At 33.3% G+C, this 72089-nt stretch overlaps 4 protein-coding genes and 2 non-coding genes across 6 annotated transcripts; 5 read left to right on the top strand and 1 right to left on the bottom strand.

The window, feature by feature from the left end:
* Positions 1 to 11094: 11094 nt before the first annotated feature.
* Positions 11095 to 29544, top strand: LOC148299673 (serine/threonine-protein phosphatase alpha-1 isoform-like). The gene is made up of 4 exons (XM_088275825.1): positions 11095 to 11179; positions 26834 to 27030; positions 27760 to 28052; positions 29012 to 29544. Exons 2-4 carry the CDS (start codon positions 26887 to 26889, stop codon positions 29013 to 29015), a joined length of 441 nt encoding a protein of 146 aa, XP_088131951.1. The 5' UTR covers positions 11095 to 11179; positions 26834 to 26886; the 3' UTR covers positions 29016 to 29544.
* A 6330-nt stretch (positions 29545 to 35874) lies between these two features.
* On the top strand, positions 35875 to 39608 carry LOC148299671 (uncharacterized). The gene is made up of 4 exons (XM_088275827.1): positions 35875 to 35990; positions 36324 to 36496; positions 37976 to 38068; positions 39430 to 39608. The coding sequence occupies exons 2-4, from the start codon at positions 36325 to 36327 to the stop codon at positions 39498 to 39500; spliced, it is 336 nt and encodes a 111-aa protein (XP_088131953.1). The 5' UTR covers positions 35875 to 35990; position 36324; the 3' UTR covers positions 39501 to 39608.
* On the top strand, positions 39293 to 39365 carry LOC148299672 (small nucleolar RNA Me28S-Am982). The gene has a single exon (XR_015839049.1). It is a non-coding gene; the product is annotated as a small nucleolar RNA Me28S-Am982 (small nucleolar RNA).
* Positions 39609 to 40244: 636 nt separating the features above from the next.
* Positions 40245 to 46775, top strand: LOC148299670 (uncharacterized). The gene is made up of 5 exons (XM_088275826.1): positions 40245 to 40399; positions 41924 to 42196; positions 42996 to 43352; positions 44906 to 45124; positions 45995 to 46775. Exons 1-5 carry the CDS (start codon positions 40280 to 40282, stop codon positions 46706 to 46708), a joined length of 1683 nt encoding a protein of 560 aa, XP_088131952.1. The 5' UTR covers positions 40245 to 40279; the 3' UTR covers positions 46709 to 46775.
* Positions 46776 to 50167: 3392 nt separating this feature from the next.
* On the bottom strand, positions 50168 to 67639 carry LOC148299668 (uncharacterized). Its single transcript, XM_088275828.1, has 10 exons — positions 67264 to 67639; positions 61990 to 62193; positions 60979 to 61186; positions 60809 to 60895; positions 59695 to 59841; positions 58327 to 58475; positions 57416 to 57605; positions 56592 to 56675; positions 54811 to 54957; positions 50168 to 54398 (listed from the first exon to the last, which is right to left on the bottom strand). The coding sequence occupies exons 1-10, from the start codon at positions 67469 to 67471 to the stop codon at positions 54236 to 54238; spliced, it is 1587 nt and encodes a 528-aa protein (XP_088131954.1). The 5' UTR covers positions 67472 to 67639; the 3' UTR covers positions 50168 to 54235.
* TRNAD-AUC (transfer RNA aspartic acid (anticodon AUC)) lies at positions 57939 to 58015 on the top strand. Its single transcript has one exon. It is a non-coding gene; the product is annotated as a tRNA-Asp (tRNA).
* Positions 67640 to 72089: the final 4450 nt, after the last annotated feature.

Genomic DNA, 72089 nt, shown 5'->3' with positions numbered 1-72089 from the left:
GATTTAAAGACTTATTTTTAGGAAGAATTTTGTGCACAAAAGTTATGAAGTTACGAATGAAAAAAACAGAACTTTTCTCTCTTTTTTGGAATGTAGCCCAGAAGGCTTTAAGGAACAACTTCACCGTATTGTTTTACACGTTAATTATGTGCTTTTATGTTATTATTTATTTATCCTTGGTAACGTGTGACTGACTGAGGAAAGAACAGTAAAACAATGTGACGAGTCGAATGTAGTTGGAAATAAGAGCAGAAGAAGACCGAATTACAAACACTGCATTTACCTTTCCTTAATAATTAATAATGTAAGTTAAAATAAACTTTTTATTGTAATAATAATTAAATATTTTATTGTTTATTATTGAAATGTTTTATGAAGTATGATTGATGTTTGAATGGTAAAATCAGGAAAAACGCAACGCTGAGATAAGCATCATCGAAGAATGGAGTGTGTGAGGAAAAAATGTTTAAAAAATCATCAGGCTAAGCTAGTTGGACGTAGGAGCAAAGGAAGATTGAGGAAAAATTGGCATGATCAAGTATTTCAATTATTTGAAAGCGGTCTGGCCAGAATGATCGGTGTGTATGTACGAGGAAATGCATGAATGTGGAAGGAGCGATGATTGTTGCCAAAACAGTGATGTGGCGCTCTATTCTCACTGCCTTCCCCTTCGGGGAAGCGGCGTGACGGTTAGTTGTTTAGTAAGTAATGAGTGTTTAATTCCCGAGTTGTCGATATGACGTAGATTGCAATACTTTGTAGTAACCGGTGCCAAGATTCGGACGGTGAATTAGTAAAATTCTCATTTCTCGTTAATTTCTACGGCACATTAATTCGCACTGGTCTATTTTTCAACGGATAATTCTCGTACGCGACTCGGTCATTTTGGGTTTTCACTAAACGGAGATGATTCATTATCTCGCCGCTTCCGTAATGAAGATTCTTAATCGCATTATTAACAAAAATCTCAACAAAATACGATTAATAATAATAATAATAAAACCCTTATCCGCACCCCAATGGTGCATAGGGCACTGTGTCATATAAACGCAGTGTTATCTTGATCGTTTACACATGAAGGAAAGGTGATCAGCCCTCCGCTTCAGGTACCAGTCCAGGGTAATATTGAATAAATATGGCAGTGAAAAAATCACTTATATTTATTTTACCCCCCTTGAGAATCGAACCCGGGACCTCCAGAACGGTAGCCGAGCGTGCTGACCATTACACTACGGAGGCGGACATACGCTTAGTAACCTGTAACCAATTTCCATATTTTTACTGCTTTAAATTGCTTCACATTATTTTTTGACACTCATCAAAGATGAAGAAGAATATGGATGTCTGGGCATTTACGGGGCTGACGACCGTCATAGGCTGGTTTAAGTGATCACTTTACTTACGTGTAGCATTCACCAATTCTACCCATTATTGACAACCATACTACTCAAATTCTTGGAAGTTCTATATATATGAACCAATTTTGAAACATTGTTATTCAATCACTTGTTCACTAGAGACATCTATTGGCGAGATGGAAATTTTTGTGAACAAGTATTCGGACACACTCAAAATGTTGTATACTGCTATATTTTTAAGTTTTTCTTCTTCTTCTAACCCCTGTCGTCTTGAGCGGCTATAAACATTAAGTTTTTACTTTTAGTATTGTTATTTCTTTTAATCATTTTGTGCTTTGTTCCTTTTTTCATTGTATTCTATATGATGTATATATCGTTTAAACTCTAGAACTTGCACACTCCATCTCCAGGTTTGGCATAAAGATAAATAAAGCAGTTAATTCGCAGTGAATATAAATGTCACTCAATCAAAAATAGTCGAACAGCTAAAATAGTTAGTATAATTTTAAATAATAAGAAACATAAAAAAATACGAAGTAATAAGAACGATTACTTCTTTAATAATGTATTAAAATAGTTATGTTTTAATTTATATAAAAAAATGCTGAAATCAATAAAAAAGGTATAATTTTTTTAATGTTTTTTCAAGTAGGTAGATGAGGTATTGTTTAAAATATTGAAAGTTACTCTTATGTTAGTAGACAAGAATAACATAATTATAATACTACACTACACGTCAATAATAGTGATAATGAAAATATTATACCTTATGTACGTTACCACTAATTTCATATATTTCTATTTAATTTTAGGAAAATGCTACTTAGCCTTTGTTTATTGAATTACTGATAGTATAGAATATTGTATTATAAGAATAATACTAAACAATAATTGTTGTAATTATAGTACTATATTCTAAGCGAACATTTAAATAAGCATGCCTACAGTACGGCTGTCCAAACTCAAAACACAGTAAGGGACATTTTTTGTAGTACGTTTTTTTTGCATTTTTGGACTAAGTAGATTCTACTTAGTCCAAAAATGCAATAAAAACGTACTACAAAAAAATGTCCCTTACTGTGTTTTAAATTTGGACAGCCGAGTATTTCCGCACATTCCTCGAAAGCATAGACAAGTATTTTACTTCTCCATTTTTCATCGCTCACCGTCGCGCACGTGTCTAGAAGCAAAGGCCATTATCTCCACCAAAGCGAATCCGCGCTAAATCTATTTTGGAAATCGTTCCTTTCATCTTTCGCAGGAATTCCCCGTAACTTTGTCGTAACACCAGACATTATGCAATTTCCTTTTCGACGCGTGCATCGCTCCTTCCGTGATTCTCCGGGTGCATGTGCATGCCTATTTCGTAATACATGCTCATTTTGTGATATACGTCTACGGATTACTTCCGTATCCGCACGCGGAATAGAGGAGAACTGGATAATGAAGGTAAATATATGTTAAAAACATATTACATACATAAGTTATACGTATAATATTCCCTTATTATAAAATTGTAATAGAAAAAAGCTCTTATATTTTACCACTTTCCTTATTTATAGAACAAACAATTATTTATGCTTTATTTCTTGAATGTTTTCCGCAGATACTTTGTGGCACATTTTATAACCTTAATAAAATTAAATAATTTAGTAAATAACTTTAAAAAGTGGTTAAAACGAAGTTATTTAATTTAATAAAATTTATGCTATAGTTTATATTTAGACCTGATGATGGCATTGTAGCTTCCGACACTAGTCGTTATAATAAAATAAACTCAAGTGGTAAAAAACAAGTGTTTTTCTTTCACAATTTTATATTTTATATTTTAAATTTATATTTCACAATATTCCCGATGAGTGATTTCTACTTCTCAACAACACGAAAATAATACACAACATTTTGAGTGTGTCCAATTACTTGTTCACAAATCTGGATTATCTCCGCGTAGTAGTTATTTTATTTTATTTTATTTTCTCTGATGGTCGTAAGCCCTGTAAATGCCCAGACTTCCATATTCTTCTTCATGTAAGTTGAGATGTCAAAAAATGTGTAAATATAATGCTTCAAATAATGTTTTAAACGTCACTGCAATACCAAACCGAAATTTTAACTGAAGAAATTCCTGACTTTGAATTTCTAACTCAACTTCCCGTCCTCAAGCATCAATCCACCAAACGGGTAGAAATACCTTTCCCGTCCCTGGTGTGATATGTAGGCACTAGGTACTAAGTCCATTCAGGTCGAAATTGAAAATTAGTTCTTTGCATAGTAAGATTTCATAGGGTCTTTTTTCGAATATCCAATAAAATTACACAAAATCTTGTTTTAACTTGTCGAGTTCCCAAAATATCGTCCCATCCATTGTCCCCGTGTGAACCCCATATAACAAAGGTCGTAACGTTTTTCTGTCCGAGCAAATGTGCCATAGGTGGATTCCCGTATCCGGTGTTCCTCTCCCACGCTATCTAAGTAGCACATAGCGCCGCGATGCACTATCTTTATAATACCATGCATAGAACTGCACCCTCTCCGTTTGACGCTCCGCTGCACAAGTGCAAATGCACCCGTTAAAAGTTTGGCGATGCATCGCCGCCAGTGGAACTTGGTGCATCCGAAACTGAAAATACCGACGCTAGACATTTTATCGCTCAACCCTTGAAAGGATATTTTCGTAAATGTTCTCAAATATTTATTTAACTAAATAATAATAATAATAATAATAGTCGTAATAATCGTCGGGTATGTATGAGGAGATGCATGAATGTAGAAGAGGCTAAGAATGTTTGCAAAGACAGAGTGGTGTGGCGTTCGATTCTCTCTGCCTACCCCTGCGGGGAAGCGGCGTGATGGTTAGTTAGTTAGTTAGTTAGTTAGTTAGTTTATTTATTTAACTGGAGATTTTTCAAAAAATATGCGTGGGATACGGGGTGTATCACCCTTATCCGTTTATGCATTTATATAAATGAATAAATAAATGTTTTTAATTTATGGTTTACTTCATAAATACCACTTTGTTTATTACTTGAAATAATGGTATTTACCTAGTAAAACTTAAAAGTTTTATTTATTTGAAAAATATGAAAAAAAAAATGAAAAAAACTCTTTACCTTTTAAAAGCTCTTTTCTTTTCGAAACTATATATTTATTTCGAAATAATAACAATTTTTTTCAATACAAAAACGGTGTTTTAAGAAATAAAAAAATAATTACGTCAAATGTTACCTGGATTTAGTGAAAATTACTTTGCCATTTAACGTATATTAGGCCTTAAATTTCTGTTCGTATCAACTTTAAAAATCATCACCGTCATCGAACGACGACACCTCGAAAAAAATCTGTTCCGCCAAGAAATTCAAAGCAAGTTTAATCCTTATTTCTACCACTGTCTACCGATATCTCTACGGGGATGAAATGCTTTCACAGACGGTTCTTAAAAACTAATTCGAGCAGAATAACTTGTTTCATTTTAGCATCGCAAATGTTTGATGCTTAAAATGATATAAATTTTAATACCGGCAGAGCTCGAATACAACCCGTATAATCCTCATTTCGCTAATCTAGTAGATGTGTTTCCGTATAATTTTAGGATACTTTTAGCGGCACGCGCTCTGAACAGACAGGGATATAAGAAATTAACGTTCCTGTTGGAATATTCATCGCGTTATTTTTAGACCAGGCTGTATTATTAACCCTTTGGTTGCCAGGGCTTTTGGGGTTACCTTTCCAGAAAATCTGAGATTTAAACGTAAATAATTCACAAGTAAAATGTGTTTATAATTTATAAACACTATGTGCCATTGTTTTATCTTTGGCGTGTCGAAAATATCTCTCGGGATTTTATTCAACTAAATGTATGCAACGTTATAAAAAATCAGTAACTAAATGACTAACAAGTAAACGCTGCTCGCTGATTGTCAATCTCCTTTTTACCCCGCTCGCATAACACTGATAATCAAAGACTCGCCGACACAATTGCCGATTTCCGGCGTTGAAAGAAATAGTGTAGGGGTGCGTGTAAAAAAATATTTTGATAAAAAGTTTGCAATATACGTATTTTTTTTAATAACATCACAGCTATAAACAACTTAATTTTCGCGGAAATAATTTTTTTTAATGTACTTTTTTTTTCGTGTTTCTTTTCAAGTATATTTGTAACTTAAATTTTTGTACTAATACAACTTAATTTACTTTTTGTTATTATAAAATACAAATGATCATTTAATTCTAAATACAGATAACTTATTGAAGAAAAAAACTATGATTTGGAATTTTTTGCACAGCCCGGAAGTTTTTGGACAGTATGTAATCACTTACATACTGTCCAAAATGTATCTTATACTTTTATAAATCATGACGTCAGATCCAAACGCTACCGGTATTTCTCGCTAGAGTACCAAAAGCCGATATATCGCATTTTGGTAACTGAAGGGTTAATGCTGTATTCAAATGTAACGCCCGCGCGCAAAGTAAACGGTTTCCAATTGCACGACCGCCGACCACACCTTAAAAAGGTAATTTGCCTAAAACTGTACAAACTTTTTAATTAATCAAGGGTGTCTTGGTGGGGTGACAATTGACAACACACCACCCACATACTCGTAAACGGAATATTGACGTAAAATATCTTTCTAAGTATGTAAAAATAGATATGACTAATTTTTCCACTCCTAGAGTATTTTTTAATCCATTTCTTATGTATGTAATAAAACTAAATGTTTTTTTTTTACACATACTTATATCTTTTTTACTAGTGTCATCGTTACCGACATCATTAGACCGGTGTGAGCCTAAAATAAAAACTATATAGTTTTTTTTTTTACACATATATCTTATTTTATTATTGTCGTCGTTACCGACATCATCAGACCGGTGTGAGCCTAGACAAAATGTTATATACTCCACAAGGCGGAGAACCATGAATTTACATATTTATTTTTTTTTGACAAAATGAATTTAAATTGATCGAGTTTAACACTATTCTTATCATTCATCGCTCACTGTGTAACGCCACCTCATGACTATCGGCTTCGAAACAACCATTCCATCATCAGGTCAAATGTAATCTACATCTGACCTAATGATGTATTTCTTATGTGTGTGTGTTTATAAATCCGTAATCCAAACAGTTTGTTTTTTCACACGTTTGGTTACCATTCCCTACGTTTCAGGTTCGGTATTATCCTGCGTAAACACCGAAACAGACAACTCACCACAGCCCTTCCGTGTTTAAACAACCAAGATAACACCGCATTAATTCCCTATGAGCTTAACTCGTAAATAAGAGAAAGCACGAAAAAAAACAATAAATATTCTGATTCCAATTTATTTAATGACCGGATATAAATTTTGATAGTTACGTATTCGCCGAGATAAAAAGAAAAGAACTTTTCTCTGCAATGTAAAAGAAGACTCTTTTCTTAATTAAGTGCGCGAAAGGAAAGGAATTTTCGCTGTGAGCACTTCTCACGTTCGTGACCTTAGAGGTCGCGCCTTTTCTCTTAAGCGCTCGTGGACAAGTCTCTGGTCCATTCAATTACACTATTTTTGTTCACACTCAAATTTGAATCGAATTACCGAGCGATTCGACCTCGGAGGGCAATCTTAGATGCACTTACATCGCGATATATTGTTTAGTCATTTAAAAATTAAGGTATAGATACACATGCTACTAATATGCTTTACCCTTTAAGGCTGAGATCTCAGTCGTTTGAATTCAGAACGCGAACGGTCGCTCTAGTGGTCGGTCTTGCTTTCGCACGCAATTTTTTTTTTGGAATAAATATTTGGAATTTGACTTTTAGAATATATCGTGGGTATACTGGCAAAAAACGTTAACTCTAAAATCCCCATCTAAATAATCCCTGTTATTTAAATCTTTTAGCCTGAATAAAATACCCGCTATTAAACATAAAGATGAATTTAACTATATATATATATATATATATATATATATATATATATATATATATATATATATATATATATATATATATATATATATATATATATATATATATATATATATATATATATATATATATATATATATATATATATATATATATATATATATGACATTTCAAATAACTAAGTATAGTTTTCTAGTTTATAAAACGTTGTAAATGTTATGATATGCATCATTAAGTCAAAATTGCGTATTTTCGAGTTAACGTTATTTGTCAGTACACCCACGATACATTGAATTTTTTTTAAATAAATTTTGTAACTCTTTGCCTTTCAATAACTCTTTTCTTTTCAAAACCATATATTTATTTCGAAGAAAAACTAATTTTGACACTATAAAAACGGTGCTTTAAGAGAAAAAAATCACGTCAAATGTTGCCAGGGTTTAGAGAAAATTAAGTTGTGATTTATCGTATGTTGGGTGGGACTTGAATGAAATTGTTTTTTATGTTACGTTCTGTTGTGGCGTTAAGTGCCCTGCGGTAGAAAAACGCTATAGCAACAAAATGTGCTGCATTAGTGAAATATGGACGTGGAAATCGTCAATTCCGCGCCACGCATGCGTATATTTCTACATATATCGCTCACTCCTTTCAAGATCGCCATATATCAAAAACCGTCAATTTTCAGTTGTGCATGTTTTCGGATTGTCGAGAAATTGTACTAATTTATCCCAGCAAAAGCGGCATATTTTTAACTTAATATTTACCCGCTACAGGGCAGAAAGTGTTGTTTTTGCATTTTGAAGAAAAGGTATTGTTTAAATTTTTTTTAATAAACTAGTTAATTTTCAAATGGAGAAAAAACCTTCGGGTTTAAGCTAAAAAGATCTGTTGTACAGTAAAAAGTTCAATATGTGGCTTGATATTTATTTTTAATATTTTATATTTTAACTTTAAAAATTTAACTTTAAAAACCATCTCCTGAAAAATCAAGTTTTTTGATTTATGACGTTCTTGAAAGGAGTGAGCGATATATCACTTCTCTCGGACATTTGTTTCAACCTTTCCTTATTTACCCTACATAGCTTTCTTGACATTTCTTTTCTTTTTATTGAGCCGGATTTTATCACGACCTTCCCGAAGCTCAAGTGATGCATATTGAATATGTACCCATCTCGGTGGTTTCAAGGCTGAGAAAAATATTCACAAAGTTTCGTCCGACGGTGTGTCCAAATCCTTCTCAAATCTTGTTTTTTTTTGATTACCTAACGTCCAAGTGACTTTAAAATCTAGCTACGGCTTATGCAACACCGCTTATCGTGTCCCTACTCGGGCTTCAACATTATAAGTTTCATAGCCTATGCCTACTCGTGAGTGGATTTACTCTTTTTGTTTAAAGTTACTATAATTTCATGTAATTCATGAGTGAAAATTCTAGGCAAAAACACTCGCTAAACACAAATATTGGTAGGATTGTCAATCACGAGTAAAATTGGTGAATGTAGCACGCGTGTAAAGTGATCACTTAACCAGGCTATGACAGGGCATAAACCCCGTAAATACCCAGACTTCCGTATTCTTTTTCATCTATGTTGAGTTGTCTATTTTTGTGAACTTATCTGGACCATGTCACGAGATTGATCATTATATCTAGGATATCCAAAAAAATGTGAAGTTGTCAATCATGGGTAGAGTGGTGAATTGAGAACACGCGTGTAAAGTGATCACTTAACCAGCTTGTGACGTACCATAAACCCTGTAAATACTCATAATTTTTATATTCTTCTTCATCTTTGTTGAGATGCGAAAATGTGGGAAAATATGTTCAGAGCGAAGTTAGACAATCACGCATTGACATATGACCTTAGAAAGTATTCATGTGAACTGAGCTACAATTAACGAGAGATGATAGCTGGAAGTGAGGGTTAAGGGGATACAACGCAACACAGAATTCATTAATCGGCCGACCGCCGTAGAGGTAATACGTCTTTCCACGCCCGATTTTTCTAAGGAATGTATATTGGATGATTTTTTAGAATTTAATTAGATTTTTTTTAATTCTCTAACCTTTCAATAACTCAATAACGCAGGTCATGCCTCATGTGTTCTAGGTACTCAAATACCAGTCGCTTAAGACCTTTCTCGGAGATTGCTTACACCGGAGAGGTCACACGTCTCTTCACGCCTGATTTTTTTTAAATAATGTATATTAGATTTTTTTAAGAATATATACAGAAAAAATATTTTTGATAATTCTTTTAGCTCCTATCCTTTCAGTAACTCTTTTGTTTTCAAAACCGTATAATTACTTCGATTAAAAACTTATTTTTCAATGCAAAAACGGTGGCTTAAGAAAAAATCGATGACGTAAAATGTTTAGAGAAAATTAAGTTGCGACTTAACGAATACTGGGCCTTGAGATGTGGGATTGCGGCTATTACGTGTTAAAATATAAAATATATCAGTAAAGTTATTTTAAATAGAAAAATCATTCGTACCACTTGTTCGACGAAAATATTTTTTTTAGTAAATCCCTTGAAAATATGTAAATATACGCCCGACTCTGAAATATGATAAATGAATATGAAATCTGTAGAGAGAGAAAAACCTTCACTTTGGAGCGATCCAAGGATCCTTTAACCAATTTGAGTTTACGACGTTTTGCCTAAAAACAATCACGTACATGAATGTAAAGTTAAATCTTAAGTTTTTTGGCACTTATCCCCAAGTCGTCTGAGCCCTCTAGGGCAGTGCTCCGCAACCGGTGTGCCGTGGCACACTGGTGTGCCGTGAGCCGGATACAGGTGTGCCGCGATCAAATTCAATGTATATGACATTTTACATTTTTTTTCATTATGATATTTTATTATTTAATACACGATGACAAATTATTTTTCATAATTTTGTCTGTTTTTCAAAATGTAGGATATAATAATTCTCTCTCTCTCTCAACCCTTATCCGCACCCCATTGGTGCATAGGGCACTGCATCATATAAACGCAGTATGGTTAACACATGAAGGAAAGGTGATTAGCCCTCCGCTTCGGGTACCAGGCCAGGGTAGTATTGAATAAATATTAGACTGAAAAAAAATATTTATATTTATTTGACCACCCCCCCTGGAAATCGACCCCAGGACCTCCAGATAGGGAACTGAGCGTGCTGACCATTACACTACGGAGGCGGATAATAATTACTACAATTAAATAATTTTTCAATAGTCTATATACTTTAGCTTTTGGTGTGCCGCGGAATACTAGGAAGGATTTTGGTGTGTCGTAGGTGAGAAAAGGTTGCGGACCACCGCTCTAGGGTCCTTAATGATATCGGTCCCAAGGATACTCCGCCTTACAACCCTGAAATAACTTAAACCTACTTCTTGTAGCATGTACGCTTTTTCCTTCACCTAAAACATCACGCTTAATCGAATTGGATTATTATCTCCCGTACATTAGCATAAAATTCGTAAAAGCATCCTTTTACTTTTAAAATGAAATAACCGTCCGTATTCACAGTGCTCTTGCGCTCGTTTCTTATTCTCGGGTACTTCTTTATGAATTTGAGCCTAGGTGGTAAAGAGTCCCCTGGGAATATTGGCCTTCCCGTACGGATAAACTGGATTAGCCTCGATCTAGCAGTACACAACATTATGATCGTTTTCCAATAAGAGCGTCCTCCAATATTACTTCCACCAATATCATTACCACCAATATCACTACCACCAATATCACTACCACCAATATCATTACCACCAACATCACTTTCGCCAATATCACTTTCATCAATATCACTTCCACCAATATCACTTATCTTTTTGTTTCAGCTTCTATGACGAGTGCAAGCGGCGGTATAACATCAAATTGTGGAAAACATTCACCGACTGCTTCAACTGTTTACCGGTCGCCGCAATTGGTAAGTCAATGTTTTGGCAATGTTTTTTTTTGACAATGTTTGGGCGTGGTCAGGTCAGGAGACCGAGAAAAACTTGGCATGATCAAGTATTTCAGTGTTTGAAAGTGGTCAGGTCAGGAGTTGGAATAATCGGCGGGTATGTATGAGGAGATGCGTGAATGCTGAAGAGGCGAAGATTGCTGGCAAAGACAGATTTTTGTGGCTTTGCATTCTCTCTTGTGCCTCTCCATAAAAGAGACTGCGCTCTTTTGCTTGGAGAGGGACTTACACTCAAAGTTTATTGTTTTATTTGATTAATGGTGTAATTGTATTTTTCTTTTCTTTTATATCGTAGTCATACAGGAGAAAGTGACCAACTAACAAAACTTAAAATGTTCAGGAGGGCCATTTAAGCCACTTTTGCTTGGCTAGAAAATAAACATCAATGCAGTTAGTCTTTTTTAACAAGTAAATATATTATACTACCAAGTTTAATATATTTTGGAATTTTTTAAGGGCAATATTAAGCTAGTAAGATATCAAATAGTCAATAATCACGTTTTTGTAAGAAATGCACTTGGTCACTTTCTCCTGTATGACTACGATATATTAGTTAATTTCTTATGTTTTATTTTTATATTTAATATTATAATTATAAAGTAATGGGTCAATAAATACACTCTGTACAAAAATATTTGCATTTTGCAAGTTCTCGTCAAAAAATGGGTTTTTCAAACAGAATTCTCGCTTCGACGGATCGTTAGAATAATACTTTTCTCGAAATAGTCTCGTAAACAGATTCAAAATTACGCTGATGCATCTTTTCCTCCCAGAGCACTTCCTTACATCGCTCACTCCTTTCAAGAACGTCATAAATCAAAAAACTTGATTTTTCAGCAGAACGTTTTTAATGTTTTAAAATATTACATAATGTTTAAAAAATAAATATCAAGCCACTTATTGAACTTTTTATTGTGCAACAGATCTTTTTAGGTAAAACCTGAAGGTTTTTTCTCCATTTCAAAAATATTGAGTACTTCTATTAAAAAAAGAAATAAACAATACCTTTTCTTCAAAATGCAAAAACAACATTTTCTGCCCTATAGCGGGCAAATATTAAGTTAAAAATATGCCTCTTTTACTGGGATATAGTACATTTTCTGGGCGTTCCGAATACATGCACAACTGAAAATTGTCGATTTTTGATTTATGACGTTCTTGAAAGGAGTGAGCGACATGACTGCGTATAATTCTATATTTTACTTTTTTTACAATTACTTGCGTATTTTGGTCCGCCTCCGTAGTGTAATGGTAAGCACGCTCGGCTATCGTACTGGAGGTCCCGGGTCCGGTTCACAAGGGATGGGGGGTTAAAATAAATATAAGTGATTTTCACTCTAATATCTATTCAATATCACCCCGGACTGGTACCTGAAGCGGAGGGCTGATCACCTTTTTTTCATGTGTTAATGATCAAGATAACACCGCGTTTATATGTTGCAGTGCCCTATGCACCATCGGGTGTGGATAAGAGTTGAAATGAATCAATTTTGAAACAGAAAGACCGTACGGAAATTTATTCGTTTTCATCTTTCCCCCCGTTTCGATTCACATGACGCATTTCGATGCCCATCGCCAGTGTTGCCAGGTTGGCATTTTCCTTGACATTCCAGATGATTCCTTTCCTTCCCCTATACAAGCGCGTACCTGCGTCCAAAACTTAAACCCTTTTGGTACCTTGTCCACGTGCCCTAGGTGAGGAGGCCAGTGGGAGGGGGGGGGGGGTACTCGAGCCGATGACGTCAGCACTAGACTGCCGCGTGCGGTCGTTACTCGTTATTTTGTCAACAGTTTAAAATGCTCGATATAAAAATAGAATCTAGATATGGCTTTGTTTTAGATTCTTCTTTTTCTTTTGTCCCAATCCTGTGGATTGGTCTGCAGCAACAAGTGACGACATCTTCTTCGCCATTAACTTCGAACAATAAATTGGGACTTTCAAAAGACTCGTACATACATACAAAAATCGTCAATTTTCAGTTGTGCATGTTTTCGGAATGCCCAGAAAATGTACTATATCCCAGCAAAAGCGGCATATTTTTGACTTAATATTTACCCGCTACAGGGCAGAAAGTGTTATTTTGGCATTTTGAAGAAAGGGTATTGTTTAATTATTTTTTTTAATGTACTAAATATTTTTCAAATGGAGAAAGAACCTTCAGGTTTTACCTAAAAAGATCTGTTGCACAGTAAAAAGTTCAATAAGCGGTTTGATATTTATTTTTGTTATATTGTATTGTATTTTTAAACTTTGAAAACGCTCTCCTGAAAAATCAAGTTTTTTTGATTTATGACGTTCTTGAAAGGAGTGAGCGATATGGGCAATGTACAACTTACACAAATTAGTACGAGTACGGGTATGCGACGCCGATTGTCCTAGCCTTCTACTATAGTACCTTGCATTTCTCCTCCATTTACGACATGGCAACATTGTCCATAAACTTTACATCTTCGATATTTTTCATATCACCCTAGCTTTTGCTACTCGTATACTAATGTGTAAAGGCAACAAGCCGTAACTCAAGTTGCGGCTGTTTGGCTTAACACGGCTCAAAGCATTCTTATAACTGGCCTCTATCACATACAATCGCAGATTATGCTCTATCTCTTTCCTTTACTGAGATATTCATTATCCAAATAGCCGCAAAATAGTATTTGATACATGTTTTGGCAAAAAGCATCTTTTTCAAACTCGTTTATCTCAAAACTACTGTTTTTAACTTGCGGTTAATTTGCCTTTGCACATTAGTATAGTACCTACCTACTTTTTCTCCTCCATTTCGTTTCCTACATGGCAACACACCTTCAGCTCCTCGTTTATTTTCTTTATTCAATGTGATGTACATCGCGTGATTAAACCGTAAACTTCCGTAAGGTAGCCAAGCCCGTAAGGTAAAAATAGCCTAACGATGAAAGTTATTGTTCAATCCACTTATTTTTAAATGAGCAATTACCGGATTCATCTCGCCGGATTTTATGGGGCAAGTACACTTTCAAAAGGGTGAATTCCATTTATAGCAATGGGTGGGCGTAAAGATATTCATATCTCGGAATTGATTCTATAGATCAAACGTTTCCATAATAAGGGTACGTATTCACAATAGATTTTTGTCACGATGTTGGTTGGAAATGTCACAAGACTATCGATAACATTCTTATTGAAATCTGTAGAGAAGTAAGGGAGATATTAAGGTTTAAACTTTAGATATTTGAATAAAACAAAAAACACGCGTTCGCATACGTCATCAAATTTCTGTGTTCGCATCGTAACGTGTTACGTTACGACGAAATGTGGAGGTCAGTCTCCACCTTAAGGCATAGAAGGCACTGGTCCTGTTTCTATATAAAACGCGAGTAATCCAGGGTAGGCACTGCTTTTCTGTCTATTTAGAATACACGCTTCTGATTGTGATGTGTTTTTAAAATTTTATAATGAAATTTTGGAATGATCTGTGAAACGCATTAGTTCTTTTTTTTTAAACAAAAAATGTCCTGGAACACACTTCATATTAAGCTTTTTATTTAAAAAAATGTATTCAAATATCATTAATATGCCATATTTTATTATTTTGAATAATTATATAAATAAAATTATATAATTGTCCGCCTCTTATAATATTACTTAATATTATAATACTTAATATTACCCTGGACTGATACCTGAAGCGGAGGGCTGATCACCTTTCCTTCATGTGTTTACGATCAAGATACACTGCGATTACACTGCGTTTATATTATGCAGTGCCCTATGCATCATTGGGATGCGGATAAGGGTTTGAATGAATGAATTATATAAATATAGATTGCAATTACGTAAGCGCATACATTGTTTCGTCTAATAGATTTTGAAAATTTAAAAAATATATATCCTCGTGAAAAAAGGTGCCGGAGTGCCGTTCTTGGGAAAAAACCCTGGTTCTCACACGACGCTGCAAAAATATGTACCCATTTTATTTTGTTTAAATATTTTTTTAACAACATCAATGGGATTGGACCTGATCTCGCTAATGCACGGCCGGAACGATCGATTCCTAAAATTTCCGGGTCTAATATTATCCTTAATAATACGAATTGGCTCGCCACCAACGTTTCATGACGTCACAAAGTCGTGAGTTTCTGGAGCTGAGTAAACACGAAGAAAAAAAACGCCTCCAGGCGTATTCGTTTGCGACCGTGTCGAGAAAAGAATGACCGTCTAGCTTCGAAAGTAACATATGTTGCAATAAATATAAAAATTTAATCCGAATTTAAATTTACAACATATTGAGTATATCCAAATACTTATTATTTTTGACATCTCAACAAACTCGTAGATGAAGAATATGGAAGTCTGGACATTTACGAGGCTTACGACCGTCATAGGTTGGTTTAAGTGATCACTTTACACACGCGCAACATTAAATATAACATTAGCCCCGTAAATGCCCAGACTTCCATATTCTTGTTCATCTATGTTGATGATGATGATGAGGTAAAAAAATATTATAAAATAACTCATATGATTGGAAATAATTCAGATTTGTGAACAAGTATTTAATATATGTATTAATTATAAATCAAACACAGATTTTTTGAGTCTACTAAGTTGTATTTTATTAACAAAAACACATAAAAAATATATTGTGACAATTGTTTCGCCTTGTTAGGGCATTATCAAACGAAGGCGAAACAATTGTCACAATATAATTTTTATGTGTTTTTGTTAATAAAATACAACTTGTAGACTCAAAAAATCTGTGTTTGATTTATAATTAATACATAAATTAAAATGGAGTTCTACAAATTAAACGCCAAATCAATAAATAAGTATTTAATATTTAGTTATTTTCACATTTTGTCATCACAATATAAGACGTATATGGAAGTCTGGGTATTTACAGGGCTTGTGACCGTCATAGGCTGGTTAAGTGATCACTTTACACACGTGTAACAGTCACCATTCTATCTATGATTGACAACCACCACACTACTCAAATTTTTGGATCTCATACAGATATGATAAATCTCATGACGCTTTATGTTTACGGTAACCATCTATGGTTGATTTAAGGAAGCTTTTATTTAGCAGTGACCTTTTTATTTAACAGCCTATGATGGATTATAAGCACTGTGAATACCCTAACTTCCATATTCTTCTTCATCTATGTTGAATTGTAAAATTTTAAATTAACTCCTAAGTTGAGAAACCCAGATCTGTGAACAAGGATTTCGATACACCCAGAAATGTTGTGGATCATAATATTTTGAATTATAAATGTCAAATCGTAATAATTTTATTTTCATGACCTGAATCCGGTAGTAACGAATACAGTGGAACCTCTCATAACGAGTTTGATTCGTTCCAGCATCTTACTCGTTATGCGAAATACTCGTTAAGCGAAACATTATTTCCCATAGAAATCAATGGAAAATACGATAATGCGTTGCAGGCCGAAAGAAAACCCGATTTTTTTTAACGTTTATTCACATAAAAACACTTATAAATTGTTAAGTAGTGTTTTTGCACTATGTTTTTACTTGGGAATATAATTAAGATATGAATTTATGACAAATAATTTATCCCTTTTAACTAGAAAACTTTTGGCCGACGCTTCAAAATTTGTCGAAAATTTGTCACAGCATTATCATTAAATAAATTTGTTGCAGGAATAAACACCTCCTTATTAGGGTGATGCTTCTTAACGTACGATGGAACAGTTTCCCATGCTTTAAACTCTTCTCTATATTGTATTGCTGTGAAACACGATGCAACCCCATAAGCTCTTCGGTGGCCAGCTCTTGGCTGTACTCATTCACAAGCTCTTCAATATCGTTGTTATCCACCTCGAGTGTCATGATATTGGCTAATGACACAATCTCGTTGACTTTACACTCCACAGTTACCGTTTCAAAATCACATTCGACAACACTCTCTGGCCAAAGTTTTTCCATGCTTCTGCTTATATTAAAAATAGGAGTTACTTCTGTAATTCCTTCTCAAGCCGCTAAAGTCCCGGTTCACAAGGGAATGTCATGAAAAAGGGGCTTGCCCTTCCTCTGTTACTCGTTATGCGAAACATTGCTCGTCAAAGGAGCAAATTTTTCAGATTTTATGCGAATTACTCGTTATGAGAGGTTCCACCGTAATTGTTTATAAAAGTGGTATTACACAAAGTGAGCAATGTATGATAAGGAGAGTGTTTTATTACCATACCACAAAGTTATCAATGCTTTTAATATACAATAAAAATTGTATATAGTTTTCTTTTGTTTTCTTGGTATGGGATACGTTTCATTTAATTATTTATTACATTATCAGAGAGTCATGAGTCTTGAACCACCGTGTCGGGGTATACGGATCGATATCGATCTGGAGAGTGTTGAAATGTGTTTCTATTTATACACAGTACAAGCCAAACTTTGCCTAACACTTCGATTCCCCTAGGAATGTGTTTGTGGAGAATCTGAATATCGACACAAATATACATTTAGGCCAATTCTCATAACGGCCCTCCGCAGACGCTTCCACATCCAGCCATTCCATATTCGGCTGATTTCTATCATTCTGTGTGATGGCTTTCAATGTCCGATGTATTAAGATAATAAAATGATAGTGAATATTATATTTCTTGTTTTGGCATTCACTTTGTGGTAAGACGTGATGAAATTGTAAATGAAGACACTTGTTTTGTCCACTTAAGTTATATTTATTTTAACGACTAGTTTCGGAAGCTACAGATGCTTCCATCTTCAGGTCTCAATGTAAACTAAAATTGTAAATGAAAACACTTGTTTTTTACCACTTAAGCTATATTTATTTTAACGACTAGTTTCGGAAGCTACAGATGCTTCCATCTTCGTGTCTGAATATTAACTGAAATTGTAAATGAAAATATATGCTTTTTACCACTTGAGTTATATTTATTTTAACGACGAAGCTACCGATGCTTCCGAAACTAGTCGTTAAAATAAATACAACTCAAGTGGTAAAAAACAAATGTTTTCATTTACAATAGCGAGTATTCCAAATAAGGTTAATTAATGCAATATTTTTTTTATATGGACCTTTCATAGCAAAGTAATTTTTTAAGGCAACTGTGAATACGCGCGTCAGTGATTCATTTTTCATTTCAATATAAAATATCTTCAATAAGCAAACCGTTAATAGAATAAAATTGATTTCCGGAAGGAATGAATCAACGCATTATGACCAGTCAGTAAATATAATACTATCGGGATAAAATTCTGGACTATGGCCGTTTGTAAAATATATTATACGATTACATATCGTAATGCAAAATTATGGTAAAATACAAATACACACTCCAATGTATATTTTTTCTCATTTTTTTTATTAAATATTCATCTTCTTCAAACCCTCATCCGTACCCGATGGTGGATAGGGCACTGCTTCATATAAACGCAGTGTTATCTTGATTGTTAACACACGAAAGAAAGGTGATCAGTCCTCCACACCAGGTACCAGTCCAGGGTAATATTGAGTAAATTTTAGAGTGAAAAAATCACTTATGTTTATTTGACCCCCCCCGCACCCCTCCTTGGAAAGGAAATCGAACCCGGTACGTCCAGTGCGGTAGCCGAGCGTGCTGAGAAATGAAGAAACTAAATTTTGGTTATGAAACAATAGCTTCCATCTTCCAACCGACCAATTAGTCTAACTAGTATTATTGTCCGGTTTGTCGAATATGTAGAATATGTGGAGATTAATTGATATTATTTCATTCAATACGAAATATATTTGTAAAAAAATTCATTAGAATATTCTTACAATATCCGGTGACATCTTATGTTGAGAGCCTCTGGTTTGCAAAGGATATAAAAGGTTATATTGTTTAAAGGAAAAAAATGTTTGGTACATTGTAAATAAGTATTGTTATTGAGAAATGTTATGGAAAAAACCCGCGGTTCTTTTTTACCTACTTTTTGAAAAATAACCCAAAGATAGGGGGGTTCAAAAACAGTGCAGCGAAAGATAATTTTGAGGAGTGAAAACCAAGATATATGTTGGTTAGATTCAGTGCCTTGTGCACCATTATGAGCAGATCGTTATGAAAATACTAAGAATAAACAATCTTATAATTAAAATGTAACTTTGTTTTAAAATCACTATAAATATTTTATTATAACTTAATTATAATGTACCGGTTTCGAAGCTAACAGCTTCTTTATCAAGACTGATTAATACTAAAACACTATCTACTAAACAATATTAAAAATATTTTGACGGTTAGGGAAAGAAGCTTTGGTAGATCTCAAGTGGCTTTATTTTTTTGTGTTGATTGGCAGTCACAGTGAAAACGGATCAGGGATGATGAGTGATTGGAAACATATTTAATAACGGACTTTTAGCAAAATCATTTACTTGTGTATTTATTAATTGTAAATTATTATTAATTGCATTTTTAATTTATAATATTTCTAAAGTTAGTGCTTCAAATATAAATTATATAAATAAATAATCAATCCAGTGCCGGCGCTCAGGTCATATCGACTCCAACTGTACAAGTCGAGATAACGGAATTTGTCTTGTACCGATGGAGACATCTCCTGAATGCATAAACGGCGCATAGTGCGCCAATTTAATATGTATTTATGTCCTTGATAATGTGGTCGAGTACCAATAAAAACGAGAAACGCTATGCGAACTGTAACGCGAATGAGTTGGGTTTATAGAAACTTGGTTCAAGACTAAGTTCGTCCCCCACGCTGTAACGACTCGTTTTCAAGCACTAACCGCTTAGACTTACTTTATAAGAATTTATATTAACTGTCAACATGTCGGGTCATGACTTGCCATATTGCGGAGAAATTCATTTTTACTCTGTTTTAACCCAAGACCACGGGACTATCGTAAAATATACGACGATAAGAAAACACGTTTTACCAAAAACGTTTACAGTAAACCCCCATATAACGTTAAGATGTGTACCGCGTTGTCGGAGGGGATGTTATAGGGGGTAAATGTGTGAATATTGTATTTTATTTTAATGATGACTCATTACAGTCGTTTCCGCTGGTTAAAATGTAAAAATACAATTTAAAACATTAATCCCCTATAACGTTCCCTCCGATAACGCGGTATCTATCTCAACGTTATATGGGAATTACTGTACTTTAAACGTTTAAACATAAGTGAAACATTTTTTTGAGAACATTATATAAAATACGAATGTGTCAAGGGGAGGTCTTCCGATATAGTTTTTATCATGTAATCTCGCCTGTCCACCTTAGTAATACAGTAGTTAGCTCCGTTGGCTAATGTGCTGGAGGTCCCGGGTTCGATTACCAGAGGGTTAATATAAATATCAGTGGCTTTTCACTCTAATATTTATTCAAAATCACCCTAGGCTGCTACTTGAATTAAGTCTAGTAAACCCTAGACCACGGTACTTTTTCCAATGTACCTTAATACGGGATTATCGTAAAATGTAAGACTGTAAGAAAAACTCACATTTTAAAACGATTACTAAAAACATTTTAAAATAAGAGCAACACGTTTTTTGAGAACTTTATATAAAATATTAAAATACATTTGAACAATATGTATTTTTTTTTAAAGTGTGCAGATACACGTTTGGCTCCTCACGCAGCCGGTCGCGTACCGTCGTATATTTGCGAGTACAACGTTAAGCGTGATTCAGAACACAACCGTGACTCAATCAATAATAAAACTTTATTACGCACCGATCGATCAGTCGGGAATACAAATAAAAACATCTCCAATTCAAAACCACCACTTGAAGTTTCTTTCTGAGAAATAATTCGGCAAAAATAAATATCCCGAGATACGTTTCCCGGAGAATACCAGTTCGCTTGAGACGATACCGCTTTTTGTGACGAAACCGGATCGGATTCTGCGATTGTTTGGATATTTGATGTGTTTCCGATTTTCCGAGTCGAATTTGATTTTAGGGCTATTTTGACCTACTTTTTGGACGTTTTAAAGGCCAGATGATTTAGTGTAATTCTAAGATTATGTTTATTGGATAATCTCATATTCAAATTGAATAAATCCATTAATTTTTATTACATTTGAACTATCTTCTCTTTCGTGTATTTTCCTCGTTACTGTTCTAATTCTGTCGTACGACGATTTTCAACACATTCGTCTGAGAGAACGCGTTTCAACGCATCAACTTACTATTATTTACTAAAAAATCATGATTTTTACTTTTTTTAATGTTGTAAATAATATTAGAAACCTTGTACATACTGCTCCTACCATCAAGACAGGTCGCGAGTTACATGACTCATGTAGGCCTTGACAGTGAGCTATGAGACAGAGGGAGGTCACAATAGACCTAATATGGTCGCAGTAACATAAGGGATCCAAGAACCCTTTACCTCATATAAAAAAAACATGTAAAGTGATTTTTCAAAGCAGTACCGTTAATGAAATAGGATTTACGGTAGCCTGTTTTTATTTCTTACCTTTAAAAAAATCTTCTCTTGTAAAATATGTCATTCGCAAGAAAAGAGTTTTTGGCAAAATTAAACATGCGTGAACATATCGCTCACACCTTTCAAGAACGTCATAAATCAAAAATCGTCAATTTTCAGTTGTGCATGATTTCGGCATGCCCAGAAAATGTACTATATCTCAGCAAAAGAGGCATATTTTTAACTTAATATTTACCCGCTACAGTGTTTTTGCATTTTGATGAAAAGGTATTGTTTAATTATTTTTTTAAGTATACAAAATCTTTTTCAAATGGAGAAAAAATCTTCAGGTTTAACCTAAAAAGATCTGTTGCACAGTAAAAAGTTCAATAAATGGCTTGATATTTATTTTTAATACATTGAGTTTTATTTTTAAACTTTATAAACTTTCTCCTGAAAAATCAATTTTTTTGATTTATGACGTTCTTGAAAGGAGTGAGCGATATATGGTATGTAATATCATTATATTTATTTTGACATCCCGAATAGAACCTGAGACCAGAGTGAGCGATATGCGTACTATGTTGCCTGCCTTGCAGAAATCGTTTAAACCAGAATATCTCATTTGCGAATAGGAAATGTTGAGCTGTTGATTTAGTGACGTATATTTACGGCTTTCTGCTACTTTGACAACAAAGAAACACGCCAAGTGCTATTCCCGACAAAAAATACGCTCGTATTTTGCTTAAATAAATAGACTGTTCCGAAAACGCTTACTTTTTATCGAGATTTTCATATTGATATCTCAAAATTACATGAAGAAGAGTATGGGTGTCTGGGCATGGGCTTAATACACGGCTTACGACCTGTCACTCTACACGCGTGTAACATTCACCATCCTTCTAACCGTGATTGACTACCACACTGCTAAAATTTTGGTAGCTATATTTATGCTTCAATTGACACCACTTACTCAATTCAATGCAAAAGAGTATGGAATTCTGGGTATTTACGGGGCTTACGACCTGTCAATGGCTGGTTTTAAGTGGTCACTTTATACGCGTTTGACGTTCACCATTCCAACCACGATTGACTACAACACATTATTAAAAATTCGTAAGATATATTTATGCTTTGATTGACACTGCTTACTGAATTCGTATCATATACTTATGATATTACTATATACTTCACTTCAAACCCTTATCCGCACCTCAATTGTGCATAGGGCACTGCATCATATACATGCAGTGTTATCTTGATCGTTAACACATGAAGGAAAGGTGATCAGCCCATCGCTTCAGGTACCAGTCCAGGGTAATATTGAAAAAATATTACAGTGAAAAAATCATTTGTATTTATTTGACCCCCTCGCCCTGGGAATCGAACCTGAGACCTCCGGTACGGTAGGCGAGCTGGCTGACGATTACACTACGGAGGCGGACAAAACTACTTTATAAGCATATCAAATTTGGTGTCGAAGAAGTGTCATGCACGAGATAGTGTCAATCGCATAAATATAACTTTCGAAATGTCAGTAATCAATGATCGAGTGAGTAGTCAATCATGGGTAGAATGGTGAATGTTACAAGTGTTTATAGTGATAACTTAAACCAGCCTATTATGCTTCAATTGAAAAGATCTTTTGTATGCTACTTGTTCGGCGACGTCTATTGTTAAAATTGGTAAGTTTTTGCCAGCTGAATCCTTCATAAAATGTGTGTAAAATTCTTCACGAATTATTTTGCATACTAGGAGAGACGCTTGAAAATGTCATTTTCACTTTTTATTAAACTTATTTTTCAGTTTTTTTTTATTATTTTTATACTCACAATATTTTGAGTTTTTTTTATCAAATTCTACTTCATTTATGTCTGAGATATCAATAGTAAAAATCTCGTCTTAATCAGCTCCTAAGTGGAGCAAATTCAGAATTTACAGTCGCCGTTGCGTAGTCGGGTAGACGCTCATCTGCGTAGCTGGTTCGATTCCCACCGATTGCGAAATAAATTCAAGAAAGATTCATTTTCATTTGGTCTGGGTGTTTGTGATGTATTTTTCACATCTACCTTCCCTATCCTACCCGCAGACAAGCCTCTAAAAGTAGAAACTTTGCGGGTTATTCCTTAAAAATAAAAATGAACAAAAATTTGGACTCTCAAAATGTTTTTGTAAAAGAAAAACATTTTTTTTTACCATTTGTGTTTAGTTATTATGACGACTAGTTTCGGAAACTATGCTCCCATCTTCAGGTCTAAATATAAACTAAAACATAATATATAATTATCTGTTCTATAAATAAGGAGAGGGGTAAGTTTATACAAGTGTTTTCTTTTACAATTTCATCGTGAAACTTTCTTCAAACGTTCGCTGGCAGGGATCCCTCTATTGACACGCTCTCGCTTATGTGTTTCGATGGACAAGTTTTTCAGTGGACCTCCTTTCTTCCTCCCCTCCCCCCCGCCCGCCCTTCCGCCCCGAGTTCGGCGACCCCGGGAAGGGAAGCGCCGAGATAAATCACAACCAGCATCCGAGAGAGATGTGCTGCTCTTGTACCGCGCGCAATATTGAGTACGTTGCGCGCTTTCGCATATCGCGTCTCTCGAGAAAATTCACCGCACATTTTATCAACCCCGTAACGGTTGCCGCCATTATACTTTTATGAGGTGAATTGTATAGTAACTTTCAGTGTAATCAACGCATTCTTGAGTTTAGTAAAAACTTTGTGGACCTAAAAATAATTTTCAAAATTGTATAGCTATATAATCATACAGAATTACCATGGTTTATTATTTATTTATTTATTTAGACTTATAATATACCAGTGATTTCTATTTCTCATTTTTGAACATGGCATTAAGGTTGACAATAACAAGGCTTGAATACAAATAATAAAGTTACAAAAAAGATATTTTTTAAAAATAACCAAAACTAATACATAGCAAAATATAAAAACCATAAACGGATTGGTTGGTATGAAACCTAGATATATAAAGCATATTTAAAATAAACAAATGAGAAAATATAAAAAAATCTAATATGTAATATCTTTACGCAGTTAACACATTTCGGACGGGTGTTTTTCTACGCCTGCGGACCGCTGGCGACGGGATTTGATAATTTTTTACATATAGTTTAGACCTTAACAATGCATTTGGTACATACTATTTATATAAAAACATTAAATAATTTAATAACAACGATAATTTATATAGCGCCATTTTCGTAAAATACTACCACAAAAGTGCTTCTCTGTGATGAAATTGGGGGAAATGAGAATGTGGAGATGATTTAGCAAAGAAATACGTTTTCAACGTTTGTATATGTGATATAAAAATAGTAATAATTGTCTGTCTCCGTAGTGTATTGGTTAGCGCATTTGGCTACCATGCTGCAGGTCTCGGGTTCTATTCGGAGGGTCAAAATAAATATAATAATATTACATATATCATAAATCTCATGACGCTTTATATTTAAGCTCACTGTAGCCATCTTTGGTTGGTTAGAGAAAGCTCTTCCTTAAAATTAATATCGATATTTGAATAAAAATTACGATCGCATTTTTTTCGTAATTATCTTCTATCGCTACTTAAAAAGCGTACACCACTTTCCGTCGAGTAAAAAATTATCTCAATATTCCAGTCTTGTTCGGCGCCATTGAGCCAAGTCGATTGGCAATAATTCGTTGTGAAAAATTTTCAAGAATTTTTCCCGCCCTGTTAATAAAATTGGGTACTTACGCGAAAAAAGGCTTCGCGTCTATGAATTTTTTTCCAACGCAGTCTCGGTATAAAATTTTGATATCATTTTACGGTACATTGTGAAAATTCTGTTATTATGGCGGGCCATTTCACCCCTATTTCGCACCCGCTTGCGTACCTACTACTATTACAGTAAACCCTCCTATAACGTTGAGTTGAGTACTGCGTTATCGGAGGGAACGTTATAGGGGGTAAACGTTTTAAAATTGTATTTTAATTTAATAATGACTCATTTCGGTCATTTACGCTGGTTAAAATGTAAAAAAATCGATTCAAAACATTGACCCTTTCTATACTGCGGTACCTATCTCAACGTTATAGGGGGGGGGGTTCTGTATACCGTGGGTGTACTGGTAAAAAACGTTAACTCAAAAATATGCAATTTTACTTAATTGAATTGGTGAATGTTACACGTGTGTAAAGTGATCACTTAAACCAGCCTATGACGGTCGTCAGCCCCGTAAATGCCCAGACTTCCATATTCTTCTTCATCTTTGATGAGATGTCAAAAAATAATATGAATATAACTCCTGTAATTGGAGATAATCCAGATTTTGTGAACAAGTATTTGGACACACTCAAAATGTTGTAAAAAATCTAATTTAAAATTATGTTAATATCAAAATGTGTTTTGTCAATAGTGTTTTTTTTTATATGTTGTGTTCATTTGGAACATATCAAGTTCAAGAATTATCAATTCAATTACGAAGTACTTTGGAAGATATCAATTTGTTGGACGGCTTGCACACTCCGAGGCAGACATTACTCGCCGTGGCAGTTATATCTAGTTGCGTCCGGGCAATATCTCCACCAATTACCCACCACTCTTGATTAAGCTAACCGCGTAGTTTATTGTGTGCGTTGGCCGAGAGAGATGCAACATAACTTCTCAACCTTGTGAACAAGTCCTAAGTGTGAACAAGTCCTCAAAAATGTAGGACTTGTTCACACTTAGGATATAAGCATTATATATAAAATTAAGAAAGGTTTGTTGAGATGGTTTTTGGCATGTGAATTGAATGAGTGAAGAAAGGATGATTGTTTCGTCTAACGGTACTGGAACACTTGTGATGAGGAAGACGGAAACGCGCAAATGATAGTCAATTATTTATTTATAAAAAATTACAAAGTCATAAGGACAAAGCGACATACCAATATATCGAAAATTATAACACTTATTAAGGCGAGAAGAACAAAGCGACACCAATAGAAAAAGAACGAGCGTGACGTATATACGTTTGAATATTAATCTAATCTGAGCTCACCAATATTGGTCCTCCACCCCTTATATACGATTTTAAAGGAGTTGCATGTGGTGGGGACAATATGGTTTATATTTGTACATAACGGTCAGTTGATAACAAACACCAAATATCTCAAAATTGACAAAAATGTAGTCAGAGCACGTAGGGCACATCTAATCATCCATAAAGTTGATTGTTTATTACAATGTGTGTGTGTATTGTCTCCCCAGTTGACGAGAAGATCTTCTGCTGCCACGGCGGGCTGAGCCCCGACCTGCAGTCCATGGAGCAGATCCGGCGCATCATGCGGCCCACGGACGTGCCGGACCAGGGGCTGCTGTGCGACCTGCTCTGGTCCGACCCCGACAAGGACACCACCGGCTGGGGCGAGAATGACCGCGGCGTCAGCTTCACCTTCGGCATCGAGGTACCATTGCTGCACTCGTTCACCGGTGATTTCGGCTCCGACTAACAAAATACAGTGGAACATCTCATAACGAGAATAATTCCTTACAGAATCTTAAAGATAAATAAAGATTCAACCACTTCATTGGTTATATTATTTACAGAAATAATTCTTCTCGATTTGCTATTTTCATTGTCATTATCACTGAGGGATACAAAAAATATTCTAGGGGCATTTGTTTAATTTTTTTTTTAAATCAATTAATTCTGCAGTATATCTACTACACTGGAACCTCAGATATTGAGCATAATTCATTCCAGAATCTTACATATAGGGAAAAAAATACAAAAATAATTATTCTTCTCCGTCTTATTTCTCATTGCTGAGGGTTGTGACCCTTGCAGAAGCAATGACTCTTCTCCAGTTATCCCTTGACTGCGCTGCACGTAGCGCTCCACCGCTGAGGTGCCTCCTGCTGCCTTAATTTGATCGGTCCACCGTGTGGGGATCTTCCTTTCCCTCTCTTTCCCTCCAGGCTACCGATCACAACTAGTCGTTCAAGGCTATCCTCGTTGCCAGGCGCAAGGTGTCCAAAGAACTGGAGAATCCGTCGGGTACAGACATTGGGCAGAGTCAATTATAATAATAATAATAAATTGAAATTCAAAGAAAATATAAAGTAAATTGTTTGATCTACATTAATTGAATCATATTAAAATGTGGACGGTAAAAACTTGCGTTTGTTTGCAGATTGTGGCCAAGTTCCTGAACAAGCACGACTTTGACCTGATATGCCGGGCGCACCAGGTGGTGGAGGATGGCTACGAGTTCTTCGCCAAGCGGCAGCTGGTGACGCTGTTCTCGGCGCCCAACTACTGCGGCGAGTTCGACAACGCGGGCGCCATGATGTCCGTGGACGACACGCTCATGTGCTCCTTCCAGATCCTCAAGCCGGCCGACAAGCGCCACCTGGCCTACGTGCAGACCAGCGCCAACCGGCCCGTCACCCCCCCGCGCGGCGTCACCAACAAGACCAAGAAAATGTGAGCGACGCAATCCCTCAGCATCCGTGTCAGACATGCCGACACATTTGTGATCTTACTTTTTACTCATTTATTTACATCAAATATTACATACATAAGTTATTACATACAAACACAGACACACACATACACAAACATACACACATACGTATACATACATACATGCCTGTGTATGGACGGTAGACAAGAAAATAATTTAATAAACAGATAATTTTTAATTAATATATTACTTTGTAAATATTACTATTTCTTAAAATCTACTGTGACACGTGTTTCTATGTATTCCGCATCATTTTCAAACACCGTATGTGAAAATGAAACACGTGTCACGGTAGATTTTAAGAAATAGGGGTATTTACTAAGTAAAACATGATCTATGAAGACATACTTACGATCCGAAGTAACGATCAAGATAACACTGCGTCATTACGATGCAGTGTTATATGCATAATTGGGTAATTTATGCAGATAAGGGTTAGAAGAAGAAGAATAATAATTAATATGAAACATCCTTGGATGTCTGAGCATCCCAGGGCTTACGAACTGACATTTGGCTGGCTTAATTGATCACTTTACATACTTTACACACTAATTTCCCATGTGCTCATATAACAATTAAACTTCATGAAAGACTGCAAAGATCCTAGATTACTTGTTTATTGATTTGGCGTTTAATTTGTAGAACTACATTTTAATTTATATATTAAATGTTAAATCAAACACTGATTTTTTTAGTCTACTAGGTCGTATTATATTGTTTAAAAAAAACACATAAAAATCAATTTTGTGACGATTGTATCGCCTAGTAATGGCATTTTCAAACGAATGTCACACAAAACTGATATTTATGTGTTTTTTTACCAATAAAATACAACTAGGTAGACTAAAAAATCAGTGTTTCACATTTAGTATGAAATACTTGTCATTGTATCTTATGTTGTTTTTCTCTTTTTTTGCAGTTGAGGGCCCTACGGAGCCGTCCCCTCCCTCGAACCCTCCCCCCCTCCAGCCCGCACAGCAGCAAGATGGCCGACAATGTACAAATTACGCAAATTTGGGCTCGCAAACCTCTTGTCGCTTATATCAAACAAGTTCCAGCAGTGAACAACGCAACGCGTACCTTTTCATTTTTCTAAACGGGATCGACCCGACCCCAATGCGGGATATCTAAATCGATCGATCCGCATTTCAAACAGCACTGTCCAAAAATATGGAATCAATGTCTTTATTTAGATATTTTATTTTTATTTTTAAGATTCCTTCCCGATATGTTTTTTTTTTATATCAATTTTTTAGTTAAAAAATGTCAATATTATTCCACTAGTTTTAAATAATAATGAAGGTAATCATTTAAGAAAAAAATGAAAAACTTATTTATTTCGTAAGAATTAAATATCGTAAAAACTATGAAATTTTTTTACTCTTCATTTTTTTAAACACGTTTTGAATAACGTTTGATATATCTCGGACTAACTGATATTGTAAAATTTTACCCTAATTATAGTCTGTCCAAAATTATGTGTAAAAAAAATACATAGATACGTGTGTCATAGATGCATTTTGCGACATCTTTTAAAATGTAAAATAATTTAGAAAATATAGAGTAATTTTTTTTTCTTTGTATATTTTTCGTAGGCCATTCTAAATGCTGGACAATTAATATTTGATGTGATTTATTAAATTTGTGAGGCAAGTCTGTCGGCTTATTCGTGTGAAGGAAATACATTTTTGTCAAGAAAAGATAATTTTTTTTAAATATTTAAATTACATTAGTTTGTCCATCTTTTCAGCATCATAAAACCGCTCGCTTGCGAATTGCATTAAGATAATTCACAGTGATTTAACGTATGTGTATGTACGAAATAAGAATGCATTGTTTTCAAGTATCCATTGTGTCACAGTTCAAATATCTAAGTGATTACTTTTCATATTTATTTTCTATCCAATCATACAGTTTAGTTACAAAACAAATACTGTTTGCCATTTTTAACTACAGCAAATAATATGTCAACTAAAATGTAGTATTTTAATGCACAGTATATGTACTATTTTCATTGACGTTGTGTGCAAACATGTGGAATTTCCAATGAGTGCAAACTTCAGGCATGGGAAACATTCTTCAGACTTTAACTTCTTCCATAATTATTTTTTTAACTTTATCTGCATCCAATGGTGCATAGGGCACTGCATTGTATCGACAAGGTTTTCTTGATCGTCGATTACACTAACGGAAGGCAATCAGTCCTGCAATTCAAGTCTCCCAGGATGATATTTAACAAATTTTGTAGTAAAAAATCGCTGATATGTTTTTTGAGCCCACTCTATTTTGAACTCAGGACCTCCGACACAGTAGCCAAATGCGCTTACCACTGTATACATTGCGGAGGTGGACGTAATTAAAATTATTACCATAATTTGATGTTATTCAACGTGCATTAAAAATTGATTCATTGATTATGCGATACATTAATTTTTTCTTTTTTGATTTGTAAAACTCCATTTTAATTTATGTATTAATTTTTTAATCAAACACAGATTTTTTGAGTCTACTAAGTTGTATTTTATCAACAAAAACACATAAAAAATTTATATTGTGACAGTTGTTTCGACTAGTTTTGGCATTTTCAAATGAATGTCAAACATTCGTTTGAAAATGCCATAACTAGCCGAAACAAATGTAACAATATTAATTTTTTATGTGTTTTTGTTAATAAAATAAAACTTAGTAGACTCAAAAAATCTGTGTTTGATTTAAAAATTAATACATTAACATGAATTTTTTGTTTGAACATAATTGTTTTTTTTGTTGGTACTGAAAAAATTATAGACAGTTTTGGACTTATCGTCTGCAAATATAATGTTTTCTTCTTCTGTCATATGAAGCCAAATATCATGTCCAATTTATTTTGTGTCGGGCCTGAGGGGACGTTAGTTAAGATTAGGTAAAGAGAGTGTCTGGAACTACCGGTATCCACAATTGTACCGGTGAAGAGTTGGAAATATGTTGCGTTATTTTTGTTGACTTAATGATGTGCGAATGGGTGTATGTATCTTTTTTTCCGTTTCCATTAGTCGTAAAATGCTTTGCAGTTGAATCGCAACAATCGTGACGGTTCATGCAGCAAACAAATTGAAGAACCACCGATGAAAAAACACTCCATGGCGTACGCTAAGCAGTCAATTTTATAGTCTATGCAAGATGGAAAATGTCCCTTAATTCAAGCTTATTTAACATGTCATTATGAAACCATGCAAATATTTATTAGAAGATACTATAGATTTGTCAAGAGAAGCTTTTTTGTTGTTGAAGGGAGTCTATTTCAATGAATAAATGACTGGATAACTACATAGTCTATATAACTTTGAAAATGTCACAGTTAATTTTTTTTTTATGCCTGCGGACCGCTGGCGACAGGATTTGATAATTATGTACATATAGTTAAGACCTTAACAAAGAGATTGGTATATAATATTCATATAAAAACATCAGATAATTGCTTCTTTTCTGCCTTTGAAATGTAGCCGACGCGGAAGCTAAAAATACCCTTCCCGTCCATAGGCATCAATCAACCGAATGGGTAGATATACCTTTCCCGTCCGAAGTGTGTTAAAATAACTCTAAAAACGACTGGATGACTATATGGTCTTTTTGACTGGATTTATGTACTTTTATTTCTAAGGACTTTGGCATTTTGGAACAGGTTTTCGATCCGTTTTATCAAGTTTAAGTCATGTTATCTGCACTACGTTTTTAACTTGTTATCTATTCATTGCAATACTATGCCTGGGTGTTTACAGGGCTTACGACTTGTCATCGGAAGGAATAATTGTTGGCTTTATAAATCATATAACATTTGCCCTTTTACTCATACTTGAACACCCTGTTGGGAGGTTCTATAAGAAGGTTTTGTTCCTCTCAGAGAACTAAAGTATCACTCGTAACAAATTGCGTATAATAATATTTGTTTGGTTATCATATTCATATATGTACTCAGAATTAAATCAATTAATCAAAAAAAAAACACATGCATATTCGGAGTGTTTTTATTTTTTTTTATTTGTTTACTGAATTTTATTGAAAAGGCATAGATTATTTTCATCTTCCATGAAGTAAATAAAACTGCAATTCCTGCTACGTACTAATTTCGTTCAAACGGTAAAATAAAATGGTACTTTTGTTTCGGAAGTGTAATCTTATAATAAAGTAGTGTTTTATTCGAGCCTTAGAACGATATTCGTAGCCAGTCACTCGCAATTTTTTTGTTTAATTTCATATTCACTCGAAGATAAAATGTGGAAAATGGTGTAATTTATATCGCCTTAGATTAAGACCTATATTTGGGATTTCAATTCATCCGGTATCATTATAATATACATATGTCATTGTACAAAATCACATATTGTCAAATAAGTCACCATTTCCCTTCAGATTAAATTTTCTTTCAGATTGATATCTCGAAGGATGCGAAATCATTTAATAAACTAATATAATGATTTTTCTTGCTTAGAATCGGGCCTAATAACTAGCTTGGAACAAAATGCATACTGCGCGTTTCATCAACGCTCCATTTCTCTGAATAGTGGGATTATCAAATATTCTAATTGATCGTGTTTGTGTGAAGCCTAAGGGTGACTGACCAGAGAATTTCGTCGTAACATCGCTCGCGGCAGGCATCAGCGAGCATCCCAAACTATGCATGGAGCACTCGGCTCGCTGTACTGACTATACGAATGCCCGCATCGCAACGTGTTACGGTACGACGAAGTGGCTCCGGTCAGTCACCACCCTAAAAATTATCAGCTTTCCATCTTGTTATTTAAGATCTAGATAACACTTTTATTATATACAGTGCTCTATGCGCCGTTCAGGGGCAGAAGAAACAAAGAAGATAATGGAATAATCAAAATATGCATTTTTTGATAATGCCTTTTCTCAGAGAAATCTAAATATAAAATTGCATACAATTATTTTAAATATCCGCTTTTTTGAGGTTGCCAATATTAATTTAACAAAAATTGTTTTGTAACAATTGAAAATATCAATTTTTATCAATCGACTTCGTTATTTCAACGGAATAAGTCTTACTGAATTTTTTATCGTAATTTTAATGACTAATAATAATGATGCCTATGTTATAAAATGTTTCATAAATTGAACTTAAATGATTGATTTTTTTGTTACGGCAACCCTACAATTAATATTCACTAAAAGAAAACACTTTTACCATTATACAATTCTTACTTTTCTATTTAATTACAAGCAAAGTAACGCATTGCTTTGATTTTTTTTTAATAATTATAAAATAAAAACGCAGTGCGAGTCAAACAAAATAAGAAATGATTGATGCTCGGCGTTTAAATACATATATCTGCCAATCATGTAAAACCCGCAAAGTAATTAGGATGGTGTCAAGTGGTGACATTTATTTATAATAGTAACTGTGCATATAAAGCGGCATTTTGAATCTGAATGATTGAAGTGTAATAAGTATAAAAGTTGAGTGAAAATGAGGTTTTGGCTTGATGGAGCGTTTGTGTTCTGTGTTGCCAATAAATAGGGAAAGTCGCAATTGATTCATCAAAACAAAACAATTTGTATTTATTATCGAGTTATTGTTTGGTAAGAATATAATCTATATTTACTATTCAGTAAAGACTTATATGTTGTATGTTCTTTTTGTATTAAAAAGGAATATTCAACAATACTAAATGTTTAATTCATTTTTCCCTATAAACATCCCTAATTTAACAAAATGATGTCAATATGTACAAATCCTAAAAGCATATCGTAGTCGTACAGGAGAAAGTGACTACATAACCAACAAAACGTAAAATTTTCAGGAGGGCCGTTTAAGTCACTTTTGCTTGGCAAGAAAATAAACATCAATGAAGTTAATTATTTTTAACAAGTCAATATATTATACTTCCAAGTTTAAAATTCATTGGAATTTTTTCAGGGCAATATTAAGCTAGTAAGATATCAAAATAGTCAATAACGTTTTTGTAGAAAATGCACTTTGTCACTTTCTCCTGTATGACTACGATATATTCGGCCAATAATTGCCTATATATGAAAAGCCTAGATCCTCGAGGGAGATGACAAACGAGAATAGATGCCATGGAAATATGACTGTCGCAACATGTAGCACATATCTTGGACAGAGTTTTTCTTCTAAATAGATATGTGGTTTTGAAAAGAATAGAGTTATTGAAAGGTAAGGAATTAAAAAATAAAATAAAATATATATTCTAAAAAACAAAAACAAAAAAATATGTATTCTAAAATAAAATTGGGCGTGACCTGACATCCCACTCTATGCATTGCTGGTAGCTAACGGAATTTTATTATATTCTCAATATTATTAATATTTAAAGCATTTACTTTGTGGTTAGTCATCTTTACTTATTTTTTTTACAAAAATGCTAGTAATATTAGTATATAACCGCTCACCGAGATTTTTATGTCTACCGGTTTCGAGACGTATCCGTCTCTGAATTTTATTATTGCGAGTATAGCCTTAAGGCCAGGAAATTTAAGTTCCGCAGCTAGGACAGTGTTCCGCAAACTTTTTCTGTTCAAAGTACTCCTGCCGAATCAAGAATTTTTGGAGGTACACCAGAGAAAAAAACAAAGTCTATTTAAAATTGCTTTGTTATTAAAATTCATAGAATCTGAAAACATATATCGCTCACTCCTTTCAAGAACGTCATAAATCAAAAAACTTGATTTTTCAGGAGAACGTTTTTAAAGTTTTAAAATATAATACAATGTATTAAAAATAAATATCAAGCCATTTATTGAACTTTTTACTGTGCAACAGATCTTTTTAGGTAAACCTGAAAGTTTTTTCTCCATTTGAAAAATATTTAGTATATTTAAAAAAAATAAGTAAACAATACCTTTTCTTCAAAATGCAAAAACAACACTCTATCCTATAGCGGGTAAATATTAAGTTAAAAATATGCCGTTTTTGCTGGGATATAGTACATTTTCTGGGCGTTCCGAAAACACGCAAAACTAAAAATTGACTATGACGTTCTTATGACGTTCTTGAAAGGAGTGAGCGATATAACATATGATGTTTAATGTGAATTGTGAGCCTACTTAACTGAGCACAGGTGATAAAAATTTGGAGCAATTGTTGATATGGCTACTCTCACCTCTTCGATGATGGCCCTGAGGCGTTCTCTTTTTTTTTATTTATTGAATACTAGACTAATATTGTAGTTAAAATTCCTAATTCGCACGCTATGCGCACAAACAACAAAGTGCATTGATCGTATAGCTTTCAGCTACATATTTCTAAGTGTGTTATCTTCACAAAATTAGACTTTTTCCGCGGTACACCAACTAATCACCACGGTACACTAGTGTGCCGCGGAACACTGTCCTAGGACACATCATGAGACCTGCATTAACTCCTGGAAATAATGATGACTGAAAGAGGAAGTCCTGGCTCTAACATAAAAGAGTGGACTGGGATTCAAAATGCTGCAGTCCTCTTTGCCGAACCATTTAAGTTTTCCCAATGTGGTGGTCAACCTTCAGTAATTGGATGCTGATTATTTTTCTGCAGCACACAGGCAATGTCATTTCGAATGTTGTAATTTTTTTAAATTTTATGGAATAGAAAAAAAAACACAAAAATCTTCGTAATCTGTAAATAAATATCGATGAAGTGTTGTCACCATGATTTATTTATCAAACCGAGACAAGTATTATTTTTTATTTTTTATTATGCCAAATGCTAAAACTATCCTACCTCGAACTACTTTGAGTAGAAACTTAAAAAACATTTTTTTATATGGCAATACAAACAGGAAATAAGTCCGCTTCTTTGTCAAAAAATCTAAGCAATTTCTTTTCCGTCAGTTGTCGGAGACGTGAACATTTTTGCACCGGCATCTCACACGTTTCGTGTCATCTACGACTTAAAAGTAAGTATTTTAATAGAAAAGCGTTGTATAAAACAAAAATAGTTGTTAAATTAAAGTAAAATATGGTTGATGTGAAGTTATGTTGTCTAGTTACCTCGATACAACATTATCTTGTCTAGATGTTGTCGGATTCTCCTAGCAATGTGGTAATTTGATGCGCGAATATTCGTTAAATGCAGTGTTTATTTTTCGTTTGGTGTTGTGAAGAATTGGGAGTATTAGTCATTTTCCGCAGTGGAAAAGTTAAAATATGCGACTGTCGCGGTATTTGTTGTGAAACACAAATGGCGCGGGTTGCAGAAGTTTGTCATGACGAGTTGTTACTTTTTACAGAATGCGTTACGTGGCCGCTTATTTACTCGCCGTGTTGGGAGGGAAGGCGGCTCCCGCGTCTGGAGACATTGAGAAGATCCTCAGCTCCGTCGGTATCGAGGCTGATGCCGAGAAGCTGAAGAAAGTCATTGCCGAGCTTGCTGGCAAGGATGTAGAAGAACTCATTGTCAAGGGTGTGTATTCAAATTGTCCCTCTCTTATAAACATTAATATTTATACCCTCAAAACATTAATCTCTACATACGTATCACGTACATAACCTAAAAGTTTGGTTGATCCGTTTTTGAATAGGGAAAACTTTTGCGAATTTGTGAGGATCCCGGGCTACTGAGCTTTAAACTTAGAAAGTATTCTGGTTCGATGGATTATATTGACGATGTTTCATTATCTCAATGTCTGTTTTAACACTAGGCCAATTTTGACTTAGTAGAATGTAGTATTGGCCCCTTATAATTAAATAGCTAGAGATAGAAGTAGATTCTAAGAACATGAATAATAACTGATTTTACCCTTTTTTATAAAGGATTTTTCAAGATTTTTATTTTGAATGTTTGATTATTAAACATGGTAATTCACCAAGAAAAAAATATAGCTTTTCAGTGTTTATCGCCAATTTGACAAGCTTACTAGGGTAACACACTTACGGGAAATATATTTCTACCCGTTGGGTCGATTGAGATGCTTAAGGACGGGAAGGGTATTTTTACCTTCTGCGATGGCCTCATTTCGAAAGCAGAAAAGAAGGAATTATCTAATGTTTTTATATGAACATTATATACCAATCTCTTTGTTAGGATATTAACTATATGTACATTATCATCAAATCCCGTCACCAGTGGTCCGCAATCATAAAAAAATACCCGTCTAAAATGTGTTATCTGTGACATTTTTAAAGTTATATAGAGTATGTAGTCACCCAGTCATTTAGAAAGTTATATAGGCAAGATAATAATAATAATGTAGTTATCCAGTCATTTATTCATTGAAATATTCTCCCGTCACAAAAAAGCTTCTCTTGATATATCTATATCTTCTAATATATATTTACTATATTTGCAATACACCAGTCCATTGTAATATTGAATAAATATTAGAGTGAAAAAAATCACTTATATTTATTAAACCCCCCTGGGAATCGAACCCGGGACCTCCAGAACGGTAGGCGAGCATGCTGACCATTACACTACGGAGGCGGACTCTAATATTTATTCAATATTACACTGGACTGGTACCTGAAGTGGAGGGCTGATCACCTTTCCTTCATGTGTAATCGATCGAGATAACACTGCGTTTATATGAAGCAGTGCCCTATGCACCATTGGGGTGCGGTAAGGGATTATTAATTAATATTTGCAATAATATATATATCAATATACCAATATATAATATACTGATCTCTTTGTTGGTCTTAACTATATGTATATAATTATCAAATCTTGTCGCCAGTGGTTCGCAGGCGTAAAAGATACCCATCAATGTGTTAACAACACCAAATGTTGGAATTAAATTTTCAAACTATTTTATGATGATTCATTTATCATACCATCTTTCGGCTGACTGGCAGTGCTGAGAGTTACCCATCTGAAGCGAATTGGTCACCGTGTATACTGTTGTCAGCCTGACGCCGATACTGACTTTGTTGTCTCTTCCAGGACGCGAGAAGTTGTCCTCCATGCCATCCGGTGGAGGAGCGGTGGCTGTCAGCGCGGCCGCTCCGGTGGCTGCTGCTGCGGCAGAGAAGAAAGGTAAATATCATCCGTGCACTCTTATCGAGATAAGCAACGTGCAAGGTCAAAGATCACTCTTGCTACGTAAGATTAAAAAATTCCATGTAGCCGTTGTGTAATGCTACTTCGATACAATGCAATATCATATGCCCCATTCGGTGCGATAAGGGGGCAAGTTTATATGTAATTTTAAAAAAAGATTATATTTACATTCATGGATTCATTCGTATAATTTTTTTTTTATGATTTTCTATAACATGTTGACTGCCGAGGCAATTTTCAGAATTCTGGTCCTAAGAAGCCAATTTCATTTAATCTTATTCAATAAAAATATGCTTTTACTTTTTGATTTTTAATCTTTTTTTTTGTTCTATAATAATAAACTATATTTTCTGTTCATATATGCCAGCATTGATTTTTTTGCTCTCTTCCCATGCGTCATCTATCCATATTAGCACTGATAATTAGGAATTTTATTTTCAATAATTGATTTGGCAGTCACTTTGTGGTAAAATCTATCCATTTTTAATTAATGTTTTACTCAGTAAATACAACTTTTTCTTAAAATCTACTGTGACACGTGTTTATGTGAAGCTAATTTAGAATTGGCTTCACTTACGGCGTTTGAAAATGATGCGGAATGCATCGAAACACATGTCACAGTAAATTTTAAGAAATAGTGGTATTTACTAAGTAAAACATGAATTAAAAATGGATAGGAATTTCATCATAGCTGCATGAATATGGCAAGTAAATGCACAGTACGAGATAACTCCTAGTCTGTGTTCTTGCAATGAATCACGAGTTATCTCGTAGTTGGCAGTCAACGTGTTAATGTTGACATCACAATATTTTAATAAGATACCTTTATTTTAACAATTTAAATAAAAAATAAAAATAATGAATGCTAAAATTGTCCATTTAAAATTATGTGAACATTGTAAGGGCGAAAACAATAGGTTGTTACGAAAAATGTATTTCCATTTTTCTCTAAAAAAATTAGTTAAATTTGTTTATTTGTAAATGTTTTTAACAAGTCGGAACTTAATTTATACTGGCGTCATCGATAGTATATCGATGACCAAGCTTTTGTCAAAGTATCCAGAATCGATTTATCGACTCTCAGCATTCTTGATGGTCAATATTACCCCATATTTGGGTATTCTTATAATATTGCAATGATAAACAGTTTAATTTAGTCTGCAAGAACTCATTGCCAACAATTATGATTGAACAAAAATATAACCATGATGATTTACCTTATACCATCTTTCGACTGAGAAATCTTGATGTTTATTCTATACTGAACTCCTTGTATCATCCAACAACCTAGGATACATGATATGCACGATACTAATGTTGATTTGTTTGGTTTGCAGAGGACAAGAAGGCCGAGGAGAAGGCTGAATCTGAGTCTGACGATGATATGGGCTTCGGTCTCTTCGATTAAGAGGATTATCTGGCACCATGCATCATCACAACACCTTGACATTCGCAAACACGGCATTTTGTACAAATTATTTCTATGAAATAAACCTTGTATAATTTTACAAGCAAATATGATGGTTTTATTCAATTCCCCTCACCCGATATTCTACTGTATGAATCAGATGCTTTCCTTGTTTATATCAAAACAATTTGTTAGATTGGAAATTAAAAATGTATCATATAAATGCAGTGTTATCTTGATCGTTTGCATATGAAGGAAAGATAATCAGCCCTCCGCTTCAGGTACCAGTCCCCCTGGACTGTTGAATAAATATTAGAGTGAAAAAATCACTTACATGTTTATTTGACTCCCTTACTGGGGATTGAACCCGGGACCTCCAGTATGGTAGCCGAGCGTGCTGATCATTACACTACGGAGACAAACAGCTTTTAACCATTCCTAACCTCGAAAAATGTGCTATCTATTTCATTATAATGTATTTATTGGTCATATGTGGCAGAACATCTGTAAATTATAATTACATAATATACACACAAGTTTATGTTATCTTTCTGTGGTTGTTGAGGAGACTTATTTCTTTTTTATCGGATAAAAAGTTTGCAAAAATCTTTACTTAAATGCTTGTATGCAAAAAAAAATGTACCTGCATTTTTTTTTTTTGGAGAAGGTACTTTTTATTTTTTTGATAATTTAGTGTTCCAAATATGATTTCAAAACAACAAAGAAATATTGTCACCTTTCTGACAATGGCAACGGTTTGTAATGCTTAGTTCCTGGAGATGTCAGCTAGGAGTAAAGCTGATAATGCAAAAGTCAACAAGGGAGATGGAAAAATCAAGATCTCCTCCGAGGATATGTATCCAGAGGAACTTAATAAACATCTGTTGGGTCAAATAAAGGTAGGTTATGTTAACCTCGGCAATGAGAAATATAAAGAACGAAAATTTTCTATAATAGCCTACCTACAATTGTAGTGTTGGCACCTTTGTGTTGGATGTAACATGTAAAAATCCAAATTTGGTTGTATGCCTGAAGTTTTTGTTAGCAATACTTTGCACACCTGCTGTTAGCTAAAAAAAAAATACTTATTTATTGGAAAACCAACTGAATAATTACCAAAAAAGAATAAAATGAAATTCCATTTACAGGGTTTCATTTAAAAATAATCAACACTTAAGATGGGAAAGGTATTTCTACCCGTACGGTCATTGATGCTTAAGGACGTGAAGGGAATTTTTACCCTTCGAAATAGGAATTCTTAGGAAATGAGGCCAGCGCAGAAGCGCTGGCCTCATTTCAATGTCAGAAAAGAAGGAATTATTAAATGTTTTTATATGAATATTATGTACCAATCTCTGTTAAGGTCTAAACTATATGTACACAATTATCAAATCCTGTCGCCAGCGGTCCGCAGGCGTAAAAAAAGACCCGTCCAAAATGTGTTAACAATATTGGTTTATTTCTAACAGAAGTTTACACACTAAATTAATTGAAAATCCATAAAAAAAAAAAACAATTGTTACATCTTAACATTAGGGATAAAATTACATAAAAAATCTACAATCATCATACCTTTTCATGACATCTCAAATCCCTATCACTGCATTTAAGCAACGGCTGCAAAAGAGTAATATGTATCTTGTGTGAGTAAATGAAGGTTTAAACCAGGCCTGGCCAACCCAAATTGTACCCCGGACCGCATCAACGAACTAAAATTTTCCCAAGGTCCGCATACAGACTTTATAAACAAAACCATTAATTTTTTTTATAACAACGAATTTCAAACTTATAGATTTTTTTGTAAGTATTATAAATAATTTAAATGCAGAGATAATTAGCAAGTTTAATCAGGGTAATTGAGAAAATAAAACATTACTACGACCAGATGTGAGAAAAAAACACACATCAAACTAACGAAAAATGTATTTGTTTAGAAGTAAACATTTTGAAAAATTTTAATGATCAAAATGATCAATTTTGACACATAAATAAAAAATATTATCAATTTTATTTTAAATAAAACCAATTTATCAATGGCCGCTCAATGCTAGATTTGACTTTCTTTTCGCTTACTTAAATTTTCTAAATCTATTTCAATAGTTAAAGTTGCACACCTTAACTGGTTTACAAAATTTTTGAGATTGCCTTAAATTGGTGATGCTGAAGAGCGCGCGAACGGATATAGTTTTTAGAACAACATGCATGACTTGGCTCTTAGAAAATACTTGAGCACATAAATTTTGTTGATATATCAAACAGTGTATCACATACATATCGTATATATCACTGGTTTAAAAATATATTCGGCATACATGACCGCGGGCCACCCGTGGTTTTAACTGTACTTCTATTGAGAACATAATTATCAGGAAATCAGGTTACAATTATTAACCTTTAATTAAAATACCTTTTCTATTTGGCAGTCCCTTACGTCTGAAAATGACGATCTCCGTAACTTCATCAAGCAGAGAGATGATCGAATTGAAGAGCTAACGAAAACCGTCAGTTCTCTGCAGGAAAATATTAAAAACATTATTAGCGTTGGTGGACCCTGTGTTTCTGCTAAGTCCGCCGGAGTCATCAGCGCTAAAGTCACTGAATTGTGTAAACAAAACCGACACTCTGTGGCTGAACTGGAATCATTTAAAACTAAGTATGCGGCACTTGAAAGAAGGTTGGTCGAAGCCGAAAATAAGGTATTGTTAATGAAATTTATCTTCATTTTAACCTTCTCCAACTGATATTGGAGGGAAAAATTGAGGGACTCCGAGGGCCCGGAAGGAGACAAATGTCCTTGCTGCGAAACGTGAGGGAGTGAACCGGCACCCGAAGTGTTGAGGAGCTGTTCCGAGCGGCGCAGGACAGGGATAGGTTCGCCCAGATGATCGCCAATGTTAGGGGGACCCGACAGGGCACTTGAAGAAGAAGAATAAGGAAATTAAGCAGAAATAATTATGGTTCTACTGCTTTGTATATATATATTACGTGTCCGCCTCTGTAGTGTAATGGTCAGCACGCTCGGCTACTGTACTAGAGGTCCCGGGTTCAATTACCAGAATCAAATAAATATAAGTGATTTTTTCACTCTAATATAAATATTGAATAAATTTTAATATTACCCTGGACTGGTACCTGAAGCAGAGGGCTGATCACCTTTTCTTTGTGTTAACGATCAAGATAACACTGCATCTTTATGATGCAGTGCCCTATGCACCATCGGGGTGCGGATAAGGGTTTGAATGAATGAATGAATATGAATATACATATTTTTCAAAATAAAATACAATATAATGTCCAATTTGATTTGTATAGTGTCCAATTTCAATTGAAAAATCTATTTCATGACTTATTTCACATACAACTTTTTTTTCACTAATATTTCTTGCTGCAAGTTTTCAAAAACAAATTTTAGAGGCTGCTAGATAGCATGCTGCGGAGATCGGCATATGCACAATTTTCAATGTATTTTATTAAATTATTTATTTTTAAAATAAGGTATTGGATAAACCAGAACCTAAAATACTCGAAAATAAAGAAGAAAAAGTCATACCGAGTCAAGATGAGTTAAAAGACTTGAGAGAAAAATTAACCAACACGACCAAAAAACTTATCGAAACTCGGAATAAGAAAATCGATTTGAAGAATGAAATGTTGCTGGCTAATAAATGCTTGCAAAATGAGATCGGTCCCAGTTTTATTAGCGTCCAAAAGTTGGCCGCAGAGCCCATTGGTTTCAAAGGAAGAGCGCAGGAAATTATCATTTTGAAGAATAAGATCTCAGAGTTAGAAGAAAAGTTGTATGGTAAAAATAAGAATATTCTAACTGAAGTGAAAAAAGAAAATACTATCCAGGTTTGTCAATAAGACTTTTATTCAATAAATTTAATCCTTTTCCGGCAATACATTGCACATGCTAATTAAAAGACAATAATTTTGAAACATAATACAAGTCATAATTACAGATATAAGGGAGAAGTTTGGTATATCTTTACAAGTTTCTTTGTAATCCAGAGATTAATTACTTAAATTTGTATTTTACACTGTTTTGAAGATTTAAAATGATTCTTGGCAAAATTTACAAAAAAATTCTACCGGAAAAGCCCAGTTATAAGTCATCATTCACAATAAAAAAAATACTGATCCTCTGCTGACTGTAGCTCGTATCAAAAAATGATAAAATAAAACGTATAACATGGTGAGTTAGGTAGCTATTTTTCTGTAAAATTGCTGATGTGCGTTCAATCCCACCAACTCCATAAAATAATTAAAAAATAGATTTTTTAAGAGATCCTAGGCTTTTATTTTTCATATACACTCATACCTCGCATAACGGCCTAGATACGTTCCACAAAACTTGGCCGCAAAGCGAAAAGCTGTATAAGGAATCAATTATTCTATTACAAATTCATACCAATTCAATGAGATCTGTTCTAAATTTGTTAAATATGTAACATGGTTTATCATTGAAATAGATTTTCTTTTTATTTCATTTTAATAAAAAATACATACATTACAAGTGCATACATTTGTACATAAAATAATAACAGACTCCAAAAACCAACAATAATCTATAAACAGAAATGAAACAACTTCATGGTAAAATATGTGAATGTATACAAACATATTTTTTTTTAAATGGCTTTAATCTGAAAACGATGAAGAAATGGTAACCTGCAGATCATTATCGTCATCATTATTCTAAAAGAAAATAGTGTGCATCGAGATTGCGCTTGCGCAAGATTAATAATATGTAGATTTATCGAAAAAAAAATTGCCATTATAGCGAAACATTTTAGGCCGTAAATCGAAAATTTGCGTTAATTAAAGAGGGCCGTTATAGCGAAATGCCGTATAAAGAGCGGCCGTATAGCGAGGTATGGGTGTATTCCTTACCCGTAGCTAAAATTTCAATATAGAGAGGCCGAGCAAGTTATTCCTTTAGCCAAGATATTTGCGCTTTTTATAAAAATGTTAGTAATATTAGTATATAATCACTCACAGAGAATTTCTACCGGTTTCGAGACGTACCGGTCTCTTCGTCAGGACAATCACTACAACAGCATGCAAACAATACTACACGTCACCACCAAAGCACTATTCACACACTTACAATTACACAAAATGTTTATCACATGCAATTTTGGTCATATGTAGAATGACCAAATGGTTTATAATTTGAGATAAATTAAACAGAACAATTAAAAGCTTTGGTGCGTACTAGTGGTGAAAAAAAGGTTACCTTAAAGGTTACTAGTTTATTGTTACCTGAATAGTGACGGTCTGGGATGATAAGGTACACCAGGTTCTTGCAAACGGACAAGTCAGGAGTCAGGAGTCTGTTGACTGTTTTCAGTTAATTAGTTGATGTAAAATAATAAGTTTTTTCTTTAAATGCATTGATTTAGGTTATCAGAGATATAGAAGCAAAGAGAAGAAACCAAAATGACCAAACTGCCAAGGATTTTGAAGCCTTACAAAGCGAATATGCTGAAATTAAGAAAAAGTTGGAAGGCACTACTGCTCGCGTCAAAACACTCACCAGCGAAAGTGTGGCCCTCAGGCACACCATACAAAACCTTACCGACAAAAGTTTACATGATGATAAAATCAAAGAAGAATTAATTGTGAGTGAAAAGACATTTTACTACCAAAAGACATTTTTATGGTTGATTAAATATACTCCACATAAATTCCCTTTAGGAAACTTTTCGATTTCTAAAATACAATACAAATTTTTAAAAATATGAAAAATTAATAGTTTCATTCCATCATATTCATTAAAAAATTTGCTGGCCGTAAGTTGCCATTAAATTTCATAATCGTGAGGGCAGGAATTTTGAGTTCCCTTTTCGGAAGAAAAGGGCAGTGGGAACACTGCCCGGGCAAAATCATTACATCACTCATTCAAATGAGCCTTTAGCCTTAAGGCTAAGTTTCACAACAGAATACTTGTGATTTGTCAGGAGTACCTATTATAAACTTTGTTAGTATGTAGTCATTTTGTTATATTAATAATTTGATGGAATGAAGTCTTGGCAATTTGTAAATGTAAATGACTACCTATCTAACTTATGATACTTAAAATCCATCTCTAGAAAAACCACAAATTTAATATTGTTACAAAAAATTGTGATGTTTCGGATCAGTGGAATTGTGACAAATGATTTCTTTCAAACTCCTTCAATGCATAATTATGTCACTCCTCTGCAGTGTTTTCCCACCATTTAAATGAAGAAAGTTTAATTCTAAAGGATCCTATTTTTCTGCACATTTAAATAAGAAAATTTGTGATTTTATAAATCAATTTATTTGCTATAAAAACAATCCATGATACTTCATTTTATCCCAATGATAATAACCCCTAAACATGTATGAGAACACTTGATGACAAGGGATGACTGTAATCTAAATATGTACATAATCATTTTTAATGACAAACGTTACTCGATCATTTAAAAATTAATATTTTGTATATTATATTTTAATGATTTCAGTTACAACAAAAAACTGTTGAAAGACAATACCAAGACCTTTTGAAAGACATAAAAACCGCCAACGAAAATATTCAATCATCCCATGACTTAATTGTTGAAGATCTCAAGAATGAAAAATACAGGGTGAATGCTTTGAACGAAAAACTTGAAGAACGAAACAAAAAAATTGAGTATTTAAATAATCAGCTGACAAAAGTTATCGAGAGTTCTTTACAAAAAGTTTATTTTACACCACTACAAATAGCGGCTGATAATGAAATAAAAGTCTTGGCGAATGTTTTGGATAAAACTAATAAAAGATTAGATGAGGAGAGGAGAAAATATATGGATTTAGAAAAGAGGTATTTAAAGATAAAAGGTAACAAAATGAATAGTAAAATTTACAATGAATTAGAAATAAAAGAATTGAAAGTAACCGGTCAAAAAACTCGTTCGGTTTCATCAATCGGTTCCTCTGTCAAAACATCAGTTCAATATACCGTTAAAACTGGCAAAAATCAGGGAAACGTTTGCCCCGATAACTGTAGACGATACGAAATCGAAATGCTGAAAAACAAGCTGGAGATATCTCAGGAGCAGGTGAAGTTCTTGGAGACCCAACTGACCATGTTGGAAGATGAGAGAGCCGCCGATTTTGAGTCCATCGATGAAATGATTGTCAACTCCAAGAAAACTTTCGCCGATGCTTTGGCTAAATTTCAAAATGCGAGATGAATTGTCTTTTTGTAAAGATATTTGTACTGATTTATTGGAAACAGATATTAAATTGTACGAATCCAAATAGAAATTTATTGTTTTTTTTTATAATCACTGAACATTATTTATAAAATCTATTATATATATATATATATATATATATATATATATATATATATATATATATATATATATATATATATATATATATATATATATATATATATATATATATATATATATATATATATATATATATATATATATATATATATATATATATATATATATATATATATATATATATATATATATATATATATATATATATATATATATATATATATATATATATATATATATATATATATATATATATATATATATATATATATATATATATATATATATATATATATATATATATATATATATATATATATATATATATATATATATATATATATATATATATATATATATATATATATATATATATATATATATATATATATATATATATATATATATATATATATATATATATATATATATATATATATATATATATATATATATATATATATATATATATATATATATATATATATATATATATATATATATATATATATATATATATATATATATATATATATATATATATATATATATATATATATATATATATATATATATATATATATATATATATATATATATATATATATATATATATATATATATATATATATATATATATATATATATATATATATATATATATATATATATATATATATATATATATATATATATATATATATATATATATATATATATATATATATATATATATATATATATATATATATATATATATATATATATATATATATATATATATATATATATATATATATATATATATATATATATATATATATATATATATATATATATATATATATATATATATATATATATATATATATATATATATATATATATATATATATATATATATATATATATATATATATATATATATATATATATATATATATATATATATATATATATATATATATATATATATATATATATATATATATATATATATATATATATATATATATATATATATATATATATATATATATATATATATATATATATATATAGTAGTAAGCAGGTAGATGACAAATCCATACAAATAATGATCTTTCATTACTACGTAACAAACTTCCAACGTTTGAGTTTGGGGCTATAGATGCAACGCCATTGCCCTGTGTATTTTTCTGCATACAGCATAGAACATGATGCCGCCGTTAATTCACAGCCAAAACAACAAAATTAACACATTGTTTGCGGGAAACGCTTGAAAGCATCTTTTACATACTAGGTAGGTTCTATTTGCTTACTTTTGGTAGATCATAAGATATGTCAAAAAACATTATACAGATGGGAATAGGGTTTGCGGTTACATGTGATTAGTATAAATAAATTAAAAAATTAAATTAAAATTAAAATTAAATTGTTAAAATAAATTGTTAAACTGAATTGCATCACTAATAAGGACGATATAATTTGTTTATACAACACACTACTATTATTATTATTATTATGTAGATGTAATGTTCTTTTGGTGGTTTTGTGTACACTAAAGGAAAAAATGTGTGATTTGCTCCGCGGGCCGCAGGTTGGCCACCCTTGCTTTAAAGTATTCTGGCATGTGGAGAGCCACCAAATATTTCTCACATTCCCATCCAGATAAGCTCTTCTTTTCCTTCAAGGAACACGTTTTCCATAATCTCGATGGGTTTTGTTTGACTAGATTCGGTGGAATTTATTTCTATTATCTCATCCATTTGATGAAATATTACAAGCGCGACTAGTTTGTTTACGAGTGCGTTCGGCCATTTCGGAGCTATTGACAGAAGTTAAAATATTGTCCGCCTCCGTAATGTAATGGTCAGCACGCTCGGCTACCGTTCTGGAGGCCCGGATTCGATTCCCAGGGGGGTCAAACAAATGTAAGTGATTTTTTCACCCTAATATTTATTCCATATTATCCTGGACTGGTGCCTGAAGCGGAGGGCTGATCACCTTTCCTTCATGTGTTAACGATCAAGATAACACTGCGTTTGTATGATGCAGTGCCCTATGCACCATTGGGTTGCGGATAAGGGTTTGAATGAAAATGAATGTCATTAGTATACTGAGGGTCGGGCGGCAGACTGTCTGAGGATAATTAGGGTCAGGGTTGATGAAAAAAAAACCCACGAGAACAATATTCTATATGAGCTATTTATATGTAGAAATTGGGAATTTTTGGAGGGAAAGGTAAAAATCTTTGCCGTGCCGACATGGCCTGCGGGCTGTAAGTTATGACCACTGCATTATAATTATATTTTCTAATTTTAAATAAAACAGCGTGATTTTCCAATTATTTTAATAATACTATCCATGAACTTTTTGCATACTAAAAAAACATCAAAGGATCAAACATGGAAATGTGATATTTTATACAGTATTTAATAATACATACACCACTTTGAAATAGAAAAAATTATGAGAAAGATAAAATATGAAAAACATTGTCAATTCAAAATCGAGTTATATAAAAAAAATATATGCTAAATGAAAAATATTGCATAAATATAAACATTCACAATTTAAAACATCAGGGTTTTCGCAAATTATTATTTTTTTAAATAAACCATACTATTGTATTAAATTATAACTCTTGAACTCAATCATAGATGGTGCCGATAGCGTGTGAGGAAAGGTGTCAATTGAAGCATTAATACAACTTTCAAAATTTGAATAGTGTGGTTCAATCAATCATGGGTAGAATAATGAATGTCATATGTTTATAAAATGTTCACCTAAACCAGCCTATAAGCCCTGAAAATACACAGACTTTAATATCAATATAAACAACTATTGTATTTATATCTATTTTATGAAATAAAACAATATGTATAAAAAAAAATTGACAAAAATCCCATCATCAGTCAAAGTGTTAAGTAAAAGGCAAATAAACTAAAAAAAAAATTTACACACCTTAAGAGATATGTGCGTATCAGTAAGAATACGGGTATGCAGCCTCGAGGGCCCCAAGCACCGAAGCTATTCGAAGGACAGGCGCCGTAGCGTAGTTGGGTAGACGCTCGACTGTGAAACTGGCGTTGCGGGTTATATTCCCGCCAATTGCAAAATGAATTCAAGAAAGATTTATTTTCAATTAGTCTGGGTGTATGTGATGTATTTTTCATATTTACCTTCCCTATCCTTAGTATCCTACCTGCAGACAAACACCTAAAATAGACGCTTTTCGGGTTTTTCCTTTTTTTTAAATAAGTAAATATATATATATATATCTATATATATATATATATATATATATATATATATATATATATATATATATATATATATATATATACATATATATATAATAATAATCTGGAGCATAAGACTGATCACCTTGAACCTGAAGATTGATCACCATATTGATCCGACACACCATCCGTAGTACTCCCATCATTCTCTCATCATCCATTTGTTCCACATGTCCAATTCGTCGGTCTATCCCCAAGGAATGGATCAATATAGAATAAAGTTTCCATGAGAATAAAAATAATACATTTTTAGCTTAAATGCGAAATAAATAAATAGACAAAATAATATGTTACGCATATAATACGTATGATAGATGTAAAACTTAAATAAACCATAGTTAACTATAAATTCAAATGAGAAAACTTCTTCTTTTTTTCCATTATTTATAAAAAAATGTGAATTGGATTTTTTTGACAATTTTTTTCCTTATAAGACTGCATTCAGAGTCATTTCAACCCATTTTTGTTCAGACCTTGATTCAGAATTAACTTTTCCGAGAGTACAAAAATTGATGTCCGACTTTCTCTGGGGACTGGGTTATTTTTTTATGAAAAATTTTTTTTTATCTTATCTTTCTAATCGATGTATTATGAAGATAGAAATTATTTTAAAATAATTTAATAAAAAAAAACACCTATTTGATATATGTATTTTTCAATTTCAATTTTGTCCGCCTCCATAGTGTAGTGGTTAGCGTGCTAGACTACTATGCTGGAGGTCCCAGGTTCGATTCCCAAGAGGGTCAAAATAAATATTAGTGATTTTTCAGTCTAATATTTATTTAATATGACCCTGGACTGGTACCTGAAGCGGAAGGCTGTTCACCTTTCCTTTGTGTATTTAACGATCGAGATAACACTGCTTCAATACGATGCAGTGCCCTATGCATCATTGGGGTGTGGATAAGGATTAGAAGAAGAAGAAGATTTTCAATTATGACAAAATTACACACAAATATCCACAGATGTCATTGCTATACAAGTTACATCATACTAACTGACGTTCATTAACGTCCATACTCATTCAACTTTGGCGTTCATTAACCGGATCCACGCGGCTTGCATAACCGTATGTGTTTTAACAAAACATGTCCCATACGCGGCTGACATAAGCGTTTGTGTTTTCACTTTGCTCCAAGTTTCGAACCTCAGTTCAACTTGGAGGGATTTTTTCATGGTGTGGAACTTTGGATAAAATAATACGTCAATCCTTGGCCTTATGACATCTGTTGAAATATCTGACCAATAATTTGTAACATCACAAGGATAAATAAAAGAACAGATCCCTGATTTTTCTTGCGGGTCGGTAATTAGTCCGCGCCATAATCATGCCCTATATCTGTCTCACTCTCGACGCTACACATCGCCAGTGGGTAGTAATTAGTCCGCGCCATAATCATGCCCTATATCTGTCTCACTCTCGACGCTACGCATCGCCAGTGGGTAAGAGTGACACACGATGCGTGCTTTGATTTATTTATGTTACGATCTAATTTGTTTATATTACGATATATTTCAAGAATAATGTGACACACATGTATTATAGAGTACTAAAAAGGCACAATGAATCCCATTGAACGTTTTTGTTTAGGAAAATAAATCGTTTCATAACTAAATACATACATGATAAAAGTAATCATTTAAAAAACGGCGAAATACCGCCGCGCACGGGCGTCTCTTAGGAACAAAGTTAACACGGTTAAAAGGTTAACATCCATACTCCTTTGAGGAAAATTAGCACTGACGTTCATTTACATCCATACTCCCGGACAGGTTATACTTTTTTTAACATATTGACAGTGTTTATTTAGCGAAATTTTGATGAATAAATAGAGATTTCATTGTATAAATTAGCATATTGCCTTTTGCCAACATATTTAAATTATCATAATCATAATAACATCAGCATAACATATTTAAATTATTTACAACATTTTGAGTGTGTCCAAATACTTGTTCACAAAATCTGGATTATCTCCAATTACAGGAGTTATTTTCATATTATTTTTTGACATCTCATCAAAGATGAAGAAGAATATGGAAGTCTGGGCATTTACGGGGCTGACGACCGTCATAGGCTGGTTTAAGTGATCACTTTACACACGTGTAACATTTACCAATTCTACCCATTATTGACAACCACACTACTCAAATTCTTGGAAGTTCTATATATATGAATCAATTTAGAAGCCTTGTTCTTGAATCACTAGAACTTCACTAGAGACATCTATTGGTGAGATGTAAAGAAGCTTTTTTATTAAGCATTATTTTGACGGTCGTCAGCCCCGTAAATGCCCAGACTTCCATATTCTTCTTCATCTTTGATGAGATGTCAAAAAATAATATTTAAATTATTATAATCAATAATAACCTACAACCGTAAAAAATATTCTAAATCCAACAGTATTACATATACATTAAACTTTTGTCTAAATTGATTTTGCTTAATACATATAATACTACTTTTTTATATAAATATAACAGCACATAGAGAAAATATATATTTTATGTACAAAAACTCCTTAGGATAACAAAGATTTTTTTTATTCTACTTATTCTAAAATAGGTATTTATTAATAAAAATAGTGTCCGCCTCCAAAGTGTAGTGGTTAAAGCATTTTTCTTTCAAGCTTGAGGTCCCAGATTCGATTCCCAGGGGAATCAAAGCAAAAAATAAATATCCTATAAATGATTTTAGTGTGATATTAATTTAATACCATATCTGTGCCGGATTGCTCACCATGCCCTTAAGTAATGATAATGTACTTTCAGTGCCCTATGGACCATTGGGTGCAGATGGGGGTTAGAATAATGAAAATTTCATCGTATTCTAGAAGTAGTTTTCATTGTGGAATTTGAATTAAACCTTTATTTTTAATCACAATTATGCAATGAACACTAATATGCTTTCAGTGCCATACGCCTCTGCCCCACGCTACCACACTGGAGATCCCAGGTTCGATTCCCAAGGAGTCAATACAATATGAGTGATTTTCACATTGATATTTATTTAATATCACTCTGGACTTGAAGCGCGGGATTGATCATTTTGCCTTCATGTTATAACTATCAATTTAACACTGCGTCAATGCGATGCAGTTCCCTATGCACCATTTGAAGAAAAAAATCATTGCTAATAAATTCATTGCTAACATAGAATCATAAAACTGTATAAACTATAACAAGATAGTGAGTTTTGCCTAGAATTTTTCATTCAAAAATTATATAAAATTACAGAAACATTGAATATAAAGAGAGAACCCACTTCACATTTAGACTATAAAACTTATTTTTTTAATTAAAAAAAGAAAAATATTTGTGTTTTTATTATTTAAGCAAATATTTCAATTTCATACTATATTTCTGTGAGCCTAAGCGGCTCATTATTAGAAATAGGTATCAAATTGTGGTACATAGTGTGGGTTCGAACCGAGAAACTCTGACTTAAGAGTCCGCGACACTGACCACGGGACCACAACCCGACACAAACTTACAAAGTTGAAGCCCAAGTATGGACATGACAAACTGTTGCATAATCCGTAGCTAGAAAGAGTCACTTGGATGTTAGGATGCAATATGGATGTTCAATAATGGGCAGAATGGTGGACATTTACACGATGTATAAGTGATCACTTGAGCCAGCCAGTGCCAGGTTGTAAGCCTTGTGAATGTACAGACTTCCATATTCTCTTAATATGAAAAGATGCTTCGTTTCTGTTGAGATGTCGCTCACTCCTTTCAAGAACGTCATAAATCAAAAAACTTGATTTTTCAGGAGAACATTTTTAATGTTTAAAAATATAATACAATGTATTAAAAATAAATATCAAGCCACTTATTGAACTTTTTACTGTGCAACAGATATTTTTAGGTAAAACCTGAATGTTTTTTCTCCATTTGAAAAATATATAGTATATTTTAAAAAAATAATTAAACAATACCTTTTCATCAAAATGCAAAAAACATCACATTCTGCCCTGTAGCGGGTAAATATTAAGTTAAAAATATCCCGTTTTTGCTGGGATATAGTACATTTTCTGGGCATTCCGAAAACGTGCACAACTGAAAATTGATGATTTTTGAAATATGACGTTTTTGAAAGGAGTGAGCGATATATATCTTGATGCACATGTGATTATCAGTTAAGTAAGGAGTCGTCATTGTCAGGTTTAATGGTCTCCATGGAATGGACAGTTGTTTCGTGGCGATTGCGATGGTCGGATCTGAAGAAGTTCTTGTTGCAAATCTTGCATGGATATTTTCTGATTTTTTCGTGAACTTTTAAATGCTGCCTGAGGTCACTGCAAAAAAAACATGTTAATTGACATAATTCCACCTTTACAGTGTTGTGGTTATAGTTCAGGTAAGATCCGGTCATTTGACCGGATCTTACCTGAACTGGATCTTTTAAATAGAAGACATGTATCAGTAGATCTATTTCACTTAAGTAATCCAGTTGTAAAATATTGATTAATGGAATAATCTTCATTAAATTAAGTAACTTTGTTTTCACCACTTTTTTACTATCTACACTATCTGCGGGCGGATTAGAAAATTCCATAACTAGGCGAAACAATTGTCACAATATTAATTTTTTATGTGTTTTTGTTAATAAAATACGACTAAGTAGACTCAAAAGATCTGTGTTTGATTAATACATACATAAATTAAAATGGAGTTCTACAAATTAAACGCCAAATCAATCAATAATACCTTTTGGTTTTGAAAGTCTTGTCGCACAAATCACACAGCAATCCCTTGTAGTCACTATGTCTAAGTTTGTGCGTTTTTAGCAAGTTGCCAGTGTAAAACTTCCTCGGACACATGTCACATTCGTACGGACGTTCCTTCGTGTGTATCCTAAAAATTAATTTGGTTTTTTGATATGTTTGGATAAAACTTAATTCATTTTTTATTAAAAAATGTTAGATTTAGACCAAATTTACCACAGAAGGTACAGCTAACTGTATAGGTAAGTACAATAGCTAATAAGGTATTGAAATGATCAAATAGAGGAAGTGAATACAGCGAGTTCTCTACTTTAGGATATTTTGATATTTTATACATCCCAAAAACATTGTTAGTAATTAAAAGATTAGAATGAAGCTCTCGTACATATTGATAAATCTTTGACCGTCATGGAAATATGAGAGTTTCATGTGTATTTCATATATCGCTCACTCCTTTCAAGAACGTCATAAATCAAAAATCGTGAATTTTGAGTTGTGCGTGTTTTCGGAATGCCCAGAAAATGTACTATATACCAGCAAAAGTGGCATATTTTTAACTTAATATTTACCCGCTACAGGGCAGAAAATGTTGTTTTTGCATTTTGATGAAAAGGTATTGTTTAATTATTTTTTTAAATGTACTAAATATTTTTCAAATGGAGAAAAAACCTTCAGGTTTTACCTAAAAAGATCTGTTGCACAGTAAAAAGTTCAATAAGTGGCTTGATGTTTATTTTTAATACATTGTGATTTCTTTTTAAACTTTAAAAACGCTCTCCTGAAAAATCAAGTTTTTTGATTTATGACGTTCTTGAAAGGAGTGCGCGATATGAGGACAACAGAAAATATACGTAACATGTAATATAACAAAAGAGAAAAGTGCAATTTGATTATCTCTGTAATAAAAACATCAGTAATCAATCAATAATTGTAAATAAAATATGTATCTTTCTGATCTGAATGTGAAATATTGGTAAACGGAGAGATTTTGGAACAGGTAGATGATTTCGTGTATTTGGGTAGTATGTTTTCTAGGGATGGAAAGATTGATAAAGACGTAGAAAGGAGAGTGAATGCTGGGAACAAAGTGAATGGAGCACTGAAATCAGTTATAGCAAATAAAAACCTATCAGCGGAAGCTAAACTGGTAGTGCACAACGGAGTCCTGGTTCCAACTCTAATGTATAGAAGTGAAACATGGAGTTGGCAAAAGAAGGATGAAAGTAGACTGAATGCAGTCGAAATGCGATCTCTCAGAAGAACGATGTATGATAGATGTTCGAATAGTGAAATAAGGAAGGAATGCAAAGCTGAGATAAGCATTATCGATAAAATTAAGAAAGGTGTGTTGAGATGGTTTGGACATGTAGAACGAATGAGTGAGGAAAGAACGGTAAAACAAATTTATGAGGCGAATGTTAGTGGGAAAAGAAGCAGAGGAAGACCGAGAAAAACATGGCACGATCAGGTATGCCAAATACTTGAAAGTGGTCAGGTTAGGAGTCGTAACAATCGGCGGGTACGTATGAGGAGATGCATGAACGTGGAAGAGGCGAAGAATGTTTGCAAGGACAGAGTGGTGTGGCGCTCTATTCTCTCTGCCTACCCCTGCGGTGAAGCGGCGTGATGGTTAGTTAGTTAGTTAGTTTTTATATGTATCTTTAACATTTTATGAATTGATTATGTACAAAAATGGAGGACTGTTTGTATACATATTGAAGAAAGAATATTTTTTAAATTAAGAAATGTATTTGTAATAATTACCTCATGTGGATATCCAACTTATATTTGGTTGAAAATAATTTGGAGCAATATTGGCAAATAAAGGATTTCTCTTCATGAAGAGCTCTGGAAAGAAAAAATATCACTTAATTTTGATTGAATTATCTTAAATTTCTTCTTCTGTCCTCCACTGCTGTAGGCAATGGAAGACCGAAGGCTAAAAACCTCTTCCGTATTCTTCCATTCCCTTCAGTTTGTTGCTGTTTGCAGCCAGTTTTTCAATTCAATTCAATTTATTCAATAATTAATATATACATTACAAACTAACATTTAAGGCGTTTACATGAAAAAAACAGATTAAAAAGTAAGCAAGAAGACTCTTGTTAAATGTGTAGAAGAATCCCGCTTCGGAAAACTCCTTCAATCAATAGATCAATATCCAACGTGATATTGTTCAACATAGCGGTAGCTCTTCCTACAGGCATAACCATCGGCAGGTTGGTCCTGTGTATAGGAATGTGAAACAATCTATGCCGACGCTGTCTTAGGTAACTATCGGGAACATACAGACCAATGCTCCGGATAATTTCAGGATTATCGATCATACCGCGCAACAATCGAAAAAAATGCGTAATCAAATACACATTCGATTGTAATCAAATACCGATGAGTAGTTTCTACCCCCTATAGCGGCTTTGTCCTCGGACTATTTTATTGAGGACTTTTGACGTCTCTTTCAATCTCCTATGGTCTCCATTTCAACATTTTTGGGGTCCATCTTGTGGCGTCCTGTCTTGCAACGTGCATGTCCCGCCCGTTGCCACTTGAGTCTTGCCTAATTTAAATTTATAAAATTGTCCGCTTACTTGTGACGATATAAGGCGGCATTTTGCTTGAACGAAGCTCCACACTCGCAAACAAAAGGTCTGGCACTGTCGTGTATACTGATATGAGTCTTAAGCGACTGTTGGCTCGCAAAAATCTTGTGACAGATTTCACAGCGTCTCTTTCTGTTTTGGTTATGGACCTCTTTATGCTTCCGCTCTGAAGTGCAGTCTAAAATAATAGATAATACTATAAAATAGTATCGTGCAAGACCCTAAAAAAATTATAGTAAAATGTGCACAAAAATTAATTTAACCCATTGCACCACTAAAAAGATGACATAATTTGTTCTTACAATACACTATTTAATTTCGACATATTTTTTTATTACAATAACAATAAGAGTAAATTACATACAAAATAAAAATGGTAAAAAAATAACAGCATAACTTTTGTTGTTGTTCATAAGCTAGATCATTATGGCTCGTCCCCAGGTAATTTTGGAAGAGTGTATTCGGTTCAGAGTTGTGAAAGTTATTGTCATTTAGTTTTAATGCCGCCTCCGCCTCCATAGTGTAATGGTCAACACGCTAGACTATCATTCTGGAGGTCCCGGGTTCGATTCCCAGGGGGGGGGGTCAAATAAATATAGGTGATTTTTTCACTCTAATATTTATTCAATATCACCCTGGACTGGTACCTGAAGCGGGGGGCTGATCACCTTTCCTTTAGTGTTAACAATCAAGATAACACTGCGTTTATATGCAGTGCCCTATGCACCATTGGGGTGCGGATAAGGGTTTGAAGGAGAAGAAGAAGTTTTAATGTAAAAAAATCACTTTATAGACAAACCGGTGAATTACCCGCTTTGTCAGTCAGTGAAAAATTGACCTTAGCCGGCGATTCGCTGGCTTTGTGTTGCAATGGATTAAAACAGGCTTGTTTTACATACATTTTTGACAAATATCGCAGAAGTATTCTTTGATTCCGAGATGTTTGTTGACGTGGTCGGTCAAATCAGATTTTCTCTTGAAAAGCTTGCCACAGTGGGGACACATTAGACTGTTATGAGATTTCTTTCTCTTTCCTGCAGTAGACGCCCTAAAATTGACAAAAATATTGAATTAAAATTTATCGTTTGACTGATCAGGTGCCTTAAGCGAGTTAATGCGATCTCTGTTGCTGTGCTCAGGCTATAAAAAATCAGCAAGAAAATTTTCTGATGTTTATGTTTGTTTCTTTACACATTCTAGCACAATTTTGAATAATCTAAAACATGGAATATACAGAGATATCTATTATGATAATGAATTAACACAATATTAAAGTGTGTTTATTCATATTATCGATTTTACAAAGATTTACCGAAAAGCTTCACATGACAGTCAACCTGTGTCTCTAATACGGGGTTATTAGTTTTTTCGTGTGTTTAAATATTTATCTCTTGAAATTTAAAATAATTTCACAGTATATAAGTTACCGTCCATGCATTATAAGTTTTATTATTGTAAATTGTGCCAAGAAAAAGTTGTTTTTAGTTTGTAAAGTGTGTTCTTATATTGTGAAAGTTTTGGTTGTTATTTTCTGAGTGACTGGCGGCGCAGACTGCACACATGAAGTCTTTAGAATATCCTCAATATATGGACAAAAAAGAATATCAACACATTGTTTGCGGGAAACGCTTAAAAGCGTCATTTACATACTATTGGTGAGAGCGGGAGACGCTAATAATGTTCTATTTGCTTACTTTAGGAACAGCGCGATTGCCAAAAAACATTGTACAGATCGGAGTTTGGGGTTACTTGTGATTAGTATATGACCTTAATTGATATACTAATTAGGGTCAGGGTTGATAAAAAAAAAACTGCCCGACAACAATGTATTTAAATTGAATTTAAAACTGCACTTATTGAGTATCTTTTTTTTTATTTATTTAATATAGTTACGATATATGTAATACATTTTCTAAGCATTTATACATATGGCAAACTTTTAGTTTTAGATTCGCTGTGCCTCTCCAAAAAAGAGACTGAGCTCTTGTGCTTGGAGAGGGACTTACACTCATGGTTTGATGTTTTATATAATTAATGGTATAATAGTCTTTTTTATACATTTTTTCTAGATTTATATGTAATGGGCATTAATTTTTTTCTTAAGAATTTTTATATCTTCTGTTTTTTAAATTTCTTTAGGGATATATTAGTATCATATATAGTATCATACTCAATATTTTTCCATTTACTATTAATGTTCAAACATTTTTGCTGACAATGCACAAACATTAAAGCATTGCAATAAGGCAGTTTCATTTAAAACTTACAATTTCAGCTCTAAATATGCGGATAGTGAGTCCTTATCCAAGTCATCCAAGTCAGTGTGCTTTTCCAGATGCATATTTCTAGTGTGTCCAGTAGAAAATGCCTCGTGGCATACTGGACAAGGAAACGGTTTTTCATTTGTGTGGGTTCTGAAAAATGGGTTTAATTTTTCATAACTTGTTTCACCCGTCAAAATGTAGTTAGTACAATACCATTTTTATTTGATTAGCAATTGGGCTTTGCAAATAGCCAGCATTATCAGGCTGGTGATGTCAACTGCGGTACTTTCTTCATTAATAATATGTATAATGTAGTTCCAACAAGAAATCTTAGAAAATCTCATTCTTATCAATATTTATTTATTTTTTTATTTTTTCAAAACATATTACATACATAAGTCATAATATATACATATAATATTCCCGATGAGTAATTTCTATTTCTCATTTTGGAACATGGGATTAAGGTTAACAAGACTGGATCACAAATAATAAAGTTACAAAAAAGATTTTTTTTTAATAACCAAAACGAATACATGGCAAAGTATAAAAACAATAAACAGGTAAAATAAATAGGCATAAGAAGCATATTTAAAATAAACAAATGAAAAAATATAAAAAATGAGAAAATATAAGGTAAACACAAAATAAGAAAATATGACTAATCACTACATATGTACATATATATATATTTCCATAAAGTATTTTTTCAGATCATTTATTTTGGATCCCCGAATGGGATAAATAATAAAATACATAATAGAGAAAATTACTGCAGACAAGTGCCATATTGGTTATATTACAAATGATATTAATAAAACAATTTTAAATGCAAAACTAAAATGTGTTGAAATGTATTTTTTTTAACAGTTTTTAGAAAGAAAACTGATATTATTATGATCAATATTTTTTGTTTACTATGTAAAAAGTAACGGCAAAATATTCTAAACATTACTGATTTCCCTCTCGTGAACATTTAAAGTTATAGATTTTAAATTGTTTACCTCGTAACCTACCGATGTAAGCAATAAATTCAAAATATTGTGCAGTTGTTTGAAAATTTCTTGTTTTATTTGACAAAAAATAAACATCTAAATAAATAAAAAATTAAACTTACCTTAAATGAACGGTTAGATTGTACTTCAGTTTAAAAGTTTTTGAACAAAATTCACAATAATATTTGCTTTCCATATGTTGACTTTTGCTGAAATAAATATATTTTTTTATAAAACAGTGACAAAATACATTTTTATTGCGATACCGTCTTACAATGAGTTGATATTTTACCTGTGTTTGTACAAAGCGGCTTGTTGCTTGAATGTAGCACCGCACTCGTCGCATGAGTATTTCCTATCATCCGAGTGTATATTCATGTGATTATTCAGAATGCTGATAGCGGAAAAGCTCTGAGGGCATATGGGACATTTCAGTTTCTTAGTTTTATCACGGAAACCTGATTTGTGAAAATATCGATGTCTCGTTTCATCTGCATAAACTGAAATTACATTTCAACATTTTATTAATATCTCAGGACAGAAAAACATTTTTTTTTAAATAACCAGCAAAGCCCCCATTTTAGAGTCTTTTCTGAAGGGCAGTCATAAAAAATACATTGCAAACACCCAGACCAATTGAAAATGAATATTTTTTTATTTAATTTTGCAATTGGCGGGAATCAAACCCGTAACGTAAATATCAGTCAAGCGTCTGCCCGACTACGCCATGGCACTTACCGCTAACTAGGCTATTGAGATATCATATGTAGAGTTGGTTTTTCATAAACCTGCTTAACTCTTTGAATCCTAGAGGCCGGTAAACCGGCTTTATTTAGTAACGCATATACCGGAATGGCCGGAATACCGGCCTCAACATCTATCCTCATTACCCTACGGCCTGGAATACCGGGCTGCAAAGAACAAACAAAGACGATTCTTTTGACTTATTGCGACGTCATCGCGAGTGTGAGAGGGAGGAGAACTTGTTTGAACATGAACTCAGAATAATTTTGATTAATTTTGGATAGAAATTTCATTTTTAGTCATATATAGTTTTTTGGTCAAAAATTACTCAGAAGCTCAAGGTTAGGTTAGGTTACTTGTACAATAAGCGCTTCAGGATTCAAAGGGTTAAGATACAAATTTTAGGTAAATATTCATTGTATACGGGTTATAATGAGTTATTTATTAATCACATCATGAACAAGAACATTCAGGCTAACTGGTCAACAATCATCACGAATGACGAAACATTAATAAAGCTAAAATAAATACAAAAGAAATGAATTTTAGCTTTGCTCACATTTTTGGCAAATCTTGCAGAAGTATTTGTCCAAAGCTTCAGGGTGTAGTGCCTTCGTGTGTCTCTTTAGCTCCACTTTCCGTTTGAAAGTCATCTCACACAGAGAACATGTTTTAATCTTTAATTTGACATCTTTTTTTATCTTGATCTTTTTTATTCTTCCGTCTCGGTGAACTTTTATAACTGGGTGTGCTGTGTCCAAAACTGAAAATAACCATTGAGTTAATTATCTACATCATAGATGACCAACCTTTTCAGCAGCCGGGCCAGATTTTAGAAGTGACATTTTACACCGGGCCGTTGAACAACATATCTTCTTTTATTCAAAGCAAACATACATCCATATATATATTTATTTATTTATATTTTTTTGAAGATACAACGAAAATGAGAATCATCAAATTTATTAAATTAGAATTAAGTAATACAAAAAATTATTAGAAAATTTATCATTTCTTCTGTTACTCTTCTCTTCTTTGGTCCAACGTCTTTATTACTTGACGCCATTTTATGGGTCTTGAAATTGTTACGATAGTGAAATACTTCTATATATGTGATATAATACGAACAACGCATAGTGAAATGTTATTTTGGTGGTTTTATGTACACTTAAAGAAAAAATATGTGAAATGCTCCGCGGGCCGCAAGTAGACACCCGGCGGGCCACATGCGGCCCGCGGGCCGCGGGTTGGCCACCCTTGATCGACATAATAATTATATTTTTTATTCCGGCTTGACTAAGAGAAGGGTTCAACATTTAGCCAGCCATATTTTGTTGACATTATAAAGTAAAAATTTGATTAAAAATACTCAAAAAAAGTAATTAACACACTTAGGAAGGGAAAGGTATTTCTACCCATTCGGTCGATTGATGCTTAATGACGGGTAGGGTATTTTTACCTTCTGCACCGGCCTCATTTCAAAGTCAGAAAAGAAGGAATTATTTCATGTTTCTTTTATGAATATGTATTATGTACCAATCTCTTTGTTTAGGTCTATATGTACACAATTATCAAATCCCGTCGCAAGCAGTCCACAGGCGTAACACTTGTCCGAAATGTGTTAATAGGTAATACTTTCACGACAGGTACAAATTGTGTTAAAATTACTACTGTGACCAGGCAGTATTGCACATTAGCAAAAAATGCATTGTTTTTGAAAAATAGCCATAAATTTTAAACTGATAGGAATTTTAAAACAAACAGTATTTACATATATGTAATCTATTTTGGAGGTTCTCAATTTGTGTTCTGTATTATTTGCTATGTAAATTTTTAAAAATTTTAACATAAGTCCAGTAATTTTTTAAAATTAATTTTTATGAATTTTGAAGGGAATTGATCTTTATAATTAAATTATTTTCAAATAGTGTTTTTCGGTGGTTTTCAATCTGTGTTTCGAGTTTTTATTCATATTTATTAAAACTAAAAGGAATAACGTTTTTCGGTGGTTCTCAATCTGTGTTTCGAGTTTTTATTCATATTTATTAAAACTAAAAGAAATAACTCTTTGATTTTTTTACAAATATATTTTATTGAGCTTTCAGAAAGTAATATTTGTTTTTTTTTATGGTTTACAATCAGTGGGTTGCATGTTTTTAAATGTTCTTGGGGAACTTTCAAACTACCGTAGAACGGGGCTACTTGAACTTTGATGTGTTACTTGAGCCCAGAAAAAAAATCTGTATTTGATCTACAATAATGAACGTATCTACATGATTCATTGTTTTCCTGACAGGTGACACTTATTGTCACGATACTTATATACGATTGATACCACAATCTAAATATTTTTTTTGTACTGGGCTCAAGTAACACATCAAAGTTCAAGTAGCCCCGTTCTACGGTGCTTTAAATATTGGTGAATCAAAGTATTTATTTGAGAAAATTTTTTAATAATACTTTGCTATTCTTTATTTTGAAATGCGAAAATCAGTGGTTTTCATAAAAAAAATGCTCAGATATTTTGATTTGTATTATTATTTAATCGCAATTTATGTATCGCATAAAATCAAAATTATAAAAATAAATGTTTTGTTTTATTTCTAGTACAAGTACTATAATACAATATATGAAAAATTCAAATTCCACTTACAATTTAACATTTCTCCGATTTGTATCCGGTATTTTTTTGTTTAAATGTAGCCACTTATCAATTCTAATGTTTATTTATAATTTGTTAAAAACATGTCACAGTTATGTTCATGGTTATAAGCAAAACTTTTAAAAACTAAAATATTTTTCTCAAAAACACTGTCAATATACTAATATAGTTATCACACAAGATCAATAACTTTTTTTAGTATGATACGCTTGAAAACAAGTGTACAGATGAAGCGGTGCTTCGCAGCTTTTGCACATATAATATGTATCTCTGCGAATCTTGTGGGAGTAGCAAACACGACACTTTCTTCTGACATGTTTATCATTGCTTATAATTTTTATAGGTTCATGATCTTTTAAACCTCCCATTAGCCTTCCTGGCGGATCAAATCTGCGGGCTCGTTTTGTTGCAGTCGGTTGGGATGTTGTTGTTGTCAGTTGGGATGTCGTTGCGGTCGGTTGGGTTGTCGTTGCGGTCGGTTCATTTGCCGAATCTGATTCGTGGGGAACTTCCTCCCACCGAGACAATGCTATTTTTAACATAAAGCCATTAAATTTCATTTTTGATGTTGGATTAAGTTTTTGAAAAACACGAATTGAATTAAATATAGCACAGTGTAGAAGATAAAAATAAATCTTTTTTTTTAGGCCACTTCAAAGTTTTTCTAAAGATGGGATTGTATGCAAGATATTGGTCTGCTAGATCAACGCCACTCTTAAAATTGTTATAGTCCAATATCCAATGTGGTTTCTGAATGGCAAGTTGGGTGGTTCTGTCTACTTTACCACTATTTACTAATTTGGCATTGTGAATCGTTGAATTCATTTGAATATTTCTTTTCTTTATGTCTCCAAATCTGCAACAAGATTTCATCTTTTTTTGTGGCGTGTTTCTCCACGTTTAAGCTTTGTATTTTTTAGAGAATCAGATCATCATAGTATGTCGGTACTATATACATAAACATTAAGGAAAAAGACAGCACAATCAAATATCTATTCTTATTAAATCGTGCAAATATTAAAACTGACATTTACACAGTGCAGCACAATTACAAATTCTGACACCGATTTTCTTGAAAACTATATATCGGTCACACCTTTTAACAACGTCATATTTCAAAAATCATCAATTTTCAGTTGTGCACATTTTCGGAATGCCCAGAAAATGTACTATATCCCAGCAAAAACGGGATATTTTTAACTTAATATTTACCCGCTACAGGGCAGAATGTGATGTTTTTTGCATTTTGAAGAAGAGCTATTGTTTTACTGTATTTTTTAATATATTAAATATTTTTCAAATGGAGAAAAAACATTCAGGTTTTATTTAAAAAGATCTGTTGCACAGTAAAAAGTTCCATAAGTGGCTTGATATTTATTTTTAATACATTTTATTATATTTTTAAACTTTAAAAACGATCTCCTGAAAAATCAAGTTTCTTGATTTATGACGATGTTGAATGGAGTGAGTGATATGTTTTTTTGGTTACAAACAGATGTTACAAATAAGTAAGATGCAAACCATTTCGATAGTAAATAATACACTCAATCTTTGAAGGAGATGAAACGAATCTCAATCTTTAATTACTATAAAAGAAGCAATTCAACAGTGCGTTTCACTCACTATCAAGCACAAACGCTCAAGGTACTGTTGTGATACGCAATGAGAGAGAGAGATGCAGATATATTTTATGACAATGGCAGCCGAGATCAACATAGCCCAATTTTATAATGGAACTCTATAAAATGCAGATATATCCACCTCCGTAGTGTAGTGGTCAGCGCAGTTGGTTACTGTGCTGTTGGGGGGCAAAATAAATATGGGTGATTTTGACTCTCATACTTATTTAATATCACCCTGGACTAGTACAAGAGCAAGACTGATCACCTTGCCTTCAAGCAATTAACGATCACGACAACACTGTATCGCTACGATGCAGTACCCTATGTACTGTTGGGTGCAGATAAGGGTTAAAAAAATTATAATAAAATAAAATTAGATATTCACAGATGTCGATAGTACAAAGAATTAGCTAGGTTTTAAGCCAAAAATCATAATGATGTCAATACAAAAATGATGTCAAAACACTCAAAATGTTGTACATAATATATGAGTTATAAATTAAAAGAAGAAGCTATTTAGATCTGTTTTTTATTTATAAACAATTTCAAAAAAATCATACATCTAAACCAATTAAAATAGTGTCTATCATATCGTGGGTGTACTGGCAAAAAACGTTAACTCGAAAATATGCAATTTTGACTTAATGATGCAAATAATAAAGTTTTCCACATTGTATAAACTGGCAAAATACACTAAGTGGTTTGAAATGTCATATTTATGTGGTTTTAAAAGGAAATTCAACTTTAAGTTTAATAGCTGGTATTTTATTCAGGCTAAAAGCTTTAAATATCAGGGATTTAACTAATTAGATTAATTTTCAATTAGAGTTAACTTTTTTCCAGTATATCCACAATATAAAGATAAAAAAGACATATGCAGGTAAAGATTTACAAGTATGCAATAAATAGATTCACAAATACTTCAAGACTACTCGGCTGTCCAAATTTAAAACACAGTAAGGGACATTTTTTTTGTGGCAGGTTTTTTTTGCATTTATGGACTAAGTAGACTCTACTTAGTCCAAAAATCCAAAAAAAACCTACTACAAAAAAAATGTCCCTTACTGTGTTTTAAATTTGGACAGCCGTACTATAAGTAAAATTAAAATATAACTTTGTTTTAAATAATTTACAATGTCTACCGGTTTCGAAGCTAACCGGTAGACATAATAATTAAGTTATAATAAAAAATATATTATTAGATTAAAACGAATATTTTTAGCTTTTCCACTTTTCTTATTTGACCAGCGACCGGGTTTCGTCGTTACCGACATCATCAGACGAAACCCGGGCGCTGGTCAAATAAAAAAAGTGGAAAAGCTAAAAATATTGGTTTTAATCTAATAATATATTAAAAATGCAATTCCATCACGAAGTGTCAGTGGATAATATAAATCTATTATAATAAAAAAATTATATTTTTTTGAAACAAAGTTATATTTTAATTATAAAATGTAAAATCACAAAGTTAGTGCTTCAAACATAAATTATACTACTTTAAGTATTACACAGCGAGTATTAGTATTACATATTACTAGAATTTACATACCGGGTTCATCTTTGATATCTTCTTTGATTGATTCATTAACATCCAGATTCTCTCCAGAAAAATCATCATCTCCGAGATCGCAATCAAATTCTTCCATCTGATTCGATAAATCCTCATATTCTTCCTTAATAATACCTTTCTCGTCCTTGTAATCGTCATCCGGAACAACGGATGCACTACTCAACTTGGTGACATTATGCACATTCATAAAATGTTTGGGAATTTCACTGTACTCTATGTTAACAACGATTTGTGATTTACACAATTGCAGAGACTTGTATGTTTTATCGCATTTTACGCGGAAAACATATGCCGATTTCAAATCCTCAACACATTTGTTACATATTTTGTTTGGGAGACCGTCATTAGGTGTCGCCTGAAAAATAAAAATAACCATATGTTACATAGTAATCTTGTCTACCTCCGTAGTGTAATGGTCAGCGCTCTCGGCTACCATTCTGGAGGTCCCGGGTTCGATTTCCAGGGGGGGGGGGTCAAATAAATACAAGTGATTTTTTCACACTAATATTTATTCAATAAATGGTACCTGAAGCAGAGGGCTGATCACCTCTCCTTCATGTGTTGAACGATCTAGATAACATTGGGTTTATATGATGCAGTGCCCTATGCACCATTGGGGTGTAGATAAGGGTTGGAAGACATACTAATCTGGGTGTAACTGACATCAACAGTAAGGTAGAGGAAAGGCATTTGAGATGGTATGGGCACATAGGGCATAGAGAACTCGATCATATTGTAAACCAGGCGATCGCCATGGATCTTCCTCGAAAGACACCTATAGGAAGACCAAAAAATTCATGGATGGTATAGAAAGATCACACGATTCGAGGGCATGACCTAGGTGATGTTGTATATGATAGAAGGACCTACAACCTGAGGACGAGGAGAGCTGACCCCAACAGTTGACAAAGACGATAGATTGGGATCGAGCAATGAAGAAGATATGTTACATATTAACTCTATCCACGCGGCTCGCATAAGCGTATGTGTTTTTACGAAACATTCCCTGTACGCGGCTGACATAACCGTATGTGTTCTTACTTTGCTCCAAGTTTCGAACCTCAGTTCAACTTGGAGGGATTTTTTCATGGTGTGGAACTTTGGATAAAATAATACGTCAATCCTTGGCCTTATGACATCTGTTGAAATATCTGACTAATAATTTGTAACATCACAAGGATAAATAAAAGAACAGATCCCTGATTTTTCTTGAGTCTCACTCTCGACGCTACGCATCTAATTTCATATAAGTACGATGCGCAGGGTCGGACTGTCACAGATCCTTACGCGATTTACGTATAACCTACTCTCGCTATTCATTCCATTTTTTTTGTGTGTATAAATAAGTTTAACGATTTTCTTGTGCGTTTGTTTATTTTAAATTGTGTATTGTGCATTCTGTACTATAAAATAAGTTCCACTGCAAAGTTTGACCAATCTTATAAACGAGTATATGATTCATCGAGTGACGATTTATTTTTCTTTATTTAAAATAATTGTAATAAAATAATATTATAATGGCCCATCCTCTGCGTGAAGATGAAATAGTCGATATAGTGAGTGAACTAGGATCTGATTTCGGATTAAGTGAAAGTGACGATGATAATATTTCCAACTTCAGTGAAATAATTGATTCGGATGCAGACGACAGTATTGAAAGTGTCCAAATCAGCGGTGAATTTTCCTCGAGCAATATCATACCGCCGTGGGTGTCTGGTCTGCATATACCAGTCAAACATGATTTCGATAGTTTTTCTGGAATAAACCCTGAACTATCGTTATCAAAAGATTCGTGCGAATTAAATTTTTTCGAGCACTTCTTAAATAAAAGTATCATGGACAAAATTGCTACCGAAATGAATAATTTTTACTCGCATGAAATAGGGTCTAAGAACTTTACCGCAAAATCGAGAATCCCAAATTGGGTCGACACTTTCAGCTCTGAATTGTATATATTTATAGCAGTTGTCATGCTTATGACGAGAAACAGCCACCTAACAACTGAAGAGCATTGGTCAACCGATCCTTATTTATTGAGTCTCATTTTCGGACAAACAATATCCCGTGACCGATTCCAACTTTTGCTGCAAATGCTTCATTTTTGTGATAATCGCGTTAGGAGTTCGGATAGACTATTTAAAATAAAAATGATGGTGGATTACACTCGGAATATTTTTAAAAACACTTTCATGCCATTCCAAAACTTGTGCATAGATGAAAGTATTATTGTTTTCAAAGGAAGGCTTAGTTTTAAACAGTATATTCCAGCTAAACGGCACAGGTTTGGGATAAAAACATTTATGCTATGTGATGTACGTACAGGATACATTTTAGATTTCATCATATATACAGGAAAAGAAACTGAAATAACGCTTGAAAATGGACTAGGAATGTCTGGTTCAGTGGTGACCACCTTGTTGAAAGATTACTTAGGTAAAGGACACAGTTTGTTTTGCGATAACTGGTACTCGAGTCCTGGACTATTTAGACATCTTTTCGAAAGAAAAACGAATAGTTGCGGGACGGTCCGCAAAAACAGAAAAGGGCTGCCAAAATTTAATAAATTAAAAAAAGGCGAAATACAATCATTCAGCAGTGGTTCCTTATTGGCTCTCAAGTGGTGTGACCGCAGAGACGTTCACATACTGACCACTCTTCACGATGAATCACAAAGCTGCACAGGGAGAATCAACAGGTCAACAGGTGAACCCATAAAAAAGCCTAATTGTGTGATCGACTACAATCAAAGTATGGGACTTGTTGATAAGACCGATATGATGTTAAGTAGATTAAGCTGCATGAGAAAATCGACGAAGTGGTATAAAAAAGTTTTTTTTCATTTTATAGACTTATATTTACTTAATGCACATATTCTGTATATGTTTATAATGGAAAAAAAGATAAGCCTCTCTGAATTTCAGTTGGCTGTAATCAAACAGTTGATTGGGAAATACAAAGAAAGTGTAATTTTAAAAAAGTTTAATCATCCATCTACATCAGCTGATAAATCCTCGAGGTTGATTCCAAAAGAGTTTTTAAAACACCAAAAAGTGTACATTCCGAAAACTGCTAAGTGTAAAAATCCACGTCGAATGTGTCGTGTATGTGCCCATACAAAATTTAAAGATAAAAAACGTAAGGTGACCAAATTTATGTGTTCTGAGTGCAATGTGCCGCTATGTTTCGAACCGTGCTTTAAAATATATCACGAAAAAAAACAATTTTGAGAACTTATAATAAATTTAAATCCCTTAGGGTAATTATTCGGCTAGAGTTATATCTGTTTATTTAAAGAATCTTCGTCTATATTATAAACAAAATATTAAGTGTAAACCATTAATCACCCTTGAAGTGGGTGCGACGGAGTGCGACTCTGTAACGTGTCTGTACGGGCCTAATACACACATACATGCTTACAGACGGCACACACACACGCGTCACCGCCAGCGGGTAAGTGTGACACACGATGCGTGCTTTTATTTATTTATATTCCGACCTTATTTGTTTATATTACGATATATTTCAAGAATGATGCGACTCAAGTGTATTATAGAGTACCAAAAAGGTACAATAAATCCCATTGAACGTTTTTGTTTAGTAAAATAAATCGTTTCTTATCTAAATACATCATAAAAGTAATCATTTTAAAAACGACAAAATACCGCCGCGTACGGGCGACTCTCACGAACAAAGTTAACGCGTTTAAAAGGTTAACAATATTTGAAGTGTGTTCAAATTATTTGCACAAAACTTGGACAGGCGTAGCGTAATTAGGTAGAGCTTGACTGGGAAACTGACATAATGGGTTCAATTCCTGCCGATTGCAAAATTAATTCAAGAAATATTTATTTTTTAATTGGTCTAGGTATTAGACATATCGCTCACTCCTTTCAAGAACGTCATAAATAAAAAATTGTTAATTTTCAGTTGTACATGTTTTCAGAATGCCCAAAAAATGTACTATATCCCAGCAAAAGCAGCATATTTTTTATTTAATATTTACCCGCTACAGGGCACAAAGTGTTGTTTTTGCATTTTGAAGAAAAGGTATAGCTTGATTATTTTTTTTAAATATACTAAATATTTTTCAAATGGAGAAAAAACATTCAAGTTTTACCTTAAAAGATCTGTTGCACAGTAAAAAGTTCAATAAGTGGCTTGATATTTATTTTTAATACATTTTATTATATTTTTAAACTTTAAAAACAATCTCCTGAAAAATCAAGTTTTTTGATATTTGACATTGTTGAAAGGAGTGAGCAATATTGTAAACCAGGCAATCGCCATGGATCTTCCTCGAAAGACATCTAGAGGAAGACTAAAAAATTCATGGATGGTATAAAAAGATGAAATGATTCGAAGGCGTGACCTAGGTGACGTTGTATATGATAGAAGGACCTACAAGGAGAGCGGAACAGTTTACAAAGAAGATAAATTGGGATGGAGCAAGGAAGAAGATATGTTACATACTAACAATATTTGAATTGTGTTCAAATTATTTGCACAAAACCTGGACAGGCGTAGCGTAATTGGGTAGAGCTTGAGTGGGAAACTGACATAATGGGTTCAATTCCTGCCAATTGGAAAATTAATTCAAGATATATTTATTTTTTAATTGTTTTAGGTATTAGACATATATTTCATGATTACCTTTCTTATCCTTACTGTCCTACTTAGAATCAAGAGTCTAAAATTTAAAATAAAAAGGCATTTGCAGAGCTTAGGACTTATTACTGACTGGTTTAAGTGATTACTTCTCAAATTGTGTAACATATGCCATTCTACCAATGACTTTAACAAACAAA

This window comes from Brachycentrus maculatus, unplaced genomic scaffold, assembly GCF_059751285.1.
Source record: "Brachycentrus maculatus isolate JH-2025_06_01 unplaced genomic scaffold, ASM5975128v1 h1tg001001l, whole genome shotgun sequence".
Lineage (NCBI taxonomy): Eukaryota > Metazoa > Arthropoda > Insecta > Trichoptera > Brachycentridae > Brachycentrus > Brachycentrus maculatus.
Note: the sequence above shows the minus strand (reverse complement) of the source record. Positions and strands in the feature narration are given on the sequence as shown.

What these genes read in the sequence shown, in the direction of transcription:
- LOC148299671 (XM_088275827.1), top strand. Translation starts at nt 36,325, where the DNA reads ATGCGTTACGTGGCCGCTTATTTACTCGCCGTGTTGGGAGGGAAGGCG. An exon ending in AGAAGAACTCATTGTCAAGG is followed by an intron (nt 36,497 to 37,975) that starts GTGTGTATTCAA and finishes TGTCTCTTCCAG; the next exon opens with GACGCGAGAAGTTGTCCTCC. An exon ending in TGCTGCGGCAGAGAAGAAAG is followed by an intron (nt 38,069 to 39,429) that starts GTAAATATCATC and finishes TTTGGTTTGCAG; the next exon opens with AGGACAAGAAGGCCGAGGAG.
- LOC148299668 (XM_088275828.1), bottom strand. Translation starts at nt 67,471, where the DNA reads ATGAATGTGCATAATGTCACCAAGTTGAGTAGTGCATCCGTTGTTCCG. An exon ending in CTGCGATATTTGTCAAAAAT is followed by an intron (nt 57,606 to 58,326) that starts GTATGTAAAACA and finishes CTATTATTTTAG; the next exon opens with ACTGCACTTCAGAGCGGAAG. An exon ending in AAGTTGGATATCCACATGAG is followed by an intron (nt 54,958 to 56,591) that starts GTAATTATTACA and finishes ATTAATTTTTAG; the next exon opens with GATACACACGAAGGAACGTC.
- LOC148299673 (XM_088275825.1), top strand. Translation starts at nt 26,887, where the DNA reads ATGGAGCAGATCCGGCGCATCATGCGGCCCACGGACGTGCCGGACCAG. An exon ending in GCTTCACCTTCGGCATCGAG is followed by an intron (nt 27,031 to 27,759) that starts GTACCATTGCTG and finishes GTTTGTTTGCAG; the next exon opens with ATTGTGGCCAAGTTCCTGAA.
- LOC148299670 (XM_088275826.1), top strand. Translation starts at nt 40,280, where the DNA reads ATGTCAGCTAGGAGTAAAGCTGATAATGCAAAAGTCAACAAGGGAGAT. An exon ending in ATCTGTTGGGTCAAATAAAG is followed by an intron (nt 40,400 to 41,923) that starts GTAGGTTATGTT and finishes TCTATTTGGCAG; the next exon opens with TCCCTTACGTCTGAAAATGA. An exon ending in AAATCAAAGAAGAATTAATT is followed by an intron (nt 45,125 to 45,994) that starts GTGAGTGAAAAG and finishes TAATGATTTCAG; the next exon opens with TTACAACAAAAAACTGTTGA.